The following is a 72,089-nucleotide window of genomic DNA, read 5'->3' on the forward strand; positions in this document are numbered from 1 at the left end:
CCAGCAATCCATTGGGAGACTTTATCGAGACCTCTACACTCACAATTGCCTTAAACGGCTTGTGATCGGTTTTCAATACAAAATCTGTACGCCACACAAAATGCTTAAACCTTTCCAGACCTCAATGACAGGCCAACGCCTCCTTCAGCACAGAGTATCTCCTTTCTGGCCCTTTCAAAACACTAAAAGCATGAGCTGCTATCTTCTCCTCATCTTCCATCCCCCTCTGGGACAAAACTGCACCAATGTCTATATAGCTAGCATTGATTTTAAGGATGTTCCAAACTGCCCTAAGGCCTCAGAAGTGTCAACCTCCCCTTTGATCTGCTTACATTCTTTTTGGCATTGATCATCTGTGAGAAACTTGAGGGTATTCCTACTCCTCATCCCCTTGGATCCTCTGCGCAAGTGGCCAGGGAAAGGCCATTGCTATTGGATCCCGACCCAACAAGCGAGGGAGAATCACCTTGGTGGACGGTCCTTGGGAACTGGGAGTGGGGTGCCCTTGGGCGAGACATGGTATCCCCCTTTCCCTAGTGACGACAAACCCAACCGTTATTGAACTTCCACCAACCTGTATAGGCTAGTGTAAGCCAGCTCCCCTCATTTCTCCACAATTGACAGTACTGGGACGAAGGAGAGGCAACTAATAGCAATGAAGACTATGCTCTTTTGCTATTCTGGTACTGTGACAAGGAAAATGCCTGCTAAGAGCAGTGGAGGTCAGGCATGGCCCTTTAATGGGGGTCAGTCAAGGCTGATTGGTCATCCACACCTGCAGCCTGTTAAAGGGCTGCAGGTGTATACATGGAGCCCAACCGAGTAGCAAAGAGAGGCGACAGGAGCAGGACTAGGAGGCTGGTGTATGCAGCAGGGAACCCTATGGCGAGGTGTGGGAGTTGGTGCTCCCTGGAGCAGACTAGGACCAGTGATGGGAGCTGTGCTGGAAGGCTGCCCATTTCCTTTCTATTCAAGTTGCTTGTTCCCCTGGTGTGGAGGACCACCCCAGGAGTGTCTGAGGGGAAAGAACTGGAGCCCCGAAACCAAAGGAAAAAGACTGTGTGATCTGCACTGCAGCACACACTCTTAAAGCGACCAGTGAGTTTCTGGGGATTGAGAAACCCATTGTGCGTGCGTGTGTGTGTATGGGAACTTGAGCATTTCATGGCCTGTATATTTTGTATCAGAGTGATCACGTGTGGCAAGAAACATGTTTTCAAAAGTCTCTGAACATTCAACCATTCAAGTAAAGTGAATTAAGCAATCATATTTGTCAATTATCAAACAAAGGGGAATATTTTGTATTGGCGTGACTGCGTGTGGCAAGAAACACGTTTTGAAGGTCTCTTAGCAGTGAACCATTCAATTGAAACAAAACGAACGACTCTTGAACTATAGATGAAAGCAAAAGGCACCCTAAACAAGGGCTAATATTATTGAATGCCGAACTGAATCAAAACTTTGCAACCATTACAGAATTAACACCTTTAGAATCCAATGAGGAGAAAAGACACTTTAAATTCAAGCAAACCAATACATGTTGAACTATTGAATGAATATTACAAGCAATCCATTACATTAAAGAAACCACAGTATGCTGAAATTTAATGTGACTTTACAGATTCCACAAATAAGAGATGTTGAAGCCTGATTAGCAGTGGAATTTTCAACTTATATAAAAAAAGCAAAATTATCTGAACACATATTCAAATCAACATGTACTGAACTATGGAAACAGACATTTTGTGTTTTGTTTTGTACTTCGTCACTTGCCACTTGGGGTAGGAAACCCAGAGACCTGAATCCTAATTAGCAACAGTTCATCTCAAGGTTATTTGAACTGTGTTACTTGGAACTTGGGAAAGGGAACCCTGAGCTCTGACCACAGATATTTATTTTCAAGGATTGTTTGAATTATGTGATTTAGAACTTGGTAAGGGTACCTCTAGTCCTTATGTGGGGAATGGAAACCCCAAAACCTGAATAAGACTATTGTATCCTGATTTTAAGAAAGGACTTTTGAGACTTTTTCGAACTGATTAACTCTTTTCTTTTTGGTTGCTGACATACCAACACATTGTAGAGTTACAGTTTTTTGTTTTAAAAACAAATCTATTTTTAATGTTTAATGACATTTTCATTACATCTCATGCATAAAGATATACAACATCATTTGTAAGTCGAACAGTTCAAGATATTAAGACATCATGGTTCTAAACCTCCCTTTTCCCCCATAAACTTCCCAACTTTGCCTTTCAGTCCAGTCCAAACCCATCTACCTTTTGGATGCACGCTATGTTAACCCCTCTGTCATATGATAGTATATAACTGTTTACATTCACAGTGATTCCTGAACTTCTGTCGCAGGATTTGGGGATGAGGACAATGTCTGTGTTAATGCATACCAGGATGTAACATCATCGCTTGATTCTCTCAGTCCACGGTATATCGCTCTGTGCCTAACTGCTGTCTATGCTGTTGCCCACCTCTGTAAGTCTTTCCACCAAACTTCCATTTTGGGGCCCTCTGAAGACTTCCAGGGCATCACAATCCTGTGTTTGGCCAACACAATGGCAAGATCTTTCATTTTACTTAAGTGCTTGTCGCTGAATTTGCGTGGGAAACCCCTCAATACACAAGCTGCTGGACACTGTATGTCCAATTCTATATCTCCTGTGGACATTCTATTTACGACATCCCCTCAGTATTGCTGTATCTTCCAGCAGGACCAGAACATGTGTAACATCCCTGCATTCTCTTCTTTGTATCTAGGGCAGTATTGCTTGTATGTACCTTTAAAACCGGCAAGATTCTCGAGGTGTTAAGTACGCTCTGTGCATTATATACAGCTGTACAAGTTTTAGTCTGGCATTCCTGGAGACTAGTTTAGGGTATTGCACTATTTTTGGCCATTCAGTGCCTGTAAGAGGTCCCCCAAATCAGTCTCCTATTTATAATGCACACTCAAATTTAAAGTGCAATGACTAGACAGGAGCAACTAGTAAAGCCTAGACACTACGTGTCCACCTTCAGTCATATCGTACATTGTTTCTAGTGCAGTGTTCTTTTCGATACTCCCGTGAAGTTCTGGCCATCTTTGTTTAAGGGTGTGTATCAGGGTCAGGTGTAATAGGTCTTACCCCTTATGTATACCGGTCTGTGCCCTCAATGTTTGGAAGTTCCTCAATGTATCTTCTTGCAGTAGATCTTCTATGGTGGCAATCCCGCTGCCCTCCCAATACTTACGAATTCCCAATATCCATTGCTGTTTCCCAGACATTATGGACACTAGGGAAATCTGAAGGGAAAGAGGATCGACCATGTTGAACACTCTACAAGCCCTATGCCACAGTTGCTTGCCCAGTGTCAGGCGATGTGGCAACCAACCCAGATGAGAACTTGGTATCCATAGGATCTCCTTCATGTAAAAATGCTCCATTTCACACTGCAGCAGTGCAGTAGCTAATGTTGAGTAATCCGCTACCCAGCCGATTACAAACTGCAACTGGCCAGCCAGGAAATAGAGTTTGAATTGTGGTACCCTGATACCCCCGTCTTCCTAGGCCCTTTGTAGCGTGCTTATGGCCGTTCTACACCTACCTCCTTTCCAGAGAAATCATATACAAACAGCATCTAGGTTGTGGAAGAACTGTTTGTGTATATTATATGGTATGTTTAGGTGGAGGAGAACGACCATCTTTAAGAGCGGTGCCCTACCCATCTGCGACATAGACAACTGGCCCCAAAAGCCCATAGACTGTATTACCCTATTTCCTATTTAGTGCTTTCTGCGTGTTGTGTTTGTGTTCCTTTGGGAAGTCATAGTATATTTCTACCCCCTAGTATCTAAAGGTGTCAGTTGCCCATTTTAGTTCCAGGGTTGGCACTAGTTCTTTCTTTGTCTTGGTCAGGCTAGCAAGCAGGAATAGGCATGACTTTTCATCCGGGACCTCCTCCCCATTAAAATCTGACTTGCCCCCTCACATCTACAGTTCAGGAAGGAGCTGAAGACCTTCTGCTCCAAGGAATGGCTCCTCCCTAACACCTAGGTTAATGTGCCATCCACTCACCATCACACCTGAGACTGGGTGATCTGATCCCCATGGCTTTCTCCCCTGGTTACTTGTAGACCCATTGCTGACAATTGCCCTCCCTTCCCTATTGTATGATTCTTATTCCCTTGTTTCTCTGCTCTCTAACCTTGTTCTTCCCCCTATGATTGTAAAGTGCTCTTCTGCTTCCCAAAGCCAAGTCCGTGCTTAATAAATACCCAAATAATTATTATAATAATAACCATCACAGTCCTTACAGTGCTTGAAACCTGAAGGCTTTGGTGTCGACATTGCATCGACATTGCATCAACATTTCAATAGATTTACAGGAAATAATGAGTTTTACTGAGTGTTCTGATCATAGAGTGCTGAGCAGGTGGAAAAAAAGAAACTGAGGTCACAGGGTATGGTGCCCGGTATTTATATCGACAGCAACATCATGTCTGGTCCCGAGGTGTCGAGGGCACTCGACACCAACGCTGCACGCCACCCTCTGGTGGTCAAATAACGTTCTGAAGTTGTGCTGCTGGCGCAGAATACATCTTAGATGAGAATCCGTGGGAGGACACTATCCATTAGAAATACAGTGTTTCAGCTTTTTCCGACATCCCAACTAAAACTCTGGAACTCATTCCCCAAAGGAACACACAAAATAGAGGAACACCTGACCTTCAGGAAAGTAGTAAAAACATATCTCCTTAACATGACAAGCTAACTTGCCGAACCATGCACCATTTTCAAATCGAGGCAACATATTGTTGACCATGACACAATGGGTTCGTTTACTCATCAAGCTACCTGTGTAACTGTGATTTACGCAATGAAAATCACCTTCTTTCCCCAAACACCCCAAACGAAAATACTCCATACTCCAGCAAACACACCACATACAAAATGCCTATGTTCCAGATACACAGCATCTAAACAGCAGAACTCTTCCAATAACTAACACAATACCAACACAGCAAATGCGTCCTTATATCCTGAGCACACAAGGCCTACCAAATGGATTTAAGAACCTGAACGCCCACCAACGATTCTATGTAATACATTATTACATTTAACATGCGGGGGATACCCCCACAACCCCCAAAACCTTTTTCTTTCAAGGGGAGCAGGGGATACCCCTCTGACCCCCACTCCTCTTGACCCCATATATATGGCACCATATATAATGTCGCCACAACCTTTTCCCCAGCGACCACATGTATGGGGACAATATTACTTGATACCCCACCAATTTATACCATACAAAGCAAACCACACAAAGTTACTGTTTTTTTTCCTCAAACTGCAATGACTAACACTACAGCAAAAGCACTTGTGCACTGTCCCTCTCCTCCTACTAACAAAACCCACCCTTCGTCTTATTTTCCTATCCAACAGAGTGTCTGGAGACCATGCAAATGTCAGCTGTGCCCACTATAAATCCCAGTAACATAACATAACAACATAACATAACAGACATTGTATTTCAGCCATTATACACCCATTTTATAACATAAAGGAGAAAGGAAAACTAGGCTAACAGTTTCAGTAATATTATCCATGTGAGGGGAATCTTGTGCTAGGGACTTTATTCTTTTCAAACATGGGCTCATCTTCCTTTGTGTGAGATTCCTTTTTTCCATCACCAACGTTAATGTTTTTTCTTAAAGGAGAAATTCTCTCAGAAACGTAATTGGACACATGGATATGGCATGTATTTTTGAGCATATATCGATCGATCAAGTTTTTTTCTCTAATACATCTTACCTTCGATTTTCTGACATTTAGATACGCAAACCGCATGGGTCGGAAACCGTCATCTTGTGATAATCTTGTCCATTGATTAATCACCCTAAGTTCAAGTTCCCTGGCAGCAGTAAAACACACGCCCCTTAAGCTGACATCACCTTTTCAAACAGATATTCCACACCAATTGTCATAACGTTGCTGCTCAGAGTAGCCAAATGTCTGGTGTCATCACATTACCTAAAGCAAAACGTGGAAGATACACATACACACACATAGTTCATGATTACTCGCGTTTCACAAAAAGACAATAACTTTTCAATAATTACTCAGTCAGGAATTGACCACGTCGCTACATTTCTTATTGCAATGCAAACAGTTAAATATATTGAACGGAACCATTAAAATATTTTTTGCACATTTAGGTTGACAGTCACATTCCGTGAAGTCTTTCAGATTTAATTCTTCAATGTTTTAATCCCAGTACTTGAATTGTGCAAGGAAAAGTTCAGTGGAGTGAAATAGAAATCAATATAGTTCCATCATCCGTTTTCTCTCAAAACCGCATCGTTTTTTCCGTTTGGGAGAAAAAATGATTTGTTATGCATCCGAAATAAAGCTTTGCTCTCTGCATGTGTTTATTAATGAAACACAGTAATGTTTGTCCTGATGACGGGCACCGTAAATGGGCAAATGGGTCCAGAAGATAGAGATGACCGTTCCATTTGTGATGCTCTGATTTTGGTTTAAGACTCCATCCAGGGGCAAATGGCAGCCATGACATAGACACATTTTTAGGACGTAACTATTTAGATGTAAAACAGAAAAAAAAATATTTTAGTACACATTGTCAAATGAAGTAACACTATTACCTGCATATTAAATAAAACATAACTTTACATGTACTCCGCATAAACAAAGGAATCAGATAAACGCATCGGATACTAATTTGTGCATTCCAGTAAATATATAAGGTTTATGTTAAAGTCTGGCAATACATTATTTTCCAATGTATCACTTTTACTGCACACGTCACCACCTTCCTAGTTACATGGGGGTGTACACGGTCAAGACCTGTGTTTTTCTTCACACTACATCCTGCCATGTTTACCATTGTTCTTACAATGTGCAAATTAAACTACAAATTCCATCATTCAATTCAAAACCAAAACTACAACGTGCAATAACACAGCCACATGTAAGTTCAAGCATTTTCAATTCATCAGTTACGGTTGCTTTGCGATATATTCCCTATTTAAACATTATTTCTTCATGTTATGTTCCAATTGAAAATGTCTCCATGTTTGCGTCAAGTTGAAGATATACGTACAAGATCGGGTTGCGTTAAGCGCACATTTACATATTTTTCCATATGTATATGCATCCTTTCCATCAGACGAAATCCAAAACCTCACTTCCTCGGCCATGAGAAACATCTAAAAACTGAGCTGGTGCCCATCGCTCCCTGCAGGCAATCAGAGGTGCCCAAACCACACTGTAAACCCTAGCACATTGCCTCTTTTCCATGTGCTCATATGTTGAGGGAACCAGCCCTCTTTTCCCCATCAGGGATTTCCTCAGTGGTGTGTTCAATCACTACCCATAAAGTATGTGCACATTTGGCCAGAGCGCATGAAAAACTCACTGCATTGAGGGCCGTTCTCCCTAAAGCGTAAATGTTGTTAGCCCAAGTGTGCACTTTCTTATTGTCCCCATCCGGCAGCAAGGGTGTGTAAGCCGCTGACCTGGCCACAGAAGTGGCAGCCGGGACCACAAGGCTCTCTGGGCTAGGGTGTTCGGCTAAGAAGTCAGGGTCTAAAGAAGCAGACCTGTCTTCTTAGACAGGTCCCCCTTAACTGCTGGCACTGAGCAGGTCTTCTGCCAAAGTTCCATAAGGGAGTTTTTCAAGGCTGCCGGCAAGGAAGGTTAGGGTCCCTGTTTGGACCTTGGTCCAGGATCTCAGTAAGATCATAATCTGTGACATCCCTGTGTCCAATATCCTGTGGACACACCATATTCCATTTAATGGAAACAAGATCAACTTAGGCCAGTTTATTTTCAGCCCTGAGTGCCATCCGAACCACCTCCTCGGTCAATGGCAACAAGTTACTTCTAGGGCTCCTAATATACAATAGAATATGGTCCGCATATAGGGGGGCGACCTCCTGCTTGCCACCCATTGCCAGCCCTCTTACCGCATGATTTCCAAGGGCTCCATAGCAATAGCAGGTAGCAACAGCGCCAGCAGGCAGCCCTACCAAAACCAAGAACAAATATCGCCACAACAGGGAGTCAAACACCTTTTTGGCAATGAGTAGAGCAAACAATATGCTCAGCTTTAAGGCTGTCGCTTTGTCTAGGAGAAACCCTGACCTATCCAGATGTTTATAAGGGGCAATGTGTTTGATGAGACGTGTTTCCAATACTTTTGCAAACATTTTTGTGTCCAAATTGAGACGCGAGATAGGCCTGTGGGAGGCACACCAGACTGGATTTTCATCCAGTTCCAAAATTAGGGTAATCAAGGCTTCATTCAACAATGGAGATAGGATACTCTCTGCATGGGCCTCCTCCCAGACCCACACGAGGTGTGGTGCGAGCCCAGGTGCAAGGTATAATTCTGCACTCAGACCCTCCGAGCATTGGGGCAGGTCTATAAAGGCCACTATAATTCCTTCAGTGATGAATGGGGAGTGTAGCTCCTCCAGGGCTTCTCCTGCCAACCTTTCGGGATGGTGCTCCTGTACATTATCCCGTAGGTCAAACAGCTTAACCCTCATTCTGCGAGTACAGTCCGGCATAGTATGTTAACAGCGTCGACAACATTTTAAATGGAGAGGTGTGCAGTACCTTCGAGAGTGTGTATGTTCGTGCAACTCCTCTCCCCTCTTACCATCCAGGCTAGTGCTTGCCCTCTTGTATCTATTTCCCAATAAATACGGGCCAGCTCGGTCCCTCTAAGGAACCGTATTTCCTTAGTCGCTGCCTGTCTAAATTGGTCCAACTTTTCTTTCCGTAGTACCAAGGTCGCCCTACCTGGTGAATCTTTATCTCTTTTTCAATGTTCGTCATCTCACGGCGCACTGTACCTTAGACCCCCATCTCAGTGCCCATGCATACCCCCTCACACATAACTTAAAGTGTTTCCCTTTTCTATATTCACTTTCCTTTTTAGCTTGCATCCTAAGAAAAAAACCTCTGCAGCCTCGCCTTGTTGCTATGAAAGAACGGCAGTGATGAGTTGGAACATTGCACCAGCCTTTTAACATAACCCAGCCCTCACAAGACTGGCAAAGTGCTAACGTTAATGTCCAGAAATGTTCATGGGCTCAAATGTTTAACATTAATATCGATGTGCCTATCAGCCTGCCCAGCAGCCCCTCCAGAAAATGGCACATCCGGCCAACAGACTGCCCACTAGTCCATCCCAGTAGTTAGCCAATCTTCCTGCCCAGAAGCCCCCACTCCAGATAGGCCATCAGCCTGCCCAGCAGTGACCCAATGGAGGAGTCCACCAGCCTGAACAGCGAACCCCACAGCAACAGCACTAGCTGAGAAGTGTGAGGAAGGGTGGGAGAGTTTGAACGCCGTCCACGCGAAGTCTTGTCACACCTAGACCAGACCAACCCGCAGACTCTCTCTGCCTCTTTCCATAGCCACAATATATACCCTCCTGGCAGAAAAATAGGATGACATAGAATTCAACAGGAAAATCATTCAATCCCTGCCCCACTGAGTTTGTTCACTACCCTCAATTTCTGTGCAAGTGGCACTTCCCAGCACACTGTGGCACTGGCCCATGGCATGGCTCATGGCATAACCCAGCTTGCTTTTCCTGCATCCGCTACCAGAATATAATTGCCATCATGACATAGTTGTTCCATCACAGTGCATTTTAATGATTTAAAACAAGCTTTCATGCATTTGCAGAGTTCTCTAATGTGATGGATGCTTTGGACTGTACACACGTGACCACTGTACACCAATCAGGGTATGTGAGTAAGTCTTCCATAAGAAGCACATGACGCACAATAATAATTTGTAAATGGTCTCTGACACGCTGCTCTTCACACATGTGAAAGGTTCCATGAACCTGGCGCAAAGCAATATGATGCGCACCATGGAGGAACTGCAATAATGACGGACATGCCTGCTGGGTATGACCATGATACCACACTTTGACGGACATGTATGGCATCACAGATCCACTAATCCGGCTACCTTAGCCCATATCATTCAGTGATAAGACACAGTTGAACCGCAGAAGCAATAACACCCTAAAATGCTGCTTGCAGACAGAAAGTTTGTGAAAATAGGTGTTAAAACTACATACCTTCCTTTCTATTTGCATTTGAAATGTGAGATTATATATCTAATGGACACAACAAACCTCATTACGAGTCCGCTGGTCTGGATTTAACGTTGTAACGGCTAATTCCAACCTTCGATTCCGGAAACGCCACCACCTCGAAGCCAGCCCTGCGGTGACAACACGCCCTGAATTTGCATCGGCGGAAACAGCGTGATGACATACAGATGCATCCCCAGTTACCGGCGACGCATAACACCGTGCACATTACGAGTGGCATGGACACGGAAAAACCACCCAGAAAATGGCGGCAACACTGTGAACACCATGGCGGTACCGCCAGCACCCCGAAGCTGGCGGTAAACAGTGGCAGGTGAGCTGAATCAGGCCACAGGTGCACAAAATGAGCCCAGCTGCACCCTGCAGGCAACTGGGAGCCCACAAAAGGCCCACACCCACACCCAGACCACCTCCAAACACAACCATGCAGCCAGCCGCTGTAGCAGCATTTGGGCTACTGAATCTACAGGCAGCAGTGCACATTGTGGCAGCAGTGGTGCAGAGGAGGAGGAGGAGGCGCAGGCGGCACATAGTGAAAAATAGCGAACCCCGTACCCATAGCAAACAGAAATGTTCACCCGGGAAACAACAACACAGGCAGCCTGCAATATCCTGCGTCAGGGCCTCACCCTGGAACCTGACCCCAGGGCAGATACACACAGTGTACCGGCTTGACCTCAGCAGCCACATCGGCATACAGACTGCAATCCACCCCCCTGCTGAAGGTAGTCTCGGTACTGCATTTCCTTGGAACTGGAATATATGTCGGTGAGCTGCACGGGCTGTCACAACCCTGTTTTTCCAGAATACTTGACCATGTACTGGATGCGCTGCTGACCCATGCATCAGAGTACATTTCCCTCCCCCGTGCCACTACCCAGGTCATTGCCACCAAGTTGGACTTCCATGCCATCGCCGGCATGCCGAATTGCATAGGTGTATTAAACTGCACCCACATAGAGATGACAGTTCCACATGCAATGGAGGCGATGTACCGCAATAGGAAATAATACCACTAATTGAATGTCCAGATGGTATGTGACGCAGGGAAAGTGATTACCCATTGCTGTGCACGTTTCCCGGGGTCAACACATGACTCGATGGTCCTGCGGAATTCGACATTGCCACGCTACATGGAACGTTATGCAGGACATGGCTATTGGGTAAGTACAACTGCCAATACATGACCACTGGGCAAGGGCATGGACAGTCTCCACACCCCACACAGTGCATCGCTTCACATTCCAAAATGCCACAGTGTGCAAGTACCTCCCCCGCCAACGGCCAAGCACACCCTAGACATGTCGCACCACAAGCAAGGCCGACATGAGGATGTGGGTCCCTTACCTGCCCAATGCTCCTTACCCGGCAGTGTGCATTGACCACAAAATCACAGTGACCATAGTCTTACTGGTGCACGTGTAGCTTTCACAGCCAAATGCCATTGTCATCAAACACACATGGACTCACGGGCATCGACTTGCGTGCAACAAGCCGTTGCCCAATACCAATGCACCAATGTGAGCATCAATGGGCCCGGAATGGTATAGTGCTCCAATTCCGATCACAACATGCCCCATATGACAGATCCAGAAACGGTACATGATTCTACTGTATCTGATTCTGACTACGATACCATGAACACATACATGTGCCCTTGCTTCCACTCCCTTGTAGGTGACGCAGGATATCCACTCAGGCCATGGCTGATGACGCCTATACGAAGGACAAGGAACAGGCATGAGGAGGCCTACAACAGGGCACATATACGCACACGTGGCATGATAGAGCGTACCTTTGGATTACTCAAGGCCAGGTTCCACTGATTGAGACGAAGACGGGGAGAATAGTGCTTGCATGTGCCATGTTGCACAAGCTGTGCATACGCAGGAACATTCCACTGACCCCGGACACAGAGGATGATGATGGTGATGACGATGATGATGACGACGGTGGTGATGGGATGGATGCACTCCCTGGCAGGGGTGGCCAGGATGGGCAACAAGCACGGGCAGCACTCATTCACAATTTCTTTTGAGAGACTGTACATGCACATCATGTTAATCATTTATTTTGCACAATATTAAATGGATTGAATGCACATGAAATCATGGATGTCCACTCGTCACTTGAATTTCCACAACCTTTTATTCTCAACAATACAGGGGTGAGGGGAATCCCCAACATACCCACCCCCCAACCAACTACCCCACTAAGGACCTTCCCCACCTCCCCAACGTATCCACCCCCCAACCTGACCCGACCAACTAACCCCACTGAGGACCTCCCCCATCTCCCCAACGTACCCACCCCCCAACCAGACCCTGACCAACTAACCCCACTAAGGACCTCCCCCACCTCTCCAATGTACCCACCCCCATACAGCAACCCCATTCCAACTGTGCGGACGACAGTCCAATGTTTATTGCACTATTTCCAACCACGCTTGTAGGAGTATGTGTCCTTCCCAGAGGGTCCGGCCAGCTGGCTTGAGCGCCTCTGCTGGCTACTAGCCACAGAACTCGAGGGGGTGCCGCTCGTGGAAGCAACTGGTGGTGTTACTGCTGGCACATTGCCCAGGAATGCCTGTTGGGCCACTGACATTGACTCCGCAATGGAGGACATTATATCGTTCCCCTCCCTCACACGCCGTGACAGGGTGACGTTAGTTGTAGCAAATCGGCCTATTGCATCCTTGCCTCCTCGCGCTGCAACCTTGCCTCCTCACGCTGCAGCTTAGCCTCCTCCAGTTGTTTCTCGACCAGCTGTGTGAGGCTGGCCTGGTGTTGTAATATTAGCAAGTTGGTGATATTGTGAATATGTTTTTATGAAAAATAGAATTTCTGGGTAGAAACAAAGGGGAGGGTTTGCTCCCTGGACCATAAACATGATACATCATGACACATCATGACACACTGTTCCTTCTCAAATCAGGAGAGAGGGAATACCTTAACCAATAGGCTTCTTAGAGGGTTGGGCATAGTATAATCAGCCTACTCACCCCCTTGAGAAATACATAAATAGGCACCATTTATGTAACACAGAAACCCACATATTCACTCATCAAGTGATCTACTGGCGAAGCGCCCTGCAGGAAGAATCCAGGTCTAGACTCCAGGACCCAGATCCAGACTCCAGAACTCTGAAGCAGAAGGCCAATCCTAAAGCTGAACCCTTCTCAGCTGGCCTTTAAAATCTTGCAACCTGATTTTAACCCCAAACTTCCCAGGGGCACAATAATTCAACAGCCTGGCTGTGCTGTTTTGCTGCTTCTGGCCAAGAACCCTTGCTAGAACCCAGAGATCCAAACCGGTAGAGCAGAGCTGTAATCCAGGACCAACCCGTCAGATCCAGAACCAGAGACCGCGCAGAGACCAGAGTGCCTTACTGAAGTGCATAACCAAGCACCTGAATCCTGTCCGGTGGTGAGCAGATCCCAGTCCAAACCTTTGACCAGATGTTTGACGGGCCTATTCCTATCCCAAGCCATAGTTGTGAGTATTTAGCATAGAATTGTCCATAGCCATCTCTTAGTCTTAAGTAATCCTATCCAACCCATTCCAACATATCCAGAACTGCATTGTAGAATCTCTTTTGTCCATCCTGAATCCTTCTCTCATCCATATAATTCTGTGATAATGTAGTGATAAATCATCTTTGCGCTAAGATATTTTTGAAGAAAGGCAAGCATCTCGGCAGGCCCAATCAACCGGTGGCGCCACTGGTCTGGTGGGTGCGCTGTCGTGTAGCTTGTGGCTTCATAGAATCTTAATGTAAAGAACCTGTTTATAATTCAATAGCGCATCTCCCATTTGTAAAATCTTGACTCTTTTTGAGAAAAATCAACCTTTACTAAAAACCTCTGTAACCTTTGAACCGTACACGCTAGGAACGAAATTTAAATGTCAAATTGAAGCTAACATCCTCAGCTTTCAAACGAACTAAGAACCACATTCCTTATAGTTTTTCTGTAATCGCATTTCTCGCACGAAAGTTTGCTGCGATTCTGCATTTGGCTCAATTTCATTCCATATAAAACAGCTATTTCTTGCATTTCAACCTCGGAATTTCGTTTTCAATTTGCTAATCATTCAAACATCATTGCTAGTGTCTACCTGAACCTATCCGAAGCGGCTCCCACTAGTTTTGAATCCAATTTAGCGAATTAAAGTCATTTTTAGCATTTTTCTCATTCATTTCAAATCGCATTCAAAAGCAATTGACCTGTTTAAAATCATTCCTGTTCTCTAAGCTTGCTGGGGGAATTGGGATTTAAACTGTATTTGTAGAGTGTTATTCCTGAAACCTGTGTGCCCTCAGTCCATCTCTACATACTGCATATTAGGGGGGATTGAGTAGTAACAGGGGGAAAGAGTGATTACATTGTCTTTTATTGAATTCACATCAAGTTTTATTTCTGTGCTGCATTAATTTCATATCATTGCATTTCATTGAACCCACACAAAGTTATTCTCTGCTAAATTATTCTTCTCACCCATACTCCTATAGATTAAAGATTGTTGATTGTTGTGATATCACCCATTGCTGATCATTATATAAATATTAATACGTGTGATATTTAGATATTGTTCATATTCATAAACGTGTGATATATATTGTTCAATTCATTAAATAAATCTTTAACTTTGCAAAACAAACCTACTTCTTGGTTCAGTGACACCGGGGGGGGGGGATTCAAAGAGAGGGGAGTTATATAAGGGTACATATTTCAGAAATAAAAGAACTTTTGACATAAAAATATATAAATTAAGGGTTCCAGCTGGGCATCTCACGCTAGGGTTCTACATTATTTCGCGAATGATTTTACATCGTGGGACTTTTCATCGCCACCCTTTCATCGCCAAAAACTCCTTTAAAAAAAAATGTTTATTTATGGGGGGCTTCGCCCCCCCAATACCCCCCCTTACTTAAATAATCATACCCCAAACCGCACCAAACACCCCCCCATAAAAAAAGTTTTTAAAAAAAAGTTTTTGGCGATGAAAGGGTTGGCGATGAAAAGTCCCACGATGTAAAATCATTCGACGAAATGCATGTATACCTCACGCTAGGCATTGACTTAGTTGGAGAGATGAGTTGAAACCACTTACAAACCGGTGCACTGTTGCCGCTATGTGAATCCTCCTGCACAGTGACAATCGGACTGGCACTGATGTGTGCGGCCGACGTGGAAGCAACTGTTGCATCTATGGCAACAGGCAGCCCTGGGGTTTCAGCGGGGATGGGGTTATATGTGGCCAATGTCGGTGTAGCCGATGACTGTGTTGCAGAGGTGCTGGCAGTGGCATCCTGCGACGGACGGTTACGTTGCCCATGTGCTGGAGGACGTGGCGTGGCCTGTTGCGCAGTGTCACTGTCGGTCGATGTGCCTGTGGGGGAATGCAGGGCATGCTGTTAGTTGTGTGTTGGGATGTGAAGGGGTCCATCACATGCAACACACTCCACGATCTCTGTCCGCTTGCATGTACACACATTTAACGGGTGATGCACTCAGGTGTGTGTGCCTGGCTGGGGGGATGAGTGGGTCATTGGTGGATGCGTGGGGTCACTTGGGGCCTGGCTGGGGGCGTGAGTGGGTCATTGGTGTAGGTGTGGGGTCACTCTGGGCCTGGCTGGGGGGGTTGAGTGGATCATTGGTGGATGCATGGGGTCACTTAGGCCCTGGCTGTGGGTGGGCATTCACACTCATGGATTTCAACTCTGTGTACTTACCAGCATCACCAGTTCGGCTGACTCCGGCCTCTGCATCACCTAAACCCTGGATTCCTTCAATGTGCAGGACACTGCTACACCTCTCCTCCCATGACTGGAGCTTCAGGGGTGATTCAGGCCCCCCACCTGTGCCAGTGCTGTGCTGGCAGTGTGCTGCAATTAGGTTGCGCACTCGCAGCCAGAGATCATCCCACCGCTTGTGGCAATCCTTTACCGTGCACACAGTCACTCCAACAGTGGTGCACTTTCGTGCTGCTTCCGCCCAGATCTCCTTGCGGCGCTGCTGCAAAGCATAGGGGCATGTTCCACAATGTGCTCCACGAGAACAGTCAATTCGGGCTCACTGAAGCGTGGCTTCTGCTGTCGGGTGGCTGGGATGCACAATTCCATTGTACTGGTCGATTGTAGCAGTTCCCAGAGGTAGTAGGCCCTGTGGTCTCAGAGGATGGCAGTGGATTGTGGTTTAAGTAATGGCCGCCGCTCTCCTTCCGGTTTTCGCGATTAGTGTTTCTGGAACTAGTATTTCCGTGGCGGCGGAGGCGGAAACATATATACCACTGCTTTGGTGTGCGGTGCAACCATGTCCGTGGGTTGTTCCTTGCCAGCGGTTTCACCGTTTACGCGATGGTCTGTTGCGCGTGACTGGCAAACCGTAATCGCAACTTATTTCCGCATGCTTGCGGACGTGGTAACAGTGTCACTGATGTCACGGAAACAACGGATTCCGGACCAGCAGACTCGTAATGAGGCCCAATGTTTACTATCCCATCCTAAAACAAAATCAACAGAGTTCACTAACTCTTAGCCAATGACAGCCAGGCACTCAAAAACATGCAACATCAGCCTGTACGAGAAAGACCTCAAGTCAAGTCAAATCCTCCATTTTACTTTGGTTTGCCACAAACTTAAGCCTTCCAGACTCCCATTCCACTGTGAAGGTATCCCTTTGAACATATCTGCCAACCCACCTGTAGCGTCGCCCGTGATCACCTGACTGAGGGACACGCAGCACGCGTGATATGGTCAGCTGACTATTGTTGATGTGAGTGCGCCGAGCGCGCGAATAAAACAATTACTATTTGACCCACATGGTGTGTGGTTGTGTCACCTTGCGACAGGCGTATTAGGCCTGCGTGCAGGCAGCCTCCATCAAAGGCCGCAACCTCACACTGGCGACAAAGGTAAACTCACGGCACCGTCCCATAGCAGCGTGCCGCTGCTCGTTAAAGCAGTTTCTCTCCCCGCCGGCTCGGAAGAGCAGTGCAGCGTGAGAAGGGTGGAGCCTCAGCTAGCCGGGCAGCCATCCTGCAGCTCAGATTAAGGACTGTATCACGGAGAGGGAAGCCTGTCCAGTACTCGAAGGACACATTTTACTGCTGACTTCACACAGTGAGTGTGAATTGGAGGGACAGGCCCAGCAGCCACAACATGGGCCAGAAGCACAGGGTGCAGGCGCAGCATTAAAATGCACAGGGGTACATGGAGAGGCTGGGAGGTGCCAGGGCAGCGTGTCAGCCCACCCCAGCCCATCACGTACCTGAACGTAATACCCTGGAAGGGAACCAGCATGAGCCCATGTCAAAACAACGCAGTGAAGGTAGAGCACTCCAATACGCCCTGGCAACATGTCTGACCAAGTGCAAGGCCAGGACCAGGCTGTTGCAGCTTCAGGCCCAGCTCCAAAAGGGAGAGATGAAAATATATGATATGATATGATAGTTTATTTATATAGCGCCTATACACAATGTGTTTCAAAGCGCTTCAAGGCAAGGGAGGGAACAAGGGAAAATACAATGACAGTCTTACAAGGCATGAACAGTAAGGATGTGAAATTAACTATCGTACACGGCCTGACGACATTTCAGATAGTGCAAGAGCTAAAACATAGATAAGGAAGGGAGGGGAGAGTGGGAAGGAAATGGAAACAGACAGGCGACTCCCTTACTAGGCCTGACGACATTTCTGGTAGAGCTGGAGAAAAACAAAAGGTGAGGGAGAGGGGTGCAGAAAGGGAGGGGAGGAACAAAACAAGCGACTATCGTACTAGACCTGACAATGTTTCAGATAGTGCTGTAGGTAGGGCGGGAACAGTAAGGGGAAGGGGGAGCAACAGACAAGATTGCTATCATACTAGGTCCAGGGACAATTCTGATAGAGTAAGTGCGTAGGAGAAAGTAAGGGGAGGAAGGGGAGGAGATAGGAAAAGGGAGAGGGGAGTAGAGAACAGAGCGTAAGCAGTCAAAAAGAGTGGAGAAGCAAGAGGGGAGAGCGAATACAACTGCTTAAATCAGTAGTAACACATAATGTTGCAAGCCAGGATACAAGATGAAGATGGGAAAAGCATGATTCAGGGTCACCATGAGTACAAGATGCAAGGGAAGTCCAGCATGAGAGTTGAGAAAGGGTAACACACGTGAATCAATGAAGTCCATAAAAGTAAAATCCAGCATTGGCCACAAGACGGTGATGGTGAAGCCAGAATGTACAGGACAGACTCCTGTGTGCGGGAAGGGGGGTCGCACAAGGCAACAAGACAGGGGGACCAGAGAGGGTGGGGATGGCCTCTGGGGACAAAGGTGTAAACACATGTTGGTGCATGCTTACCTGATGTCTGAGCAGGGGTTTGGGCCCTCGCTCCTCCTGGTCTGAACAGGTCGAAACAGGAATTGCCCTTTTCTTTGTCTGCCCTTCGCTTCAGACGCCCGGGCGAGAGACAACCTTGATCTAAGAGTTAAGAGCAGGAAGGAAGAGGCAGGGCTAAGAAGGTGGGTGGTGCTTAGGCCAGGTGACCTACATCCACTTACACCTGCTCCCCAGCTGCAAAGGAAAAGAGGCTGGAGGGCTACTTAAGTAGGGAAAAGAGCAGCAAGCAGAAAGGCTTGGGGCTTAGCCCAGGTGACCTAGATCCACTTACACCTGCTACCCAGCTGCAAAGGAAAAGAGGCTGGAGGGCTCCTTAAGTAGGGAAAAGAGCAGCAAGCAGGAAGGCACCAGGTGGGCGGGGCTTGCTAAGTGGTGGAAAAGAGTGGCAAGCAGGAAGGCACCAGGTGGGCAGAGCTTGCTAAGTGGTGAAAAGAGTGGCAAGCAGGAAGGCACCAGGTGGGCGGGGCTTGCTAAGTGGTGAAAAAGCGCAGCAAGCAGGAAGGCACCCGGTGGGCGGGGCTTAGGCCAGGTGACCTAGATCCACTTACACCTGCTCCCCAGCTGCAAAGGAAAACAGGCTGAAGGGCTCCTTAAGTAGGGAAAAGAGGGGCAAGCAGGAAGGCACCTGGTGGGCAGGGCTTGCTAAGTGGTGAATAAGAGCGGCAAGCAGGAAGGCACCAGGTGGGCAGGGCTTGCTAAGTGGTGAAAAAGAGCGGCAAGCAGGAAGGCACCAGGTGGGCGGGGCTTAGGCCAGGTGACCTAGATCCACTTACACCTGCTTCCCAGCTGCCTATGATGCATTCCCGCTCCCGTCTGTGATGCCATTTGACTCTATAGACCCCACCAGTTTAGGTCCGAGGTGGACCAGGTGGATGAAGGAATTCACGCGTACTTAGATGCGGTTGGCTACAGGAGGACGAGCACATCATTGGACTACTTACCGTCATGGCTGACTCAGAGGTACGGGACACCATTTTTGGATTACCAAAGGATGTAGAATACAAGTACGAAGACCTCAAGAAAATACTGAAGAAACATTTTGTGACTCAAAGAAACATCGACTATGGGAGACAAGTGTTCCACACCATGATGAAAGCATGGATACATTTGTGACACGCATTAAATCCAGAGTGAAGCACTGTGAATTTCACCTATAAAATAATGAGTAGGCAATTAAATCCCAAGTGATTGCGGGGTGTGAGTCGATTACACTAAAAAGAAACTACTACAAGTACCACATACGCTACAGAAATCCTTGTCCTAGCCACGACGTCATCAGCACTGGACCTACAAATATACACGTTGAGTAAAACACACATCTCTGCACCAGATTACATCAAAGAAGAGGCCATAAACAAGAAAATGACTCAACAACACTCAGCACAAGATACCTGACAGGAGAAACAACAGTGTTTTCGATGTGGTAATGACCGCACCCACGACAGATCTGCCCAGCCATCGACCAGATATGTTCTGCCTGTGGGGGTGAAGACAATTTTCGCGCCGGGTGCCAGAATCCAAAGGCTACCAGAACCAGCTCCTCTGAACTGAAATCACAACGGCACAAGTCCCCAGCTTGGCACCAGTGAGAAAAAAGGAATAGGATCCTGGAAAGATGGCACTATAAGGAGAGACGCACAAAGGGAGGAGGCGGATTCACCATCTGCACATGAAAACGCAGTCCACAAGCGAGTCTGACTCACAGTTCTGCACAGAACGAAAGAGGAAAGGGTACATATATGCCCTGGGCAATCCCACGGCATCGAACACAGCCCCACACTGTCGCTATCCATCCAAGGACAAGAGTTTGAGTTCCTTGTGGTCTCAGCAGCCACCATCAACGCATTGCCAGAATCAGAATATCTTAAACTTGAACACAAGCCCAAACTGAAGAAAGCGTGGGTGGCAATTTATGCATACAGGGCCAAGAAACCCCTCTCTTGCCTGGGCACCTGCAAAACCCCCTGCCGACACAAGGACAAACAAGATTGCATACTTCTCCACGTCCTGGCAACCGAAGCTGCAAATGGATGTGTACTGAGTTTCAAGCCGGCCGTTCAAATGGGACTTATACACAAACTTTATCAGATCATGGCAAATAAATACATCTCGCCTTCTGCCAAGATAGCGACAAGCTTTCTCCAGCTTTTCAAAGGGATTGGGAAACTAAAAGGGCGAAAGATCTGGTTGCATATTGACTAGGCAGTGAAACATATAGCCCAACATTTCAATATTCGACACCGGGAAGAAAAAGAACTGTTCGACCTTGTGTAGGCAGACATAATCAAACCAGCGTCAGGACAAACTCCATGGGTCTCACCGGTGCTACCAGTGCCAAGAAAGGGCCCGGAAGGCCAAATAAGACTGAGGGCCTCATCACGAGTTGGGCGGTAACGCCGGCGCTATTAGCGCCGGCGTTAATAGCCCTACCACCAAACCCCCCGGCGCTAATAGCGAGCGATCACGGGTTTGGCGGAACGGGTATTGCCCATTCCCCACTGAGCCCATTCGGGAATTTCCCATTCCACATCGGGCTCAATGGGGAATTTTTGCGTTCTTACCGCCGGCGGATTTCCCGCCGCTGGTAATAGCACGAAATTTTGGCGGATTTCCCCCCAGCCTAGAGCTGGGGGGAAATCTACCAAACCCCTGATTTGGCAGACCCTTAAATGCGGCAATAATAGCGCTACCGCCACATTTAAGGGTTATAGCCAAACTCGTGATGAGGCCCTATGTGTGGACATGCGTACACCCAATCAAGCTATCCTCAGAGAGCACAACCAGTCACTGCGCATCACTCACATGATGCATCTACTAAATGGGACCAAAGCCTTCTCTCGTTTAGATCTAAACAAAGGATACCACCAAATTGAACTCTGCGAAGAGTCGTGGTACATTACGACCTTCACCACCCACCTGGGACTATTCCGCTATAAACTCCAGAGTTTCGGAATTTCTTCAGCAGTGGAAATTTTGCAAGAAGAGATGCGCAAGATCATCTGCCACATTCCACACTGCATCAATCACAATGACATCTTAATATTTGTACACTCCCAGGAAGCTCATGATGCCACCCTAACTATAGTCTGCGGAGCGCTCAACAACGCTAACCTAACGCTTAACAAAGACAAGTGTGCCTTCAACAAGAGTAGATTAAAGGTTTTTGGCCTCATTTTCCTGGAAAACGGAATGCAGCCTGACCTGGACAAGATCCAAGCTTTAACAGAAGCCCCTCGCCTGGTGAACATTGCACAAGTAAGATCCTTCTTGTGTTTGGTGAGCTACTGTACCAGTTGCCTGCCAGATTTTTCCACCATAAGTGTCCCTCTTCGCTTCCTCACAAAGCAGTTTAGTCCGTTTGAATGGGGTCCATCGCAACAGGAGGCTTTTGACAGGATCCGGCGGACATACATCACTGCCGCTGTGTGCATTTCCTATTTTGACCTCAACATGCACACCGAAGTAAAGGTGAATGCAAGCCCGGTGGGTCTTGGAGCAATCCTGGCTCAACACTCAGGGAGTGAACACGCACAGAGGAAAGTGGTTTTATATGCCAGCAAAAACCTCACTGAGGCACAACAGAGATCCTCGTAAGCTGAAAAAGAGGCCTTGGCAGTCGTCTGGGCATGCAAACACTTCCACTTGTTCCTCTATAAATAAATAAATTACCGACTTCTCTCCATGCTTGATGTAACTAGTAAAATCTTTATGACACGTGTTCTCAAGGAACTTGAATCTTGGGTCAACAGAAATAACATCTTGAACTATGCACAGACGGGGTTTAGACCTGGCTCTGGGACAACCCATAATATCAGGGTTTTGGACCTATTGATTAATAATACTCTGAGCAATAAAAACGCTACCTTGTATGTCCTTTTTGCAAATTTTTGTAAGGCATTTGACCAAGTAAGTAGGGAGACCCTATGGGACAAGTTTAGGAACTTGAAGTGCCCTGGTTGGATACTCCATGTATTGGTGAGTTTACATAGTAACAACAGTGCTAGGGTCAGACTTAGTAATGAATGAGAGGCCACTGATCCCATTAGTATCAACACGGGAGTAAAACAGGGCTGTGTTGGCGCGCCCATGTGCTATAATTTGTACATAGCTGATTTATTACCCAGGATGGCCGCTAAAGCTAATTGCCCCCCAAAATTGGGGGACACACCTATTGTTGGGATGCTTTATGCGGACAATCTAATTTTGTTCCACCGCACGTTGTCCGGAATAAAGAGTATGCTTGAGGAGCTGTCTCTTTACTCAGCGGAGTTGGGACTCACCATTAATCTAAGGAAAACAAAGATATTGGTAATTGCCAAAAGCGGTCCTTGCTGGTCAGGAGTCGAGACTAGCTTAGGGAACATAAGTATTGATCAATCATATCCATACCTTGGGTTAGAATTTGATACTCATCCCAACTACAATTTGATCATCTTGCAAAAAAAGAGGAAGGCAAAACTTCTTATACTGCAGGCTTGTAAATTTGCCAAAGGTACAGCGGGGTTTAGTATTGCGAGGATCATCAAACTCTACCAACAGTGTTTTGTCCCCGCTATCTTATATGGCTTAGAGGCATTAGCTATACAAGACATGGGGCCTCATTACACGGTAGGCGGTAAGGGTTTACCGGTACCGGTAAGGGCACTGGTACCGGTAAACCCTTACCACCTTACTACGAGTTCCCTTTGCGGGACCCGACCTTAACGGCTGGTTTTACCAGCCGTTAAAGTAGGGTGCCGCAAAGGGACCTCGGTGCTAATTCCGGTACCGCAATTTGCGGTACCGTAATTAGCTCCTTCCCCATTCCCATTATGCCCTATGCCCTAGGGGAAGTGCCTTGGTGAATGGGGAATTACCGCCCCCGCTCACCTTGGAGTAGGGCGGTAATTCCGCCATCCACCAAGGCGGACACGGTAAAATACTGGCGGCAACCATGGTGCTAATAGCGCCATGGTTACCGCCTACAGTGTAATGAGGCCCTTGAACTGGCTTAACATCCTTGAGGGCCAGTACTGGCGAGCAGTTCTGGGTTTGGGCCTGGCTTGTTCTGTCCAGCATATTAGGTTGGAATTGGGCTTAACATCGTTGAAAGGCATGGCATTGCGAGCCCGAGGTGTGTTTTATTTGAAAGCTATTTCCCCTTTATTTTGTAAACTGCTTAGCCTGGCTGGCACTAATTATGATAATGAAAGGTCACCTCAAGGAAATAGTTATAAACAGCTAAATGAAGCTCTCTTTGCTGACATACACTGGCCCCATGACAAAAAGAGGCTAATGCCATTTATTCATCAAAAAAAATCTTTTATACAAAAAATTAATAGATGGGACTGGACTCAGAACTACACTCATTTGTCAACTTTGAAGGGGTACGAAGCCGTAGCTCATGTAATCCATCGATATAGAAAGTCCCAACAATACCTGCTTCTATGCCCAGATCCGGAGGTACATCAATTCATGTTAAGGCTGCGGACGAACCAGTTACCGGTTCTAGCTGTCATTGGGCCACGGCTGGGCATTCTACCTAAAGACAGCAGTTGTTGTATTTGTGCAAAGGGAGAACACTTAGAAACCACTAGACATGTTCTGACTATGTGCCCTCATTTGGGCCTGTTGTATATGTGCATGCTAGAAAAGCTGGTAAACAACGATGAGACTATTAAGGGTGAGTCCTTTTGGGATCACTGTTTAAACTCGGTCTCAATTAGGACTCAACTGGCACTATATAGGGTTTGGGTTAAAGTTAAACGTTTATTACCCATCCAACCGGCTTTAGTGGAAATGTGCGGGGCTCCTTAGGATCCTTTGGAACTTTAGGACTTAGCCCCTATGCTTGATACTTGAAGCTTGTAGTTTGAGGTTGGATCATTACCTTTGATATCTGGTATTTGGCAGTAAGCGTTCATCTGTGTTAGGCACTTTGTGTGCAGAGCTGAATAGGACATGTACGGAGTATGTTACACTTTACCCCTGTATTACACTTTTGCACTGTATTGTATTATCATTATCCTTGTACTGTATTATGTTCGACTGTATATATATATATATATATATATATATATATATATATAATTTTATTCAATTTTACATAATCCTTACATACTTTTTATATTTAATGTATTTGATTGTTATGTTTGTATTAAGTTTTATGTACTTGTATCCTATGTGTAAAGTTCAAATTTGAACTAATTCCCAATAAATGTATTTATTTATCTTAATCTTATTTATTTATTATTTATTTATTTATTTATTTACAATTACAGAGCATCGGGCCCTCGTCACTATTTATGGGAAACCAACCGCCCAGATACCGCCCAGGATAGCAAGATGGGGGTTGCACCTGCAGGTGTACAAATATGTCATCGTCCACAAGCCCGGAAAAGATGAAAATCCTGCAGATTTTCTTTCTCGCCACCCGCTCGCTGGCTCCCAGGCATCGAGCAACCGAGCGGACGGGTACATCAATGACATCATTCACCATGCTGTACCGCCAGCCAACTCAATGGCAATACTGACGAAGTGCACAGCGGAAGATGCAACACTTTCCCTCGCAACCTTGTGCGTCAGAAACAAATGGTAGAACTCAGCCGAGACTGGCATACAAAATAACCAAGCACTGGATGGACCCCTACTCAAGACGCTTGAAAAGTCCAAAGACGAGCTGTCCATGTCTCGCTCATCTCTGATGCTCAAATGGGACCGGATCGTGTTGCCAGCATCTCTCCACCAACGCGTGGACGACATTGCACATGAAAATTATTGGGGTATCGTGTCAACCAACCGCATGCTTCGGCGGAGAGTGTGGTTCCCAGGCATATACAAGATGATCGAGACAATGCTGAAATCATGCCATATATGTCTTAGCCTGCAACACCCAGCATTTCCAGAGCCCCTGCACATGACCCCACTTCCGGAAGGGGTGTGGGAAGAAGTAGCAATTGATTTTTATGGCCCACTCAGATCTGGGGAATACGTATTGGTGGTACTGGATGAACATTCAAGATATCCCGAAGCAGAAATCGTGTCCTCCACAGCTGCCACGGCCATAATACCCATGCTAGTCCGAATATTCTCAGCGTTCGGAGTCCCCAAGGTGGTCAAGTCAGACAACGGTCCCCCGTTCACCAGTAAAGACTTCCACGACTTTGCCACATACATGGGTTTCCACCGCTGCAAAATTACGCCACTTTGGCCGCAAGCGAATCAGACTGTCGAGAGATTCACGGCAAATGTCAAGAGGGCCATCTGTATAGCCAATATGACCCGAATTCCCATTGAACAATCGGTGTACCAGCTGCTGCAGGATTATCGGAACATGCGACATGACTCAACAGGGATATGCACGGCTGAACTGATGTTTGGTCACTGTGTGGTTTCAAGGTTGCCCCAAGAATGCAAACCCTCTCAGGAGCCCGCAGAAGAGCGCGAAGTAAGGAGGAGAGACGGTCAAGCAAGGACAGAATGAAAGCATATGCGGACCAAAGAAACAGGTCACAGGACGCAGATCTGAGCATAGGAGATCACATCCTAGTACAACAGACCCAGTCCCATAAGGACATCCCGCCATTCGACCCTCTGCCCCTGACCATCACCAATATAAAAGGGTCCATGGTAATGGCAGAAAGAGATGGATGGGCAGTAACAAGGAACAGCTCTCTCTTCAGAAAGGCATGCCACAACAGACCACAGATCGCTCAGGCATGGAGTGAGGAGGAGGACTATGCAAGGGAAACAGCAGGATACTCTGGAGATGAGGATGAATCGGAAGAAGGGGAGGAGAGCTCACCTCAGGAGCACAAGGGGAAGAAAGTGCATCATACCAAGTCAACAACAGACCATACCGTACCATTCGAAAACCAAGATGATGGATCGAGGAAATGGGGTAGGACAATATTATTTTGGGGAGAGATGTAGCGTTGCCCGTGATCAACTGACTGAGGGACACAGTGGCGGGCATGATATGGTCAGCTGATCATTGTTGATGTGAGCGCGCTGAGTGCGCAAATAATCCAGTTACTGTTTTACCCACATGGTGTGTGGTTGTGTCTCAATGCGTAAGGCGCATTTAGGCCCACGCGCGCAGCCTCCAACAAAGGCTGCGACCTCACACCAGCCAGTCAGAACCAATTGGTATAGCCAGAGGGAAGACCAAATGACTTACTTCTCTGTTCTTTCCGAGTGATGTTCCTCCATCGGATTCCTCATCTTGGATGTATTCTGGGCCAGTGGCACAACTTCGGAAACTTTTCTGACCACCAGGGGGCGCTGTGCAGCATTGGAGTCGAGAGCCCTCGACACCTCTCAATCTCGGGTCCAGACATGATATTGATACTAATACCATGCCCTCAGTTATCTAATTTTTCCCCATATTTATTTTTTATTTTATTTTTTACATTTATGTAACGCCCAGACTCACAGGCATCACAGTGTTTGTACAGTCAGGTGCGGATCAAACACAATTCAGGCAATGAGGAGGATATGGTATGATCCTTACATAGTCGATAGTCAATAGTTATAGCTAGTCATATTTATTAAATTGCCATTTTTTCAGCCGTCTCATGAAGGTAAGATAGTTAATTCCTGATATGAGCAGGAAGAGTGTTCCAGAGAATTGGGGCTATGGTACTGATGCTGGCACCACCTGCTCTTGCAAGTTTGAAGGGGGGATTGCCAGGGAAAGGTGCTTAGAAGAGCGGAGGGAGCAACAATGGAGTTTTTTGCTGATGCAATTGATTAGGTTTTGAGGTGCTTCGTTGTGAATGCAACGGTATACAATGGTAAGTGTTTTGAAGTCAATACAGGCATTTATGGGTAACCAGTGAACCTCTCGATGTGTGGCGGAGATGTGATCAGATGTGCAGAGGCACAGGGCTGTGCGCAGGGCTTTATTTTGCAGAAGTTGAAGTTAACACGGTTGGCGGCAGAGGTGCCATTGAGCAGGACATTGCAATAGTCCAGTTTACTCAAGATTATGACTCTTGAGAGAGTAAGGCAGTTGTTAGGGCCTAGGAACTGTCTACTAAGAGAGATGAGCTTTGCAGTAGGGGCAGTTGAGGAGGCCAGTGCATTGGTGTGTCTAGTCATGGATAGTTTGATATCAAGATAGACTCCAAGGGAATATAGCATATTTGAGGACAGGGATGGTAATCCTGTCGATGATGGAGGAGTAGGAGGGGTTGAGGGATTTAAAGCAATGGGGGGAGCCTACTATAAAAATCTGTCTTCTCGTCATTGAGACAGAGGTTGTGTGAGGCCATCCAGCTCTGGATAGTACAGAAGACATTGTTAATGTTTGTTGTGTTTGAGGTGTGATCACCAGAAATGGGGATGAGGATTTGTGTTTCGTCTGCAAAGTTGGTATATGTGATTCCAAGGGAGTCAAGGATGTCAAAGAGGGGCTTGGTTTAGGTGTTGTAGAGTGTGGGGGATAGATAGGAGTCTTGGGGTACACCAAAAGGGACTCGGATAGGATCAGCAGAGTGGGAGTCAATGAAAATTCTAGAGGTGCGGTCGCCAAGGAATGTTTTGATCTATCGGACTGCCTCATTTGAGAAGTAAAGGGGAGAGGTGATATTTTGGCACAGGAGGTCATGGTCAACTAAGTCAAAGGCAGCTGACAGGTCTAGGAAGATCAGAATGGCAAGGTTACCTTTGTCACGGATACTGTCAAGCTGCAATTTTAGATCCAGCAGGTCCGTTTCTGTACTGTGTTCAGGTCGGAAACCTGACTGTCTGGAGCCAAGGAGGGAGTGTTGTTTAAGGAAGTGTTGGGATTGAATGTAGGCAATGCGGTCAAGAATTTTGAGCAAAAAGGGACCTGTAGGGATGGGTCTGTAGTTAGTGGGTACAGCAGAATACAATAAAGTTTTTTTTAGGAGGGATGTGACCCATGCTTTCTTGATATTGGTAGGTACTTCTCAGGTCTCAAAGGAAGCGTTGAGAAAGTCAGTAATTATAGGGGCAAGGCTGGGAGTACACAGCTTAATGATGTGCGCCGGGCATGTGTCTCCCTTGCAATTGGAAGTTTTGAGGGCCTATATGGTGTCTAGGACCATGCCTTGGGTGACTGGGTGGAAAGAGAAGCAGGGGTGCAACTCAGTCTGGATGTTGGGGCTGTGCCGGCTGGTTGAGATGCAGAGGGGCTGCAGGGGGGCTTTGGCAGCTAATGAGGTTTTCTAAAAGTGATTTTGGTGCATAGTGACTTAACTTTAGTGGAGACGGTGGTTTGGATCGTGGTACACCAATTCATGTCTACTTTAGTTAGGGAGAAGGATCCACCTGGATTTTAGAGCTCTCTCAAGATAGTGAAGAGTTCCTTTGAATTGGAGTTGGCATTTGTGATTCTTTTTTCTTAGAAGGTGGTTTTGATGGCAAATTCTGCTGTTTTGTACATCCTGCAGTCCGTGGCAAGGAGGGTGGCAGTGAACGGGGAGGGTTGTTTCTTCTGTGAGTGTTCAATGGCACATTTCTTTCTAGGGGTGACAAGGGTGACAAGTTCATCTGTGAACCAGGGGTTTCAGGCCTTGAGTGGTTTCACAGTCTTGTTTTTGAGTGGGGCGTGGTGATCTACTGTAGTGAGAAGGCACTGATGGTAGTGGGATGCGAGTATAGTGGGGTCCTTGCATTCAGGTTGAAGACTGTCAAGGGAGGCAAGAAGGGTAGGTTAAAGAGTGTCATGGGTGAGTTTCTGAGTGCTTCTGGCCATGATATGATCTGCGTTGGCACTGGGGATGAGGGCTTGGTGGGGTTAGCATGGTGAACCTTGAATTCAATCAGTTGGTGGTCCAACCAGGGCACTGGGCTAATGCCTCTGATGTTGATGGAGGCATAAGAAGATAAGATCCAGTCACGTGTCCGCCCATTGGTGTGTGTGTGGGGACAGTAACAGGTTGGGAGAGGTTCATTTCATGGACTTTTGGGCTGTGGGGGTGGCTTTGTGGTCCGTAGGATCATTGAATCCTAGGTTCAAGTCACCTAGTATTATGCATTTGGTGTTAGGTTTGAGATAGGTGTGATGAGGAGGAGGATATCTGTGTCAGGGGTGTTGGAAGAGTTGGGTTGACGATAGAGGAGGAGGATGGCGAAGGAGGTCTAGGGGTTGTTTTTGAGTTTGAGGAGTGTTTTGGATCCCTGGGGGAGGGATGGAGAGGGTGCGTATGTGGAGGTTAGACTTGGCGATGAGATCGACTCCACCACCAATAGCATTGGTGCGGTCCGCCCTGTAGATGGAATAGTTGGGTGGGATAGCTAAGCTAAGTTATGAGCCTGAAGCACTATGGAGCCATGTTTCAGTCAGAGCAAAGAGGTCAAAATGTTGGTCAGTAATCACATTGTGGATCTCTACAGCATGGGCGCCCAGGGAGTGGAGATTGAGTAGGGCCCATGAGAGGGAAATGCTCTGGGAGGGAAATGTGGCAGGTGGTGGGTTGGTTGGAGGGGTGGGGGGGCTCTGGGAGGGAAGTGTAGCAAGTGGCGGGTAGGTTGGAGGGGAGAGGGTGGTAGTAGGGTATTGAGCAATGGGTGGATGAATGGTTCGATTGGCGAGCCTGAGTTGCCAACGTTTGGTGGCTAGAGGATATGTGATCCCCTGTAGATTATTGGGCTGTTGGTGAGTTCTGTAGCGTAGAAACAGTGTTCTTAGTTGGCCCAGTAATGCATATGAGGTGCAGTCAGTGTATTTGTGCTAAGAGAGCATCTGGTCAAGTTGGAAGCGCGTGGTCAGTGTGGGGGAGGTGTGGAAGTTGTGGGACTCTGTAAAATATGGGGGTAGGGTTGAGAGTGAGGGGAAAATCTGTAGGGTGCATGTGGTCCTGGGGTACAGTGTATTAATGCAAGGGGTGGAGTCAGACCAGGCTCGATCGGGCTGGGTGCATGTTGGCTGGGAGAATGAAGGCAGGAGGACAAAGAACTAGCATCCCTTGTACACAAGGTGCTCGGGTGAGAGGTAAGATGTTGGGTGGGAGGGGGCATCAGAGATTTGAGTGGCAAGACTGATGGTAGGTAGAGAGTGGGCTTAGGAAGTGGCACTTTGGAGTTGGGGGGGCTAGTGAACTGGAAAAGTGAGGAGTTGAATGTTAGGCAGAATTATAGGCAGAAAGTGTTCCCTTTGGGAACACTACACACAATTAAGACTACAAGTGACAGTACAATTTCACCTTTGGTACAAGCCCATACTACACAGTTATAGTGGTAGCAGTAGAGGAGCAGCCAGACTTATCGGAAGAGTAAGTGAGCAGTACAAATAGTTACACAAAGGACAGCAATTACTATGATTCAGGCAAACACTGACTCAAGGTTTCTAAGTAAAAGAATATATATTTATTTACTCAACAGTTGTATAACATTTCACTATTCTAAGCAAGTCAAAATCACAATCACAAATACACCACACCACTTCCCTTAAATTCTAGACAAGTTAAGCTCACAAAATGAAGTGGGAGCAAAATGGCACTCCAGCAATTTAGAAGGGAGGGAAAGACAAAGTTATCAGCAATTAGGCAAAACCAACAGGTAAGTATTCTGAGCAGTTGAACAAGAGGGACTACAGTGAAGAGATCAGCTAGAAAAGTCTTAGGGCCAAAGTCAACAGCTCTGTACAGCGAATTCGACCAGAAGAGGGGTCCTGGCTTGTAGTTTGGGCGAACTGGTTGGTCCCACCAGCTCAAGGGAAAAAGTTTCCTGGAGGATCTTCTCTGTCGTCGGATTTGGAGATTCGGACCTGCAGCAGGGTTTCACCGGGCGGAACAGTCGTTGTAAGGGTCCTCTTCTTCCAGTTCCTCATTGGTTCTTTCGTTCTAGAGACCTGCTTTTTATGCAGTTTTCCCCCATTCATACAGCCTGGCTGTCAATCACACAGCAGGGTGTCTGGCCTGGCAAGGCCAGTCCCCTTAGCCAATCAGACAAGAGTGCAACTTGGGTTACCAAGGGAACCCATGGCAGGGGTCCGAAGATCCCTCCCTCACATCCTGCCTACCTAGACTATCAGGCGCCTTAAGGAGGACTTCTGTGCAGAATCCCGCGAAAAGACAGCGAACAAAGGAGTCATCCCCGGTTTGGCGTGCAGAGAAAAACATGAGAAAGCCTTTAACAAAAAGAAATGGTGAATAAACACAGCTGGAACCAAAATAAAATGTATTTGGTCAAGCAGGTTTATGTTCAAGGCTAATATAATAGTCTAAAACCTTACCACGTTATATAAGATAATCACGGTAGGAAAGTTAGGGTAGATACCACTGCCACCAGCCAAGTCTTAATGTTAAGGGATTTAAACACTGCCCCAAGAGTACAGACAAAAAGGCATAAGAGTTAACCCTTTCCAATACTCCATGCAAGATGGGCTGTACTGGGTCTGTGGTTTAAAGTGACTATATAAAGTTAATGGCAGCTTTACCTGTTTCTGGGGGACAGTAGTCAGTCCCAGAAAAATGCCCCAGAAAAATGGAGTCAGGGGGAAGTCTCAAAGACAACCCTGTGTCACTGCACTGAAGGTGCTGTGTAACACACACACAAAGTGGTGCACATGGAGTAGGTGAGGCTCCCGTGCCCAAGATCACACAGAAAGTAGAAATACACATAGAAAAACACATGTAAGAGTGGGAAAAAAGGCTCACACTCTTACCAGGTGAAAAAAATAAATCCTAGAAATCCAGCAAAGCTGTTGAGGGACTCAGTAGATAATGGAAATTAACCATTTATGAGAATTCTCCCTAACACTGGGTTGCCTGGAACAGAGAAAGTCAGGATGTTCATGAGTGGCGTGGGTATAGAGCGAGCGTGTAAGCAACACTGCGGTAGGCAAGAAGCTTGTATGTGAGCTATTCGGGTGAATGGGTGTGACTCGTGGCGATAGGTGGAATGGTCTGCAAGGTGTGTTTGCAGTCGAAAGAAGCCGGGGGCAGGAATGGAGATGGCGGTATGTGATATCCGGAAGTGGACAGTACAGCAGCGGTAGTAATGGATGGGAGTGGGACGATGATCATACCAGGCAAATGTGAATTGGTGAGCGAGTTTGGAGGCATAGTTTTAGAAGCATCGGAGTGCAGGGAGGACTTACCTCCTGGAAGACATGCCGGAGGGCACATGGAAGCAAACTAATGCCCATGACTTGGTCAATGGTAGTGACCAGTACGAGTCTTGGTCTCCCTACAAGACACTGGAACAATGAAGCAAGGACTCCCACAGAGGCATGACGGCCCTGAGGTACAATTATGATGTCTCTTTAAAGAAGTTGAATACTCGACAGTTGGGTCAAATGAAAAGTGATCAAGATAGGCCTAGTGAAACTTTCAGACTGTTACTGGAAAGGATGTTGGACTGTTACATAAAAGATAATGTAATCTTAAACAGAGAAAATGTACTACGCCTCCTCCACAGTATCTCTGTGTTAAAGCAAATATAGTCTAAAGAATTGCACCTGATAGAATTTCCTGAAGAAGACCGTCTGGCTAAAGCAGTGATATATTTGTCTTCATTTGTTGAAAAATAATCTCCTATTGGGGCAAAGGGGAGACTGCTCTCTATGGGATTTCCTCTATCGGACTACGATACTAGTAAACAACTCCCTAGGTGAATACCCAAGGGTAGAAGTAATGCAGTCCCGGTATGCAGATCATCCGAGAGAAGCCCTACGGAAACTTAAGCAAGTCAAACGAAGGCCTAAAACGGAGTACAGGTCCACTCATCCGGAGCAACCGTTGCACCCAAAAAATAGGAATATCTGCATTTTGATTGGTAATAACAGCACAGCGGTAGAGAAAAGAGTTCAAGCTGGTGTAAAGCGGCACAAATTAGACGAGGTTAGTTGGGATTGGTTGGCAGGTGCTTCGGCTGCCGGCAGCTCGCGGGCATAGCGCCCTATCTTGAAGGTGGAAATGTCCAACAGACCGTATCTCCTGCCTACATTGCTTTGCAGCTGGAATGCCAGAGGCTTCGCACATCTCTTTGGAAAGGGGGACTTGAAGTTCGATGATTTAGATATTATTTGTCTACAAGAGACATGACTCGGGAATTCCCCCCTCCTGGATGGCTTTACTGTCTACTTAAACCCAGCAGAGAAGGGTCCAACTGGGAGACCAACGGCGGGCCTCCTAATGGCTTTAAAAAATAGCAGAGGTTTTAAAGTGATTTCTGAAAGCCAACCATCACCTCTTATACAGGCGATTACAATAAAGATGGAATCCCGTCAAAGAGCATGCCAAGATGGTGATGATAATAAACGTTTACTGGAACGTCGCCTCACCTAAGGGTGGCGGCTTTGCTAGCTCAGTCTTGGATCTTGTGGATGAAGCTATGGGGAGTTGGGCTAACTTGGATATTATATTATGCAGTGATTACAACAACCACTGTTTTGATGCCAATTCAAAACTGATTGAAGAGCACACTCCATTACCCACTCCACAAATCTCAAGAGGTCTCCAATGGAGAAACGACTTAGCCCTGAGAAAAAATTACTTGATTATATATTTGCCTGAGACAACTTGCACGGCCACCTATTGAACTTGACGGTATTAGAGACTGATCTCAGTGACCATAACATTGTAAAAGTAACCATCAATGGATGGATAACTGAGCCAGCTGTTAAAACACTGGTAAATCTAGAGGTCAGCTTTGGCAGAAATAGACTGAGGATACAGCCGGGACCAGCAAGCCATGCAGAAGTAATCCCAGGATGTAATTCACCTGTTAAGGTGAGTCCCTATCTTACCGCTTTCAACAAAGTTAGAACAAGCAGTCTAAAATGCATATTTTCTGCCCGCCACAAGTTCGACACTGAGGTGGCAAAAAGGAAAAAGGACCTGAATATAGCTGTTAGAGCAAACTCCCTTGAATTTACATCAGAGTCGCGAGAGAGATCAAGAAGATTGAAATACAAATTTAAAAACTGGTTAAAAAGGCACACGTTCACAATGTTATAACAGGACGCCGAGATTTTTTGGAAGTTAATGTCCACGAAAAATACATCAGAAATGTGGAGGATACTGAACAATTTAAACGCTCCACAGGCATCTTTGATCTCAAACCCAATACCATCGAAGATATGGGTGGAACACATCAGGTCATTGTTTTCAAAGCCGGCCAATTGTGAAGCCTGGTCTTTCTCAACAGAGAAGAGCACGATTTCGAACCTTATTCAGAAGGCCAGCAACTCTGGGGTCTCTAGCCCTGATGACATTACGAACCTAATGCTGCAGAAAGACGCAGAGAAATGGGCCGATAGGGTCCATGAACTGTTTGGTGAACTCAAGAGAGAAAAAAGACTCCCTGAGTCTTGGACCACCTCTATAATTGTGCCGGTTTTCAAGGAAGGTGAAAGGGCCAACCATAACAACTGTAATCAGCAACATTTTTGGCTCATTGATTCTGGATCCCCTCACGACTTGGAGCAAGTCGTCACACCATTGCGACCAATGGCAAACATGGTTTGTAAAAGGGATAGGGACGGCGTTGAACCTTTTTCTGATCAACATTTTTAAATCAAGAGCTAGGCGGAAGAACGGGACAGAATTATATCTCGCATCAATCGACCCAGCACAGGCTTTTGACATGGTAGATAGACAACTCATCTGGACAAAGTTAAAAAACTAGGGATGCCCTCACAACATTAGAGACGCTCTGAAGAAGCTTCACGGGGACACTTCCTTATGAGTGAGGTTAGAGCATAAGGTAAACCTGACCAATCCTATTTGTACATACAATGGATTGAAACAAGCATGCGTCCTAGCTCATGCATCGTTCAATTTATTTATATCGGACATCAGTACTGCCTGTAAAAATACTAGATGTTCTCCTCGGTGTATAGCCGAGTACCGATCAGCCGATTACTTTATGCTGATGATTTGATTCTTTTAGATCAGACCCAGGTGGGTCTACAAAGACAATTGGATACCCTTGCGTGCTATGTGGACTCTAATAAACTAAGAATAAACGTTCACAAATCTCATATCCTGACTTTCGTCCGCAAGCCAGGGAAAAAAAAGGGAAAAGAGGAATCTTGGTACATTAAAGGTGAAAAGATCTTGGTGGTGGCTTCTTTAACATACCGTGGCATGTCCTTAAACGATAGTGCCTCTGATGCCCAGCAAGAAACTATATTGCGAAATAAGGCAAGGAACCAAGCAGCTCAGGCACAGCATATTGTGCCCTGCTGCCTACGGGCCTAATGGTGCGCGTTACAAATGAAACAAATACAATTACAAATATTTAGGCACAGCACTGCACATTTTCTTTGATCCCTGTGATTGAATTGTATTGCTCTACGGGAACAGCTTCCCTGACATTAGGGCCAGGGGCATGGTCTCCTCTTATTTGACTAGGTTCCCCTGCCGATATTTGCAGGCTCAGTTCCTGCGCTTCGGCTGAATTTGATGCCAACAAAAGAAGTTATGGAAGTAAGAAAGGAAAAGGAACTGCAAGACTTTCAATGCAGACTGTGTGTAGCTAAAAGAGAATCCCTGTATCATTTAACATTGATATACCCAGGTCTGAGAGATTTGAGGTCAAAGTGACTGGGGAGGTTTATGGATCCCTTCACAACTCTATCGGCAAAGGCTTGGTGGATTTGTTTAATGCTTGGAAAACGAGTCTCCTTAACACTGGCCCTATAAGCCTTGTTTAAGGAAGCATTTGCAGCTGTTGCGGAGCCAAGTTAGAGAAGAGCTAAACCTGAAGGTGCTCAAGAGACTTGAAGTTGTACTCTGTAACAGTTCTGTGGAATTATTCTCACATGCTAGATAAGGGGTTCGCCCCAGGTAAATCGACTCATGCAACATGAATTGTGATATTCTTTTTATTTGTGATGTTACAAAAAGGTTTGTTTATAAAACCAAACGCTAATATAATAAAAAAAGAAAAAATAATTGATACTTCCAGCCCTGCGTTGTGTATGATCTGTACCGGTAACCGATCTAATTGACACTTGCAGCCCTGCGTTGTGTATGATCTGTACCTGTTAACCCATCTAATTGACACTTCCAGCCCTGCGTAGTGTATGATCTGTACCTGTAACCCATCTAATTGACATCCCGCCACTGCCTGTTCCATTGCCACCCATATTTTCCCCGAATCCCCCTGCACCTAGTCAATCAATGGCCTGTTTTGCGTGGCCTGGTAGTAATTCCAGAGCCTGGGGAAGAAGAGACCCCCCCTTGGCTTGGGGTCATATAAGGTATGTTTATTTACTGTGGGTGAGTCCCCCTCCACAGAAACCGCAATAGCATGGCTTCCCAGCGCCCCACAATGTTCCTGGGGCCCAGGACCAATCGAAAGAGGCACACAAATCTTGGGAGTATGTTTATTTTTATTACAACGATTTTGCCAAAACCAGATTAGGTGTAGGGAGTCCCACCTTTCCAAATCATTTTTTTAATAGTGTGAACGAAGGTGGGGTAGTTTGCTTTGTACACGAGGGGCAGATTTCCTGATATGTTTATTCCGTGATAGGGCAATGTTTTAGTTGCCTTGTAGTAAGGAAATTTCAACTGCAGCTTGGGCTTCAGCAAAGGGGGGATGTTAAGCCCTAATATTTCTGACTTGGAGCCGTTAACTTTGAATCCGGAGACCACCCTGTATCTTTGTAATTCCTTGTCAACATGGGCCAAAGATGGAAGTGGATGGATAAAGGACAGGATGACATCATCTGCAAAAAGGATTATTTTATGCTGGACCCCCCAAAATTGTACTCCCGATATATGACTGTTAGACCATATACTCGCTGCCAAGGGTTCCATTACCATTCCAAAAAAGTGAAGGCGACAAGGGGCACCCTTGTCTTGGGCCCCTAACTATCCCAATTGTCAGCATTCACATTCTGTTCACCATCAGGCGAGCAGTCGGTTTGACATAGTTGGCAAGGATCATGTGTTGCATTTTAGGGCGAATGTTTAATTTCACCAGGACCTTCCTCAACAATCCCCACTCGACCCTGTCAAAAGCTTTTTTGGCATCTGGCGCCAGCAAGAGTGAGTCTGCCCGATTTCTGCCTGACTTGTCTAGCAATGTAGAACCCTAATGATGTTGTCCACTGTGCCCATTCTCCATATGAACCTTGATTGGTCCGGGTTTATAATTGCCAGCATCAGTTTTTTGAGTCTGCCCGTTAACATTTTTGTGAAGATTTTTTAATGTAGATTTAAGAGGGTTATCGGTCTGTAAGAGGAGCACTGTTTAGGGTCGTTCTCCGGCTTGGGTATAAGAACCACCTGGGCCTCATTCACGCATTCCTGGAGGCTTAAAAACGTCTACCAATGGCTATGCCAAGTGCTGGGCGAGCGTTTTATAAACATTGCAAATAAAGTCATATGGACCAGGGTATTTGTCTAGTTTCAGAGACTTATTGACTTGGATCACCTCTAGTGGCTCAATTGGGAACTCCAAAAGAACCCTAAGCCGCTCCCTTATTTGTTGCAACTTGATCCCGTTGGGGTAGTCAATTTGGTCTCGATGATTAAGCCTGCTCTAAGTGTATAACCAGCTTTAAAAATCATGGAACAACTCCCTCTTTTCGGCTTCGTTGCCCCATTCCCTGCCCGAGGCATCCACTAAAACTTGTGTATGAATGAGTGATTAGCCTGCTCCTTCAGGAGGTGGGCGACCACCCTCCCTGCTACATTGCTTTGCACATAGTATCTATGCCGCAGGCGAAGCAGCATACACTCCGCCCATTGTGTCCTAAGGAGCTTCCGTTGGCTCTTCGTAGTACTTAGTATTTTAAAGTTTTGTTTAGTTGTGGTCTCACTATACCTCTTCTCTGCATCTTTTAATTCTTGGAGAAGCCGCTGTTCTTCCAGTCCCCTCAGGTGCTTTATTGCGACTGCATTCAAAATCAAATTGCCCTGAGCTACTGCCTTAACGGCGTCACATTGATTCCCATAGGAGGTGTCAGCCAGGTCGTTGTTTTCTAAATAATCCCTGATGACTTCTTTTAATTCGTGTAGACAGATCGGGTCCCATATGAGCCCCAGGGGCATTTTCTACTATCGCTGTTTAGGTTGCCCTTCCCTGTGCCCCAGATGTACCGTGACCGCATTATGGTTGGCCAGGCTCATTGGTTCTATGTCTGTGGACAGGACTAGTCTGGACAATTCAGCAGACATGAAAATATTATCTATTCTTGAGGCTGACGTGTGGTCGTGAGAAGTGTATGTGTAGGTTCTATCTGTGGGGTGGTGCGTGTGCCATATGTCGATCAGGTTGAGGTCCTGATACTGGGCCCTTAGTTTCCAGAAGGCAACCTCTATCACTGAGTAAGTGGAGTGAACAGACCGGTCCTGAGCTCTGACCACACCAGATTCCTATTCCCTAAAAGAAGCAGGTTCCCTTGGCCTTTTTCCCTACCGCTGCCAGGACCCGCAACATAAACTGTTCCTGTGAGGCGTTTGGGGTGTAGAACGCAACTATAGTCATCAGCTTCCCTTATAGAGACCCAACCACTATAACATACCTCACGTCACTCCCCTTCTTGGTTCTAATATGCACAACAGCCAGGTCGCTATGAATCAAGAGGGCCACCCAGGCATGTTTTCCACCTGCTGACAAGTGAAATTGATGCAGATACAACCTGTGTTGCAATCTGCCTTGGTCCCTAGTCAACAGATGCATCTCTTGAAAGACGACTAAATCTAAGTCCAGCCGCCTCAGCTCTCTAAACAGTTGGGTACGTTTAATAGGGGTATTAAGCCCCCTGGTAATCAATGTGGCTATCTTAATCACCATCCTGGCTATTTTGGGTGCTTCTTGCTTCCAGAGAGTTTACTAGAATTGCTACCAATTTAAATCTTTCGGACCCCCTCCCTTTCCGCCCTGCTACTTCAGCAAGTGCCATTGTTGTTCCCTGCCAGCGATACAAACAAATAACATTCCTAGTACCATTGAAACTCTGTACTCCATAGTTTTCCCCTGACAGCCTCCACCCATGCTAGTGATTGCATTGGAGATAATCCCCCCTCCACGCCCTCCCAGGACAAAGCACACACATAAGATTTTCAACTAACAAAAGGCCTTGGCAGCAAACTACAGCAAACTAAGCCATCAACAAGGTATCAACAAGGCACCCACCGCTTAGGTGCTCTCCCCTCTCAAGGGTGAGCATAGAAACACACCATTGTGACTGCACCATCTCGTGCCCAATGGGTCTTCAATTGGTCAGGACGCTTTCTGCCCTGCTATACTGTTTTCCACACACCCTTGTTGGCCTCAGTCCCACTTGAGGCTGCTGCCCCAGAGCGGGTATCTTCCAGGATCTGGAAGTCGTCGAGCAGCTGCGCCCCTTCTTCAACTATGAAGACCATACAAACCCTGTGCCCCAGCTTGATCTTCATCTCCCGGAGTCTCAACTCCTCCGTAATCGGCTTTGTGTTCCTCCTCTTCTGCAGCCTAGGCTGGGACACATCTTGGAAAATCTGTATCGTGGAGTCTGGAAACTGGATCCGGTTGACCTTCATCACCTCACTCAGCTCCCCCAGTACTGACTCTTTGGTTCGATACTCATGGAACTTAACTACCACATCCCTAGGGGGGTGGTTGGGTGCATTCCTTTTAGGGCCAACTCTGTGGACCCCATCAATTTTAACCGAGGCGTGAGCGGAGTCTGGCAGGAGTTGCCAGAATATTTGCTGAACACATCCTTTGATGTCATTACCTTCTTCCCCCTCTTTAAGGTATTTAATGCATAAGTTCTCCCTCCGTGCCCTATTCTCCAGAGCATCACATTTGGCCCTCAGTACCTCTGTTTCCTCCTTCAGACAAGCGACAGCCCTGCAAACCTCTCTTACTTCTGCGTCCACCTCTGCCATTGAACTTTCCGGTTGGTCAACCCTGTCTCCAAGTGTTCCAAGCTCCTTTCTAAGTTTGCTGGCTGAGACGGCCATTTCCTTACGGAGGTCCTGGATCTCGGAATGCATGGACTCTTTAATGTCTCTTTTCAGGGCTTCCAGCAAGCGAGTTAGGAGATCTGGTGTACGATGCGGTACGCTCAGTGTCTGCTGCTGGGCCCCCTCACCATCCCCCTATGATGTCGGCTTGCATGAAATGCTTGTTTGGAAGAGCCATGTATGATTGTATATCACTGCTCTTGCCCTTCTTATTGTGTTTGAGCATCTCCCCAGTGGGGTTATCTGAACCAGGGGAGGGGGCCCGCACACAACCCACAGCACTCCACGACAGGCGCCTGGACAGATTTTATATTAGGGAAATGTGCAGCAGGTGCACCTCTGCCAGTTCCCCTTGAGCACAAATTCCTGGGCATCTGGACCGTCCCCCCAGGGTCTCAAGCGACAAGGGGCACTCTCCTCCCTCTACTTGCCATTCATAGGTTCAAGATTTATCACTCCAGGAGCTTCATATGTGTCCCTCAGACAACCAGTCGGATCCTCATAGTCAAGCCAGGGACACAGCTCACCCCTCCTCCACGGAGCCAGGTCACAGCTCTTCTCCTGGTGTGCTGTGTACCCTGTCATAGGGCACGGTGGTGCAGTGCACAGCAAGGTGCCTGCACAGACCCAGGACATCCACACTTAGGTGCATGCAGCCGTGCACCGCCGGCAGAGCAATTCAGAGGCTGGTGGCCGACTCTCCTGGTTCCTGTTCTTGCCGCTAGGCTCCCACATCACGCCCACCGGCAGGCTGGATGTTCCTCTTCTCGCAGCCGGCACCCGCTGGGGGTCCTTCACCTTGCCGGGGTTCTCCTCCACCTTCACCCTCGGAGCACACGGTGTGGCCCCAGGACTGATGGGACTCTAGTGGGCAGAGCCTCGGAACATCCCTCCTGCCAACTATCTGCTCTGCAGAGCCACTCCCAGTCTTGCTCTGGCACCCTCTCATCCGCGCCCTCTATCCACGCTCCGTGGGTGCATGGACGCCAGCCACATCATTAGCCTGCGACGATCTGCCTGTTCTCTACTTCACATGCAGGTTGTGAGGTGCCAAACATGCTCCACAGTCGCCCCCGGTCCAGGTGCAACTCTGGAGTCCTCGGGCGAGGAGGGTGGGTTTCAGCCACCTCAGCCTCCTCAGTCAGCCCACTTTGGCCAGGTAGACGGAGAGGGTAGGAGGCTCATGTCTCACCTCTCTGCCATCCTTTTGAGTTCTATGGATTACTTTTTTTCTCCTTTTAGACCTGTGTTGGGAGAGCCACTAGCTCAACATAAGTAATTTTTTCTTCTAATGGATAGTGTCCTCCCACAGATCTTTCTTCTTAGATGGACTCCCATTGCAGTACTAGGCCCTTCGAGTAGGAGGAGGGAAAAGAGTGAGAAAGAGAGACACCCCCATCCTAATGCCCTACAGAGCCTCTTGTAAAATAGCTATGCTTCGGCATCCTGACTGACCCAGGTGTGCAGGCAATAATGCTTAGCCTACGTGTAACTCGAAGACCCTAGACCTCATTCCAATTGGGGCGGTTCGGAAATAAGGGTGCACCGTACCAGCACCCTTTCTGCCACACTCCAACTCTGGCTTCCTGGGCTGTTGCGCCCAGCAGGTCTGACCTGCCGGGCGCAACAGCCTCGGTAGGCGGGGCTGTCACGGAAGCACCGGCACTGGTCCTATGGGACTCCACAGGAATGTGGACTTACACTTTCCGCCGCCTGATATCCCAGGTTGCCGGGGCTTGTAATGTCCTGGTGCACCAGGATCTCAGGCGGTGGAATGATGTTACGAGTTCGGTTGCAACCCGCTGGTGCTACTGGTAGGTTACGGCCAAACTCGTAATGAGGCCCCATGATGCTGCTTTGAAAATGTCAGCAGTGAGAACTCTGCTTTGTAAAGCTAAAGTGGCAATCATTCCTCTAGTTTAATGAGCCCTCAGACCTTCTGGGAGTGATTGGCCTGCAATACTGTAGCATTCTGAAACAGCCAACACAATCAATCTGGTGATGGTTTGTTCTGTGATGGCTTTTCCAATCTGATGCACAGCGTAACCCATTAAGAGCTGGTTATCAAACCTGAAGCTTCTAGTTCTGTCAAAATAGAAGCTCTTGGCCCTTTAAGGGTCCAATATGCGTGGTCTCTCTTTCTCTTTAGATGGATGAGGCAGAGGATAAAAACCTGGTAGATTTATTGTTTGTCTTATAAGAAGGTCTGACACTACCTTTGGAAGGTCAGACAGTCGGACGCTAAGTGTCACCTTGTTTCTGTTAAAAACAGTAAAGTGTGGTTTACACAACAGGAAACAAAAGAGCAATCCAATGTGGATAGCCACGTCCCCTGCACACTTTCTAGACGGCCAAGATAGGCCTATTGATAATTTTTTGTGTACATTTTTCTTGAAATACAGGATCGGTAACTTTCAATCACTTCTGTAGGAAATGTCCATAAATAATTCAATTGAAGCTTTCTATTTTATAAAAAACAATTTTTGCTTTTTATTTGTCTTCTGGTGAGCCCAACACGTTTCGAGTATAAAACACTCTTCATCAGGGGCGGCATCTTTTCAACAAATTAAAGTGTACAAAAAAAGATACATATAAACATCAATTAATGTGAACTTGAAGCAGATATTTCACAATTTTGGAGAACATCATATCCATTTTTCAGATTAATTTTTTACAAATTAATTTTTTACAGATTAATTTTTTACACAAGGCAGTCGGCCTAATGTACAGATCAACATCCAATTTTTCAGTCCTCATTAGTTATTCATCACCCATAGAGTGGGAAAATATAGAGCTCTGCCCAACAGGTCTGACCCTGCCAGCCGCAGAGGTCACGATAGGCAGACCGGTCACGGAAGCACCGGCACTGTTAGCAATGGTGCCAGTGCTTCTGTGTCCCCACTCCCATAGAGTCCAATAGGACTCTATGGGTATGGGGACTTACAATTTACCGGCGCCTGAATTCCCGGGCCGCCAGACTCGTAAGGAGCCGTGGCACCGGGAAGTCAGGTAGCACTGGCAGGGTTACCGCCGGACCCGTAATGAGGCTCATGGTCTCACAAGGTGCAACAAGAAAGACAGTACTGCACAATGTCACATGATAAGGGGTCCAATTCCTTTACTCTACACAAGTTGCAAAATGTCTCCCATCAGCAGCGTTAGACAGCTTTTGTTGCTGACCTTACTGCCGAAACAACATCTCCATGACATCTTCGAGAAGGTCCCAGTCTCTGCAGCAGGCACAAATGAGGTACAGATGCTGCAATGGAGAATTCGGCCTCGTTCTTGCAAGAGCAAGTCCGCTCTCCTATGTGCAGAAGTACCACATCCGTCTGGGCCAATCCAGAGCTTTCATGAACATGGTTGCACCAAACTTCTTCAACTGCCTGATGATGTGTGGTATGATGGGAATCGGTGGAAACTCACAGAGCAGTGGAAAATTCCAGTATACTATGAAGGAATCCCTCAGTGCTCCTCTCTGGGAAAATTCCCTGGAGCAGAACAGCTCGCACTTCCTGTTGAAGCAGGATGTGAACATATCCACTTGAGGGGTTCCCCGGAAGGTGGAGATATCTGAAACGACTTCCCAGCATACCTCCCACTTTTGGGAGACCGAAGCCTGCCTGCTCAGGGTTTCCGCCACCAAGTTCCCCTTTCTGACCAGATTAATTAACGATACAGAGATTTGTCTTTGCAACGCCCAAAGCCAGAGTTGCATTGCCTCTACACAGTGCTGGTGACCCTACACCCCCTATCTTGTTGAGGTAGTGCATGGCCACTGTGTTGTCAGTCATTATCAGGACCATCTTCCCCTGTATTGAGGGCAAGGAAGCCATCAGAGTAAGCCCGATTGCCCTCAACTCCAGAAGGTTTTTGTGAAGTTTCACCACCGCTTGGGACCACAGCCCATTCACGCTGAGCTCGTTCAGGTGTGCACCCCATCCTTTCAGTAAGGTGTCTGTCACTATTGTCGCATCCATCCTGGGCTGCCAATTGGGTTCCCCTTTATCAAGGTTTCCTTGCTGGACCACTAGAGAGGTCCTGTGAGATCCTGGTCGGGACCTGATCAGTAATTGCCTATCATGTTGCCTGAAAACTGTGACCACTGGAGAGCTCTCATTCTCAGTCTGGTCTCTGGCACCAGAGAATTGCAGGATGTTATTAGGCCCAGCAACCTTAAGAAGTCCAAGGCTGGAAGAATCTGGGCGTTATGGAATTTGGAGACCATCTATTGGATATTAGTAGCTCTGTCCTCTGGGGGGGGGCATCCCCTTGTATAAGTCCAGGATTGCCCACATAAACTGGAGTTTTTGAGAAGGTGTGATCTGTGACTTCTTGAAATTGACAAAGAAGCCCAGCTTGTGTAAGAAGTGGCAGACATGGCTTAGACAAACTTTGGCTTGCTCCTCCAAGGGGCCCTCATCCAAATAATGGAAGACATGAATCCCCTTCTTTCATCAGCTTGGTGAAAATATGTGGGTGTGGTGGGGATGTGAGTGTGTACAGCAATACTGCAAATCAGTAGTGGGTATTGCCGACCATGAATCTTAGGCGCTTCCTGCGCTTGAGATGAATTGGCACGTGGAATAAAGCTAACCATCTTGAATTTCTTTCTTTCTTTGGGACTAAAAAGTAGAGGGAGTACCATCCATGATTCCTCTCTGCTTGAGGAATGCGTTCTATCACCCCTTTCTGCAACAGGGAAAAGATTTCCTATTGCAGCAGTGGATCCAGATCTTTTGGAATCAGTGTGGAAGGGGGACAAGGAGGGAGGCATCTGAGAAAGGCCAGGTAGCAACCCAGAGAAATTATTTGCCTGACCCACTTGTCCGAAGTAATGCCCTTTGTAAAAGTGAGCTAGACGCTCTACTACTCCAGAAGTAGGAGACCGATTACTAGGAAGGCCTTGTTGGTGCTAGTGTCCCAGATGGGAGGGAAGCAACAGAGGAGGATTGGTTTGCCTTCCCTTCCCTCCCTCTGGAAGAACTTGGAAACCCTTTTTGCTTGAAGGTGGATTGTCCTCTTCCTCTTTGGCTGAATTACCCATAGTAACTGTTAGGGAGGATTCTCAAAATGTGCTAATTCCTCCCTACCTTAGAGACCCCAGCTCTTTTGCTGAACTTTGGGACTCTTTACTTTTTAATTCTGTTTGTTTTCTGTGTTTACTTTCTTTGGATATGGAGTTTTTTACAACTCCACAGGCATCATCTTTTTCTTGTGTGTCACACAGCACCCTCAGTGCAGTAACACAGGGATGTCTTTTAGACTTCCCAAGGTTTAAATACCTTCTCTGTGACAGACTACTGTCTCCCAATGAATGTAAAGTTAAATTGACTTTGCTAGTCTTTTTAAATGGCTAGACCCAGCACACACTGCCTTACAGAAGAGTGCTGGAGGGAATACCTAGTGTTCCCTATGTCTAGAAAACTCATGTAGCCCTCTGAAGCTACCCTTTCCTCTCAGAATGGCTGGTGGCAGTGGTATTACCATGATTTCCCTGACCACGACCCGTTTAAACGCTCCGGTAGCTAAAATACACCGGAGCCAAGTTTTTCAAGATGGCGTCTGAGCCGCCTCTGTAAAAACAGGTTTCCGATCGACTTTTTTCGCCATTTCGTTTTGGAAAGGTCCTTCTAGTGTTTGTCTCTGCGTGCCAAACCAGGTTTGGTCCCTTTGTTCGTTTGCCTTTGGCGGGGTTCTGTACTGAAGCCCCCCTCTGGCGCCTGAGTGTCTGGGGTGGACAGGATGTGAGGGAGGTGCCCGAAACTCCCTGTGCTTAGTCTCCTAGGAGACCTGTATGCACTCTGGTGTGATTGGCTGGCTGACTTTCTGGCAAGGACAGCCACCCTGCTGGGTGAGTGACAGCTAGGCTGGAATGAATGGGAGAAAACTGTTTAAAAGCAGTTTTCTGGGACGTGGAAGGCAGAGTCGACCACTGGAACGAAAGAACCGAAGACGAGCTGAAGGAAGATGATGGCTGCAACTCCTGGACCGTTGGTTTGACCGGTGAAGCCCTGCTGCAGGTCCGAATTGCATGAAACTCCCTCGATAGAGAAGCTCCTTCAACTCCTTCAACGACTTCTTCCCTTGAGCTGGTGGGAACAACCAATTCACAAGCCACCTTGACACCATCTCCATACTGGTCGAATTTTCTTCAGAGTGCTGTTGAAAACCGGATAGCCAGTGAGAAGGATACCAGTTGGTGGACTTTAAGGCACTCACACCTTGAACTGACGTTTTGCCAAACTTGTGGATCCTTCCCCGTGCAGTGCAGGAACCTCCCGACGTCCTCCCTCTTGTCCCCACGACTGAGGCTCAGGAACAGCAAGATCTGCAAGAACTGCCAGGAACAACTGCCCCAGCTACAGCTTTTCTTCACTCAAAAGGTACTGTGCAACTGCGGTAGAGAAACCCTCTTTGCCGCAGTGAAAGTTTCTGAAACTTTCCCAACTTTGGAGTCTTGTTCGCTCCTAATCCGACATTTAACTCTTTTTCGTGCAAACTACTTCTAAGAACATTGGCAAAGACTTAACCGTTTACTACAAGAACTGTGCTATCCTATCCAAGACAATGATCAATTGACTTTGACCCGGGCCTATTGAATTGAACTGCCTCTTGTAGTGACTGACACCCTTTGCCTTGCCTATGAAAGTAACTGTTTGATTCTTATAACCTTTGTCTTTGTACTCCTTTTGAAAGTTACTGAAGTGCCATTTTGCTCCCACTTCAGGGGAGCCTAACCTGTTCAGAAACCTATTTATTTGGTACTGTAGTGTATTATAGTGTAATATTGAGCTGCCTGTTAGAAGTGGAATGTTTTCTAACTAACTGTGTAAATAAATTAATATTGTTTTACCAAGAAACCTTGAGTGTTTGTTTGAACCACTGTGATTGAAAGTCCTTTGTGTAACACCTTGCACTGCTCACATCCCTCTTGAGATAAGCCTGGCTGCTCAGCCCTGCTACCACAAAACTGTGTAGTACAGACTTATACCAAAGGTGAGATTGTGCTTACCACGATAAACTATAAAAGACAATGGGGTATGTTTAATGGCTCTGAGATTCGTCCCCTAATTGATACTCACGTAAGTTCCTTAACCAAAAGAATCTCAGTCGCCGGTTTGGTGTCAAACCTTAAAGTAGCAGACAATACAAGTTTGTGCAATCAGATTTTAGTCCAACATTAATACAAAAAACATTTTATATAGAAAAAATATTTCAAATTTATTAGGTCACAAGGACAATATCAAGCTAAAAAACAATTAAACAGTAGCTTAAAAGATTTGATCTAAAAAAGATACATGTGTGAACAATTTTCAGGGTCAACACACAGATCTAATTTGTAAACAATTCTAAAGCATAAACTAAATTAAATAACCAGACAATTAACTACATATTTACAAGAACAAATCTGCAGTCAGGTACGAGAAAACGATAGTTATATCTCAAGGATAAAACTTTACAAATGCATTGGTTCTATGAATCCTAATGGAAGAACCACTAGGTTCTAATACTGTAACAAAAATGTTCTAATTCGACAACCTGTTAATAATACAGGGTATAAACGCCCGATATGTTTTATTCTGTCATCAACATTGAAAAATTCATCAGAACTTCATCAGAGGAAAACTTGACATTGCAGAAGAAAACAGTAAGGACTCTGTTTCATATCTCTAAAAGGTTCCACAATTTGATTGTCTGCTTGAATCCTAAGGAAAAACAACAACACACCAAAACAGCTGTTAATTACGCTGTCACTATTTAAAGCCTACTCACTAAAGTTATATACTTCGTAATACCAAGGCTTACCATAAGAATGTGGCGTCATCACACATTCATCGGTTCAGTAGACGTGTCTTTTTAATAGACTTCCATCTGTTGAAACAAATTGTACATTTAACCAAAACCAGCCCAGCTCATTGTCCGTCATCATCTTTTTCCCAAGTCACTGTGTAACGTTCTTCTCAAAATTTATTTTAAAACATATCCAGTTACTACTTCAAATTATCGCCCTATGTTAAACTATGGGCCCTTCAGTATTTACGGCGGACTTCAAAGCATTAAAATTGTGATAATTAATCGGTCTAATAGACTCTTAAACAATCAGACGCCTTTGAATCAGTGATGTTTGTGGGGAAACATTATAAGCTTATAAAGACTTACTTGTAGATTGTCTGTCGATTTGTGTATTCGACTTTATTTTAGTTTCGTCATTCTGATGGGCACACTCTGGAACTTTGTGCCGATTCCCATTATTTAGAGTGAATCACAAGAACTACAGGTACACCCTCCAATCGCAGTTATTCGCCATAGTCACTGAAAACGTGAAACACAACAACGTCACGCGACCATGTAAATACATCTAGAACCGCGTGTCAAAGTAAACATCTAGTACACTTCTTCAACAAATCCTACTTCACCCTGTATGTTAATATGCTATGTAACTCTGCAGTAGTAGCTCATAAATAGTGTGATCAATTAAAAACTAATTGACCGCCGCAAGAATTCAAAGGGCACTCGTAAAACAAAAGGTTTCATATACAAAATACTCAACCCCGTTGCCGTAACCATAATCAGCTTGCTCCCTTCGTGAAGCATAGACGATTCGGCTTAGTACAAAAACACGAAGACATACACGGCCAACAACCCGTGTTACGCGCTTACCTTTTCAGTGTCTGGCTCGCGAACATCTTGTCGAACAGTGTGTCATACGGTAGATGCAGCAATATGCTATTACAAACTTGTGCTGCCTCTACATAAGTGAAAGACGTGGCCTCCGGATTGATTGATTATTCTCACGGCGTAGATCCTCGCCGTATCACGTGATTCATATCGATGACATTCTTAAAGTAACACTCCTCAATAGCACTTTAAGCTCAGATGTGCTGGTACGAAATGCTCCATATTTCACCAAAGAACAGGATGTGACTAAACATCAAAAAGGTGCGGTGCTTCTGGTCCAAATATCTATATTTATATGATTATAATCAAGGTCCTTTCCATTTTCAGGACATAGTAATTACATCCCTCAGAGTTTATACCATCTTAGAACAGCTGTTGTTTAAGGTGCGCACACGCTAATATTTACAATCAGAAACACTATTGCCAATATTACCTCCTATTACATTGGATAGGTAATTCGACCAATGGTCACATATGCATGGTACTTACATTTTGGTAGTTAAACAACTAACCTATCTATTTGGCAGGTTAAGCCATTCCACCTGTTCGTTTAACCCTGTGTTGGCTGTATCGCACAAGAAAATCAACCATTGTTCTTTGGCATATAGAGTACTATTTATGGATTCTCTTTGTGGCATTGATGGAACCTGCAATAACACAGACCATCTCAGATCTTCACTAGTATGTTTAGCCATCACAAAATGGTTCACTAGGGGTGCTAGAACCACTTTATTTCTAATGCAGCGTATGTTCTGAGATTCGGGTTTTGACTTTTCTGATAGTCATACCTATATAGATTTTGTGGCAAGGGCACCAAATTACGTACACCACATTGCTAGAATTGCAATTAGTGAAGTTACCTTGCACCCATGGTTGTTTAAGGCCTAGATCTACTTCTGTACTCCTTCATGTTAGGCCACAGTTGACACAGTGGCCACATGGTGAGTGTCCTATCAACCGAGGCATACCCCACAATTCTCTTACACTCATTTGGGGTTGCAGCGCTTTAGTGATATCATTTTTGGTTAATAGGTCTTTTAAATTCGCACCTCTTTTAAATGCACACACCGGAGGTTCCAATGGGCATTCTCCACTCTTAAGGATGTGCCAGTGTTTTTTAATCATCTTGTTTATTTGATTAGGCCTGGGAGAAAAAGTACTCACAAAGACTATTCCTTTCTTTTCTTGAGATTTGTCTTGGTATTCAAGCAGGGCTTCTCGGTTGTTATGCATTGATCTTTTAAAAGCTCTCTTCACTATTCTTTTAGGATAGTGCCTTGCTTCCAATTTGGAACTTAATTTCTGTGCTTCCGACAGAAAAATGGTTTTCGTCGAACTATTCCTTTTTAAACGGAGGAACTGGCCAACCGGCAGGTTTTCTTTCGTATGGCGTGGATGGCAACTCTCAAAAATCAACAAGGAGTTCCGATCAGTTGTTTTGTGGAACGGCTTGACTTGAAGAATATTCCGCGTTGTATCGACCTAAATGGTAATATCCAAAAAATTAATTTCTACATTACTGTGGGTATGGGTAAATTGTAAAAAATGGTTCTGATTATTGATCCACACCATAAAGTCTTCAAGTTTTTCTACGGATGCTTCCCATACTATGAGAATATCGTCGATATAGCGTCTCCAAAAACCTAACTTCATAAAGAATGGATTTAGGGTGCTGTAGATGTATTGTATCTCTAATGACTCCACATAGAGGTTGGCTGCTGAGGGGGCTACTGACGAGCCCATCGCTGTTCCATGAATCTGCTGGTAAATTTGATTATTAAAGCTGAAATAATTTTCGGTTAGTGCCATTTCTGCACACCAAAGGATGAAGCTGTTCGGTGTTGTACCTTCGGTCCTTTTGGAAAGTAAAATTTCTTCCAACACATTCAGTGTTTCGCGTTGAGGTATGCTTGTATACAACGAAACTATGTCCAAGCTGACCAAAATTTGTTTCCTGGGGTCAAATGCCATTTCTTCTACCATATTAATTAGATCTGTGGTGTCTTGTATAAATTAATACATATTTGACACAAATGGTTTGAGATATTTGTCAGCAAACTTTGACAAAGGCTCTAACACAGAGTCTGTGCCAGAGACAAAAGGCCTGCCAGGTGGTGTAGTTAAGGATTTATGTATTTTAGGAAGGATGTAAAATTTAGGTGTAGTAGTCTTTCAACTACCAAAAATGCTTGTTCTTGTTGGCATATCCATCCTCGTGATACTGCTTTTTCGACTTTCGTCGTGATCAACAGTTGAAGTTTACTGGTAGGATCTTGAGCTAGTGGTTTATAAAATGCTCTGTCTAGCAATTGTCTTTCACATTCCTTGATGTATGCATCATGATTGATGACAATAGCACCTCCTTTGTCAGCTTTATGCAAAATTATATCTGGATTATTAGCCAGATTTTTCACTGCATTTCATTCTCTGGTGCTCATATTTTGGAAATCCTGGAGAGGGTTTTGTTCTAAGCATCTCAGATCATCCCAAACTCTTTTAGCAAAAACCACTGACTCTGGAGTATAACTGCTGACTGGTGGATTAACGGTAGATTTTGCACGTAGACCACTTTCATTATTCTGCTGGTCATATTCATGATGTTGGAAATACTGTTTTAAATGTATTTTACGTATTAGCTGCTCTATTTCTACTCTAGTCTGAAATTTGTCATATTTAACTGCATGGACAAACCCAAAACCTTTATTCAACACAGCCACCTCTTCTGCACTTGGATTATAAAATGACAAATTTACTAGTAAGGATACATGCTCCGGGTTTGACGTGCAGCATAGTCCCAATCAGTTGTTGGTGGCCGCTGGTCTAAAAACCTGGTTGAAATTGAACTTGAGGACCCATTGGCGATTTCTGATTGCCTTGGGAATAGTTACCTCTAGTACGTGGTGTTCGGTTATTTCTTCTTTGATTCCGCCCACAACCTCGATTACGGTTGTTCCTTTGGCCTCTTAATTGAAACTGATTACTACCGTTCGACCCAGCTGAAAGAAGTGTTACTGAATCTTACTTGCCATTGGTAGTTATGTTGCCCTGACCGTTTTTGACCAAAGGGATCATATCCTTCTTTGGTATACCGGAAGGCATTTTCATGTGAGAATTGTAACAGATCTTTCTTCATCCTTCCGATCCGATCTTGTGTGCAAAAGTCGTTAAATTCTGTAATTTCTTTTGAAATCTCCTCTAGACGTTTTTTGTAAGTTTCAAAGGAACAAGTTTCTTGATTTCTTCTTCCATCTTGTCTAGATCTGCTGTAATCTTTAGTGTCATTTCACGGGCGATGGCCCACTGGTCACATTACAACATCACCTCCCTACCCTCCCTCACCAAACTAGATAAAATAAAATTCCCAAATAAAGAAAAGAAAACCTGCAGGGATTAAGGGCGCGGGTGCCGCGGGAGCACTCTGGACATTCTTACCAGCCCAGGAGGGCCACCATACTTTGGAGGGAGGCCATGCCCCCTCCACTTCAAATCCCCTGGATCCACCCGCAGGGCCTTAAGCCCGCTGGGATTAAGGGCGCGGCTGTTGCACGCCCGCAGGGTGTTCGGCGCCCGGATGGGAGAGGCGCGCAAATGCCGCAAGACAGTCCAGCACAAAATCGAGCCAGTGCCAGCCACTACCCCTCCCTGTGGACTGTGAGGTGTACGTGGTAGCGACTGAGCCAATAAACACGGACCATGAGGTGAGCCTGATATTGCCATAGAGTGTTTGGGAGGGGGGTACACGGAACTTGGAACTCTCCGCACAGAGGCGCCAAAGGATCACACGGCTCAGTACGGCAGCACAAAACAACACAATCAGCTAAATAGCACGCGTGGTGTGGGGGAGGTGAGTCCCCTTATTCTCTCTGGAACTGCCCCAAGGCCTTATCTCATAAAGGCTGTACGATGGCTGACCCCTCGAAGGATGCTGCCTTTGGTCCTATGACAGGAGGTGACATCTCCTCCCCTTTTTCACCCCTCTACCTCCTCACATCTTCACTGCTATCTAATTTAAAGGGTCCACTGGCCCCACTGGATCAACGGAAGCCAATCCTGGGCAGAAGATTGAGGGCAGAAGATTGAGGGGCGGCATGTTGACCAAGGCCACAGGGGCAATGCTGGGAGCCATGCAGGGTATGCGACTTTGCTCTGGGAGCCTGTGCATGAATAGAGCCCCCGCCCTACAGTATCTGGCTGCTGAGTGTGTCAAAGAGGGGGTGTAGGTATTTGGAACTGAGAAGACCAGCCTTCAACACTTTAGATCTACTGACTTTTATTTGCAGAAACAACAAGCTTCTTTAATTCTGGGGAAAATGGGGGACAACATGCCGTTTGCTTTTCTTTCTCAAAAGGTGAAGATACTGTTCACGAATCATTCTGTCGAGGCTAACAGTGTTCGGGAGTCTTCTCCAGGAGATGAGACTCTATCTCTGGAAACTGCATTCCTAGGGATCATTTATCATCAATTCCTTAAAGTCTCGTATTGTCTCTCAAGCCTCCCTATTCATTTCTCTATAGTTCTCCAGAGATGAGGTCTCCAGCTCACACCCTCACTGGTGTTGGTTGTAATCCAGCCTCCTTGGCCCAGCCCCTCCCCTTGTTGGGAAGGCTTCCTGGACAACTGTTAGCACGGTCCTCTGCCTCTCTGTTCATTCAGTCTTCCTCTCATTCACTCGACGCTCACCTTTGTTTTCGGATGACAGAGGCCTCCAGCTGGGTCTCAAGTGCCGTTAGGGCCGTTAGCAGCAACTCTCTTACAGCTAACTTCTTCTTTGGGGATAAATGTCTTAGTAAGTCTCTATAAACGGGTTATAACAGGATAGGGCACAACGGGTGCAACTTGGACTACTGTTTCCTTATGGTCAGACGTCAATAGGCCCACTCATAGGCCACCTCCTCCTCAGGCCCGGGGCCCTCCTCCAACTCTTCTCTCTAATTCAAAAGACAAACACCAGAGACCTGTATCAGTATTACATCCTTGGAATCTTTCTTGTACTAGAGCATTACCATTGGTCCAATTGTCTGTCTCTCCCAGGTTGTAGCCTCCCCCCATTATGACCTCATCCCCCAAGGTCTCCCAGGTTGTAGCCTCCCTCCATTATGACCTCATCCCCCAAGGTCTGATTGGCTTCTTGCTAGAGGTCATGTCCTGGCTCTGATCTTCCTTCCTTTCCACCGCCTTGTCACAAATCTTCCCCCTTAAGCCCTTACGATTGGGAAGGGCATGCAATCTGGATAAGTAATCAGCTTGAGCCATTTTCCTGCCAGGCTGATGGATGGTGTGGAAAGAGTATGGTTGTAGCGAGAGAAACCATCTTAAGACACAGGGATTTGTATCCTTATTCCTGGACAGCCAGACCAAGGGAGCGTGGTCCGTAACCAGAGTAAATGTTCTTCCCAATAGATAGTACTTTAGAGTTTCTACGGCCCATTTCACTGCCAGGCACTCTTTTTCGATGGTTGCGTAATTCATTTCATGAGGTAAGAGCTTTCTGCTGATGAACAAGACAGGCCTTTCTTCTTCTCCCTTACTCTGGAAGAGTACAGCGCCTAATCCTGAACCAGAGGCATCTGTATGTAGGAAAAAGGTTTCTCGAAATCCGGACACCTTAGAATGGCCTTATCCGATAGGGCACTCGTAAGGGCCACAAATGCCTCTTTGGTTTCTGTATTCCTCCATTCTCTCTTACGTGGTGCATTGGCTTTCAGAAGGTTCGTCAGGGGGGCAGCGATTGCCGAGAAGTGTGGGATGAATCGCCTATGAAGCCCAGAAAGGCTCTGACCTGTCTAGGCGTTACAGGGAACTGTAGCTTACTGATGGCCTCTACTTTCTCTTGTTGAGGACAGATTTCTCCTCGACCGACATAGTAACCAAGGTATTTAGTATATGTGTTGGCCAAATGGGTCTTTTTGGGATTGACATGTAAGCCGGCTTCCTTTAGTGTTTGGAATATCGCCTTTAAATGGTTTAAGTGATCCGGCCAACTTTGACTGTATACCACTATGTCGTCTATATATGCTACGATATATTCTTCATGGCCCTTTATCAAATAGTTCATTAGCCTCTGGAATGTGGCTGAGGCACCATGTAGCCCGAAGGGTAACACAGTAAACTGGAACAATCCGGCCGGGGATGCGAAAGCCGTTTTCTCGCGGTCAGCATGGAACAGTGGTATCTGCCAATACCCCTTTGTCAGGTCAATTGTCGACAGGTACTCCGCTTTGCCCAGCTTCTCTAACAGATCGTCAATTCCGCATATTCGGTCAACGACGGTATGCATCGAATTTCGAAACTTCATTTAACCTTCTAAAATCCAGCCAGAAGCGAGTGCTCCCATCTGGTTTAGGGACCATTACTAATGGTGAACACCACTCACTGTGAGATGGTTCTATTACCTTCAGGCGTAGCATCTCTTCTATTTCTTTATTAACCGCTTGTAGCCTGGCTTCCGGGATCCTATATGGTCTCAGCCTCACCTTTGTACCTGGGGATGTTTGTATGTGGTGACATGTCAATGATGTTCTACCTGGGACTGGAGAAAAAATCCCTGTGTAACGATTGATTAGGTCACACAGTTCTTTCTTTTGACATGGGCCAAGGTCTGGGTTGACATTCAGGGCTTCCTTTCCTATGTGGTCTTCCGCTGAGGGTAGATATTCTGGAGCTATTTGGTCATGCTCAGTATTAATATCCGAAGTTTCCTTAACGGCGTGACCCCCTAGCTTTAGTAGCTGCTTTGATGGGATCTCTTCGGTCTTGAATGCCCCTATTGTGGCCACCGGCTCCTTCAATTCCTTTAAAAGATTAATGTGGTATGTTTGAAAGGGAATTCTATTCCCAGGTTAATGGACTCGGTAAGTAACAGGGCCCAAAACCTCTTTTATCTGGTATGGACCCTTCCAAGATGCTAGCATCTTATTTTCTGTAGTAGGGAGTAGCACAAGGACTTGGTCCCCCACCTGGAAGGTACGTAACTTCGTTCTTTGGTTGTAATAACGCTCTTGTTTGACCTGAGCCTGTTGTCGATGTGACTGTGCCACCTCCTGCAATTTCTCCACTATGAACTTCAGCTGAGCCGCATATTCGGTCAACGACACTTCTGTACTTGGCTGCTCCTCCCAACTCTCCTTTAGGATATCCAGGAGAGTCCTTACTGGTCTGCCGAATAGCAACTCGAAAGGAGCGAAGCCCATAGATGATTGGGGGGTATTTCTCAGCGTCATCAAGATCCATGGTATTAGTCGGTCCTAATTCCTCTCTCCTGGCAGGATGGTTTTCCACAGCATTTGCTTTATCGTCTGGTTGTGTCTTTCGACGAGTCCATCCGTCTTGGGATGATATACTGCCGTCCTGATTTGCTTGATACATAGGGTGTTGCATACTTGCTTTAATATACTGGACATAAAGTTAGTGCCTCGATCCGTGATTATTTCTTTGGGGATCCCCACTTTGGCCATGAAAGGAACCAAGACGTTGCATATTTGTTGAGTATTTGCAGAACGCAAGGGAAAGGCCTCTAGGTACCTGGTGGCATAATCTACTATTACTAATACGTATTTGGGGCCCCGACTTGAAGGGTCCAGAGGTCCGACTATGTCCATCCCTATACAGTGAAAGGGTTCCAATATCAACGGCATCGTTTGGAGGGGTGCCTTTAAAATTTTGGGATTGTTCTTCTTTTGGCACTCAGGACAACGCTAGCAAAAGTGTACCACCCCGCGTAAATCCCTGGCCAGGAGAATCTCGCCAAGATCTTCTGAGTGGTCTTCTCTCCCCGAGGTGTCCCTCTCCCACTTGAAGATGAGCCACTTCTAATACAGTCTGATAGTATTTGCTAGGGACCAGAAGTTGTCGTGTGGTTGCTTTTTCTGTAGATTCTGTAAGGCGATAATATAAGCCGTTCTCTTTCACAAAGCATGGCATTCTTCCATCCGGTTTGTCGACCACTGAGGCTCTTGCGTGTTCCAGGATTGGGTCTAGCTCTTGTGCCATGCGAAAGCTGTCCCCCTGTTCATCAATCCTCCAATCTATCGCCACCGGACACATATTTTTCTCTATCCACCCCTTTTATCTAGCCTCTTGGTAGACTTACTCTTCCTCAACTTAGGCTTTCCGGCATTTAGGTCTTGGTCATAAAAGGGGGCTTCTTTCAGCCAGTGGTTTTCCAATTTGTGGATAAGGCGGGGAAGATCTGGGACATCAGAGCCAATTAAAAGCGATTCAGGCAATGTTGGCATTTTACAGTAATTTGCTCACCTGCTAACTTTATTTTGATTTTCTTAAGTGGGTATATTTTAACATCCCCGTGAACACATCGAATGGGTATATTTTCATTTGAACTTCTCACCTCTCTTACCAGTTCTGGTTGGACTGCTGTCTGTAGACTTCCAGAGTCCAACAAGGCTCTGGATGGCCGACCTTCCACTTCAGCCTCACAAACAAATGGATAGGTGATCTTATGACTTGGGGTTGAACTGCATGGATCTACCTCCTTTCCCCCAGCTCTTTCAAAACTTCTGATGTCCATTGGCTCTGACTTGATTTTCTTTGGACATAACCTCGCCAAGTGCCCCCATTCTCCACATTCAAAACCCTGGGGTCCCGCAGCGGGGCACTTGGGGTTCGGGAAGGGAAGGTTGATCCAGGTGTTTCATGGTTAGGTCGGGGTCTTGACGGGTCCCAGTCTGTTCTGCGGAACATTGAATTTGGCCAGCGTGGATTGTTGGCCTGTCTAGAGCCTATGTTATTAGGGACTCCGACAGCCCTAACTTGAGGAGGATAGGAGGCTAATCTCCCCTGTCCCGCTTTCTGGTAGGCGGAAGCTATGTCCACTGCTTCGAGTAGGGTGGGTTTATGGTGTTGTCGCACCCATCTCTGCATTGGAGGAGGAAGGGCCTCCACGAATTGCTCGAGGACCACCTTTTTTGCCATCTCATGCACAGTAGCAGAAGTGGTTTGCAACCACTTGTCCCCAAGTTCCTTGATTCTGTAAAACAACTGTCGGGGGGGTTTCCTCGGGCAACAGCTTGGTATCTCTGAACTTGATCCTGTAGGCTTCTTCATTGTGGCCCATTCTCTCTAGGACGGCCCGTTTCATCTCAGGATATGTAGCGTCTCCTATGGGGTTAGCGGCCTGGTATGCGCTCTGCATTTCCCCTATCATAAGGGGAGCAATATAGTGCGTCCACCTCTCGACTGGCCATTGAGCGTTTCGGGCTACCCTTTCAAAGTTAACATTAAAAAATGGGCTGGATCTTCCCCTGGGGAGTATTTTTGCAACACTGACACAGGTACTTGTGGCTGGGCTCTAACTGCGGAAGCTTCTAGCAGCAGAGCCTGTTGCATTTGAATAGCTTGCTGGAATGCTTGCCGGTCAGCCTGGGCTTGCTGGCTCTGTATCTGAAGGGCTTGTTGCAGCAGTTGTTGTCCCTCCGTTAGTGACTTTATCAGCTCTTCCATCGTGTTTCTTGATCCCACCGCTGTCACCAAATGTAGGTATTTGAAAATGAGAAGACCAGCCTTCAACACTTTAGACCTACTGACTGTTATTTGCAGAAGCAACAAGCTTCTTTAATTCTGGGGAAAATGGGGGACAACATGCCGTTTGCTTTTCTTTCTCAAAAGGTGAAGATACTGTTCACAAATCATTCTGTTGAGGCTAACAGTGTTCGGGAGTCTTCTCCAGGAGATGAGACTCTATTGCCTTTAATTCTCTGGAAACTGTTTTCCTAGGGATCATTCATCATCAATTCCTTAAAGTCTTGTATTGTCTCTCAAGCCTCCCTATTATTTTCTCTATAGTTCTCCAGAGATGAGGTCTCCAGCTCACACCCTCACTGGTGTTGGTTGTACTCCAGCCTCCTTGGCCCAGCCCCTCCCCTTGTTGGGAAGGCTTCCTGGACAGCTGTTAGCACGGTCCTCTGCCTCTCTGTTCATTCAGTCTTCCTCTCATTCACTCGACGCTCACCTTTGTTTCCGGATGACAGAGGCCTCCAGCTGGATCTCAAGTGCCGTTAGGGCCGTCAGCAGCAACTCTCTCACGGCTAACTTCTTCTTTGGGGATAAATGTCTTAGTAAGTCTCTATAAATGGGTTATAACAGGACAGGGCACAACGGGTGCAACTTGGACTACTGTTTCCTTATGTTCGGACGTCAATTGGCCCACTCATAGGCCACCTCCTCCTCAGGCCCCGGGCCCTCCTCCAACTCTTCTCTCTAATTCAAAAGACAAACACCAGAGACCTGTATCAGTATGACATCCTTGGAATCTTTCTTGTTCTAGAGCATTACCATTGGTCCAATTGTCTGTCTCTCCCAGGTTGTAGCCTCTCTCCATTATGACCTCATCCCCCAAGGTCTCCCAGGTTGTAGCCTTCCTCCATTATGACCTCATCCCCCAAGGTCTGATTGGCCTCTTGCTAGAGGTCTTGTCCTGGCTCTGATATTCCTTCCTTTCCACTGCCTTGTCACAGGGGGACTCTGTGAACTCCACATTCAAGCTACCCTGCACCTCCAGACCGCTGGCAGGTTCCCAATTCCGGCCATATGGGGTTACTGGTGGTCTCATTTCGTCCTCTTTCCCAACATCTGGCCCGACAACCCCCCTCTCTGGATGAACCTGTGCCCCCTGTTAACCTCTTAACCCCTGGAGGGGGTCTTGACTGTGCGGCCACTGCCATTCTCCTGGACACCCTGGCCAACGGCTGTGAGAGGATCTCCCTGGGCATCTTAAAACTGACTGGAGAAAATGTGTCTCGGGCTCCACCTTTGGCTCCTTCTCTGGGCTTGACCCCTCCTGGCCCAAACCCTGGCGACACAGTCCTGCAGTTGCCATTGGCTGCTTCTGAATTAGAAGCACACCCCCATGCACACTGCCCTGTTTTCTCCTTACCCTTGTCTCTGGATTCCGAGGGCGAAAACTCAGTGGGCCAGGGCGGGGGAGAGATGCTCAGCGCCCCGCCTGGCATTGTGAGCAAGTCCACGCTTGACGTCGCCTCGGGAGCCAGTTCCTTCCTCCGTCTTAGCCCCCTTTGGGCTCCCAAATAACCCCCCAAAGGGGAAAATTGTCCATCAGTCCCACCTTCTGCCGAAACTGCATATCTGTCAAGCTGTTTCAGTCACCTCCTGCTCACTGTGATGGCCGAGATCAAAAATCTCTTGCTAGTCTTGATCAAGGGTTTGCTGGGGGTCAGAGGGGAAGGTGGTACGGGGAGAGGTGCTGACGGTTTACTAGGGGCTGGCCCACGGTAGTCAGAGGGCCCCGCCTCAGAGACCTCAAAAGGGCCTCATTCTTCGCATACCCGTTTGCCCCCTGTTCCTGAGATCAGGACTCTTCCACCCACTAGGAGCCGACCAGTGGTAGTTCTTCCCCCAGATCCTCCCTCACAGAGCGAGTACATGGGGCCCATGATCCTGGGGGTTGAGCAACCATCCTTGCGGAAGTCTGTGGGGAGAGCTAAGGGCAACATGTGTCCAGTGGGGATGGGGGCAAGTGCTCTAATCCCCGGTCAGGGGAGACCTCGATCAGGGCTCAAGACACCTGAAGGCTGTAGTAGTTCCCATGGTGTCCCAAAACTGTTGCCTGGCACAAGAGAACCAAGGGACGCCCTCTGGAACAAATGTTTTCATTGGCTGTGGGCTGTTGGGGATTGTTGGTTTGTGACTGGGGGTTCTTTGCTGGAGTGCACTAGACTGTCCAAACTCCCTGACAAAACGGACACTCTCAAACTGGTCTTTGGGGTTGTCTTTATGGCAAGGGACATTCTGCTAAAATGTAATGATCACTGGCGGTCAAGGAAGAGTGGGATTAAAGTTAGCACACTCTTTATGCCCTCCCATGTGCGCACCATAGGAAGCCCCTTTATTAACAGTCCCCTCTCAGGGGCTAATTTGACTGCTCTGGGTCCGAGGCGTCATGGGAGCCCTCAGTGGCAAGGGGTCGGTGGTGCCTGATCCATGGTCAAAAAAGAAAAAACTGTTTGGGGCACTCTTGGAGGGTGCGATCCCCTTGCATGGCTTTTTTGATGTGCTCATTTTTAATTATGTATTAGAATTGTTTTTTAAGGATGCACTTTGATGGCCTTTTTGGCCGAATAAAGTTGATGATGATGAAAAGAATACAATACAGAAACTGAAGGCACCTGCTGTTAGAGTTCAATAGTCACTCACTGTTCCCAGAACGTTGATAGATTCCATGCAAGTCAAACCCTCAGAGCCTGGCGAAGGCTTCGGCTTACACCAGATGGAGTACCGAGGCTGGCCCTCTCAGCATGGGGTCGCTGTCGTCTCGGGTGGTCTTTGCCCACTGTCCAGGATGTTCCATGGATGAATATGTGGGTCTCTGGAGGGTGTTGCTTCCCACTCTTGCAGTGACGTGGTCTCTGCCGGGGTGTCTTTGCTGGTCTTGGGGGGCACATCCTGTGTTTCTCTCCACATTTGCTGCAGCACTTTCCTAAAGTGCGAGGAGTTCCGGGTCACTGTCTCACTCCCTTGCTATGCAGTCACCATTTCAATTTCTTTCCCCACAATTGCCAATGGATGGCCCATTTTCATTGGGGGTGACCTTTTCTTGACCAGGGACATGTCTCCCACTTGGAGTTTGATCAAGGTGGCGCATCGTGTTCAACTTTCCTGTTCGTTCGGGGTTTGTCGTGCTCGTTCCGCCCACTCATTGTTCATAGTTGGAGGTGATGAAGGGGCAGTCCGTCATGAATGGGGATACCAAATGTCAGGGCGTGAGGGCTCACTTGCGTTGACGAGTGTGGGGTCTGGAGGTAGGAACAGAGAAAACGGTACACTTTGGGTAGAGAAGGCCTTTGTTGGTCTTTGGCAATTCTAACAACTTTTATCAACGCCATAAATCTCTCAGTGTCTCCCTTAGACTGTGGCCAGTATGGGGTTATACGATGATGGCTGATGTTCAAGTTATCAAAGGACCCTTGCAGTTCTCTCCCTTTGAAAGGTGGCCCATTGTCACTTTTGATCTTGTTCGGAATTCTGTGCACTGCAAAAAGTGTCTAGTCCAGTGATACAGCGTCCGTAGATCGCACTGGTTTCACCAATAGGTAAACTCATCCACAGCCACCATGCATAGTCTCATTGGCTATTGTACAGAAATCGATGTTGGCGGCGTCACACCATTGCTGTCTGCAGGATGGGCTGGCAATTGGTTTGGGCGGATGTTGGGAGGCCTGGCACGCTACGCATTCCCAACCAGGGCTAGTGCCTTACGCTGGATATGAGGCATCCAGATGCAGGATTTAAGGAATGACTGTTTCTAGACAACTCCTTGATGCCCCTCATGACCTAGATGTAGCGCTCTTTCTTCTTGTCTTCTCTGTCCTTTTAACACCAGGCCTTCCTTCTGGGGAGATACACAGCTCATAGCAGATGCCAAACAGGATATGCAGCATCTCTTGTGCTGGCATCGTGCAATGCAATATCGACGTCAGGAATGTTTGCCATTCTCTGGACAGGATGGCTTCCCTGGCAATCTACAGCAATGTGTCTTTCTCCATCTCATCTATGATGTCTTGCTGTTTCATTGTTTTCTGCCGTGCACATGCAATGATATGGCAGACGTGTTTGTTGGTTTCCTCTGCTGCCTCACAATCCCCCAGTGTTGCCGGCCTGAGGTGTGGGGGACAGAATGTCGGCCGGGTAATCAGCTCCTGCCATGTAGGTAACTTCTACATTGAATGGCTGCAGCTGCAGCACCCACTGTTCAATATATGGGATGTGTTGCTGACCCATTGAAAATTGGTATAATTGGCTTATGGTCAGTGAACACTTTGATTGGGTGTCCTTTGATGTAAATATGAAGGTTTCGACACCCCCACAGGATGGCCAGGGCCTCTTTTTCAATATGGGCATAATGTTGGTCCTTTGCTGTCAGTGCCCTGCTGGTGAATGCAATTGGATAGACCATTCTGTCTGGACATATCTGGGTTAGGACTGTGCCTAACCCCACTGGACTGGCGTCCACAAGTAGTGCAGTGTTCCTGGTGGTGTTGAAAATGCAATAGTGGCCCTCCCTGGCAGGGAGTCTTTCATTTGTTGGAAGGATCACCCCATTCCCAAGTGGCGTTTTTCTTTGTTAGTTCCCTTAGTGTGGCTGTTGCTGTCACTAGGTCAGGAATTAACCTTCAACAATATGTGGCCATCCCTAAAAAAAATCATACTTCTGTCGCTTTAGCTGGTGCTTTAGCATTCTTGATGTCCACGACTTTTGTCTGGTCCGGGGACACCTCATTAAACACGTACCCAAAAAAAACATGTTCCTTTTTTCCCAAACTCACACTTTTCAACATGTAGGGTGAGCCCTGAATCTTCGAGGCGCTGTAAAGTTGCTGGCACTCAGGCATTGTGTTCCTCTTCTGTCTTTCCATAGACAAGGTTGTCATCACTGACGTTTGTTACACCAGGCATATCCTGGAGCACCGTCCTGATTTCATTAGGAAACACTTTGGCGGTGGATGATATTCTGAAGTTGATCCGCTGATGCATCTGCAGGCCTAGGTGCGAGGAGAACGTTGGGATATATCTTGAGTCTGTAGCAAGCTCAATCTGGTGGTAACCAGATCGCAGAACCTATTTGCTAAAGAACTTTGCTCCTGTTAGTTCCACTATGAGTTTGTCAATTGAGGGGGTAATATGCCATTCTGTGCCGATTGCCAGATTGGGCAGTTGCATGTCGATGCATATGTGGACTGCGTATGGCTGTTTGGGTTTGGCAGTCACTGTCTTGGATGATACCCATGGTTCAGGGCCTGTTGTTCTTTCAATAATGTGAAGATCCTCCAGTTTCTTCAATTCAGCCTCTACAGCTGCCCTCATATGGAGCGGGACTCTCCTATGCCTCAATGCTCGAAGTTCCACTGTTGGGTCGAGGTGCAATTTGACAGTGCAATTTCTGAGGCAACCGATGCCTTGGAATAGTTTGGAGTGTTTCTCCATCAGATGTTCTATCTCATGAGTATGTGCGCTGAACGTGAAATGAATCAGCTTCAGGCGCTTCCCTGTTTTGCAGCTGAGAAGTTTTTTAATGCCTGCATCTACTACACAGACTTCTCCCCATTGTACATCAGCTCAGATCTGAATGAGCCCTTCACCAGTAACGGCTTCTTGCCTCCGTATGCATATAGCTGCACTGCTTTCTGCTGCAACTGTGGGCAAGGGGATAGTCTCTTGTAGCGGGTTGCCAACATCATGTTCACAGTGGCACTGGTGTCGATCATCATCTTTGTTGGGATGCCATCTGCTAATATCATACAATTTGGCTGTGTAAGGAAGGCATGATATCAACACTAAGACACACACAAGTGACCACAGTCCAAGGGTGTTTATTGAACTTGGGTTTGGAAGTCCCCTATCCTAAATCTCAGATGGGAGCAAGCCACGACCATCAAATAATAATAACACAGTCCTAGTTGTGTCTTGTCAAAATAAAAGGGCCTATACTAATAAACCTATTGCCAATCCTTACCTCTAAATACAAATAGTGTGGGAAACAGTGTTACAAAAATGCAACAAGGCGGTACACTCGAAGGTAGCACAGTCTCTGGCTTCTCTAGCACGAGGATACAGTTCAATCATTAGCATCAGTGCCTTCCGTGCCGAAGTCTCTTTACCTTTCAAAGTCTCTTCTTTCAGAAGGCCTGATGCGACAAACAAACAATAACAATTTTCCTCTTTAGGATTTCACAAGTACTCAATTTCTCAGGCGATTCACTATTCACCTCAGATCCCCCTGAGCCGGGCTCAAATCTTCTTTCAAACAATGCTCGTAGGATATTCATGCATCCAATGTCTGGGGTGATTCACAGTTCAGCCTGGATCCCCCTCAGCCGGCCTCAAATCTTCTTAACACAATGTTCAAATAAGACTACCTCTGCCGGGCTCAGACCAACTTCAATTTAACTTTTTAACACAATGTTCAATTAGTCTGCCTCTGCCGGGCTCAGACCAATTTCAATTACTTTGTCATCACCTTTCTTTATGCTGTTAACATCGAAGACATTCGATTGTGCACAGGGTTTTGCCTACCCGTAGCAGGACCACTTCGATTCACTATTCCTTGTCATTCTTTTGCTTTTGCCACCTTTCAGTTGGATACCTTACAGAGACTTTCTGATGAGCATGCACGCAGTGCCGGACCACTCGGTCTAAAGTATCGTATCTTGGCTTCAAAGTTCAATCACTCATCTACTGTTCCATTTTACTGGCGTTGATTATCACCTACGCTTCATACACTGTTTGCTTCTGCGTTCACTATGCAATGTTGCTGCTTGCAACCTTGACTTAAACACAGACCGCTCTGATATCAGTCTACCCAAATCACCGGCTGTGCTGACTTCTCTGGCGCTGCTTTGTTGTAGGAGTCAAGGAAAGTATGAAAGTGGCAATCAATTCTCCATGCCTTGTCTATCGACGCGGGAGAGCCCCAGGTACCTGTGATACACAATGCAGGATTCTTCAGCCTTGTTTCCTGGTTTTACGGTTGCTGTCCCCTTCTGTTTTGACATTTTTCGTCTTGTATTTAACTGCCATCTTGGAACTGCTGCTTCCTTGTGTGCTTTGCCTCGCTCAGTGCACTCTCGTGCTCCACCTTTTATCCATATGGGGAAGTGTAATGGAAGTCAGGTGTGTGTAATGGTCAGTAATTGCATGACCCTGCCTGACCATTGTATTGGCACATGTCAGGTATACAGCTCGGGTGTTAGTCCGTTTTCTCTCAAAGCAAGCTGTCTGTGAGAAAGTGTTCATGTTGTGAAAGGGGGCGTGGGGTTGTGTTTCTTTATATCCTACCTGGTAGCATGGGGTAAAGGTATTACAGGGAAGGGGATACCGTGTCTCGCCATCCGGTGTCCCACTCCCTGAAGTCCCCTCACCCAGGTAATCCTCCCGCACTGGTACACCCCCAGGAACTGGATCCAAAAGCGATGACTGTGTCCTGGCCACCTTGGTGACAGATCCCTGGGGACTAGCGGGTGAGACACCTTCAGCTTTCTCACAGCTGTGAGTGCTTCCCAAACACTCTCTTTCTGTGTCAGGGCTTGACAGCTGATATTAGGTGTACTCGCTCACTTCTTGTTTTCTGAGTCTTCTCCCGACCGCTCGTCATCATTATTGTCATTATCACACTATCACACTGCAATCTGTTGCTACTGCTCAGGCTCTCCCTCTGGCTCACCGTTGGTATGACTTTGCTGTGTACTTGCCATGGTCTGTGTTATTGCTTTTGTTATCCTGGTAATTGTCGGTGTTTCTGTCTTCTTGTCTGTTCTCTGGAAATCTAGGTGGCGCTGAGCTGAGAAAGACTGATGCATAATGGTTCAGTTTACCACACTTCCGACAGACGACCCATAGTGCCAGGTATGGCTCATCCCTGTGCCAGCTGCCTCGGCACCACTTACATGATTCTTGGCAATTCAGTGCCGGAAGTGTCTTCTCACGACTCTTGTTCCAGGTGTTCTACACCACAATAGTGCTTTCGGGTTTCTCTTAGTCTAGCAGTAGTCTGCTCATGACTGTTTCCATGGCTGCAACTTGTACATCTGTCCGTTCCCTCGGTCATGCCATGGTTAATATATGTGCCCGTGCCAGATTTCTCTCTGATAATGTGGCACTGCATAGTTTCTCTGACGAAAGGCCATGGATCACTTGTTGGCGCACTGCAAATTCCTTGTTGGGAAAATCGCATCCAATGACCATCTCTCTTAGTCGGGTGTGGAAATCATCAATTTTCTCATTGGATCGCTGGTGTGCTTGACTCATTTGGAAGCGTTCGAAGTCAGGAACAGACTTTAAATTTGATGGTCAAAACTGTTCAGGAGTGTCATAGTCATCTTATGTTCCCCTTTTGGGTGGGGCATTAAACAATCTGAGTGTTAGTGCCCCTAAATTAAGCATTAGCAAGTTTCATTTGTCTTCCGGGTCTGTGACTTTTCATGACTTGATGTGCAGCTCAAATTGTTGCAGCCATAGTTCCCATCAGAGCACTGGCCCTGGCTCATAGGGGTCGAACGGCTACATGAACTTCCCCTGCTAGGAGTTTAGCCAAGTGGTGCTCTCAGGGGCTGGTCCCTGGGTGGCTGCTCCTGATGGGGATGCTAGAGGGTCATTTGCCATGTTGGTTCTGTTGTCCCTTCAGGACAGGGTCTGGCTGCGTTATTGCGTAACGGCCCTTTGCGCTGACTGGGGGCAGCTCAAGGTACTCACGTGTGTTGATATCAATGCACCTCCTACTGGCTGGCTGCTGTCAATGTTGTGGGGCTGGTGTTATATATTGTGCACGCTGAGCTGTGCGCCCTGTTCTCCTTTTACTCTGGGCACGCGATTCAGTATGCGGCTGGTTTCACCCGTTTACCGGTGACTGTTCCTCTCGTCAGCAGCACCTGCTCTCGGCTGCTGAACCTCTTTCCGTCCAGAACTCGTTTCTTGTTTGCCGGTGGAGGGCTGAGGTAATTGGCAGCTTGCGTCCCTCTTTTCAGATTTAGTTGTTTATTTACTTATCCTTTTTTTTCTTCTCTGGGTCCAGCCAGGCACTCACATGTCTGTGTTCCGGCTTATGGCACTCAGTAGCACGCGCCGGGCGTGAGGCCAGGGTCTCATTGCCAGCATGGCAGATCTCACTGCGGTGGGACGGGATGCCTCCACTCATCAGGTAGCACTCTGTTACTTTGCTCGGCCTACCAATGTGTGCTGAGGTGTGGGCGGCTAAGCCATTTCTTCCTCTGTCAGCTCGGTTGCCAGAGGTCTTGATCGTCCTTTGGTATGCCGCTGACGCAGTGCAGACTGCGATTGCGTGGTGGCGGGCGTGTGTTGTGCGATCCCACCTTTGTCGTCAGTGTGATGGGTGCCCGGCGGGCCCTGCTGAGCATAGGGTGTAAACAACAGAGGCTGACATGGTGCTATCGCTCTGGAAGTCACCAACTGCCTTGTCAGGCTTTCTGCCCGTATTTATTCCCTTTCTCCTGTACACACGTCATGATGCTTCCCGCCAGTACGCTTCACTGGTCATATGACATCACACAGAGGAGGGCGCCAAGGCAGCTTTGAAACCAGTCGATGCTGTATCCTTTGACGATGATGAAGATTTAGCTGTTATAACAGACGTCGTGCTCTGTCCATTCGGCGCACTCAACTAGTCCTTCGAAGGGTCCTTGGCTTCTTTACTTCATGCGTTGGGCTCTGATAATTTTTTGGCCCTCAGGGTCAAAGGGGCCGCCTTTTGAAAAACATCCAGCATTTTTTCTTGTTACTCATTTATTTCAACTGTTTCGCTGTGTTGGATTTGGGACAAAGACACTTGGCAAATGTTTGAAGCTCTGGGTGATGTCTGGTCCTTCTTTTACCTTCAAAGAGTGGTGGGGAAAGCAAGGATCTGCAATGATGATTTCTCCAAACAACCTTACCCTGCCAGACTCCAAAACACAAAATGGCAAGTCATCCATGCCGACATGGAGGAAATGGATTATCAGATCGAAACACATACCCTGCGCAAAGGAAAATGATTTAAGCGTGGTACTGTTGTACATAATCTGTCTCCGATTTTAGAAATGGACACTGGCAAATCTGCCTCTCCTTCCACCTCGAACATGAATGTTTGTGTGAATAATCAAAATTAACTCTGTTGTTCACTCTAGGAAGCTTGGTCTGTAATAAATTATTCTTATTCTGAATAATTGCCTGAATATTTTCTTTTTTTTAAAAAGAAAATATATTTAAGACACTGGCCCTCATTACGAGGTTGGAGGTAACCATGCCGCAATTAGCGGCATGGTTGCCTCCGTACCGCATACCGGGCCCGGGTTCCTCAAATGAGGACTTACCAGGCCATCCCAAACTTGGAGGACCCGGTTATTCCTCGTCCGAGGAACCCGGACCCGGTCCATCCCCATTCCCATTCGAGCCCCAATAGGGCTCAATGGGAATGGGGAAGGAGCTAACAACGGGCCCGTTAATAACGGGCCCGTTGTTAGCTCCCTGGTCTCCTTGCGGGACCCAGTAAGGACGCCTGGTTTTACTAGGCGCCCTTTGCGGGTCCCGCAAGGAGACTTCGTGATAGGGCGGAATGGGTTTACCGGTACCGGCTCCATTAACGGTGCCGGTAAACCCATTCCGCAAACCTCGTAATGAGGGCCACGGTGGGAAACAGTAGATAAAGAAACAGCAGTCTGAGTTCGACAGAGTATGGCGACAAAGTCTAACATAGTGCAGGTCTGGCACAGAGTAAAGACATAATCAATGTACACCAAGCCCTCTCACTCTCCTACATAACATCATCCCATTCACCTTCCAAATTCTAAGCACCTTTACATCAGTGAAACATGCTGCATCATAGGAGGCTTAGCCATCACTGTAGGGCAGCTCTAAGCAAAGTCGATAAATGGTTTCCAAACAGTGACATAGTTCCCATACCGCCCCTCACACAGCACCATCATTCTATTTGCAAAAGGATTTCCCATATCGTTACCCACCACATTTGGATAACCAATTTTGAGCAATGGTCAGCTTTGCAGCTAAAAGGAAATTCCTAATTAGGATTGCCATTGGGACTGTCAAAGAAATTGACCCAGCACATGTGCCACCTAGCACCACCACAATTCATGGGACGAGGCAACCCTCTGTTGTCCTTCATTTTGGAGAGCATCTCCTTCCAGAAGAGGTATGTCCACACCATATGAAAAAGAGCATTCCCTATCAGTGACACACTTAGAAGGTTTAAGCACCCATCCCCAAATCCGCAACCACACTTCATCCTAAATAGGCTCACCCAGGTCAACTTCCCATTTTATCATATATGGTAGGTGCACAACAGGGGCCCCAGAGTCCAGTAGCTTTTATAGTTTCGAGACATGCCCTGCGACAACCCCCTTGCATCATCAATTTCAGAGCATTCAGTGGACTGTTGCCCCCCTGCGTGGCTGAATGAGAAGTCCAGTGCCGGAACTGAGTGTAACAATATCGCTCATTTGCTGATAGGTCAAAAGCAGGTTTGCACCCATTAAAGGTCCTGTGGTGGCCATCCTTGTATAATTGATCTAAGTGCACCAGACCACCCACTATCCACTCGTCAAAACTGCCCCGGTTGCGTCCTGGCTGAAAACTTGGGTTGCTCCAAAACCCTATAGTTGCACCCCACCTAAGAATGGCTCTGCCCAAGTCTGCATTTAGTTGTGGCTAATAAGGAGAATTCCCACACTGATGCTAGATATCTCCTCTCCTCGTAAGGAAGCTGGGACAGATTGACCTCCGAATAGGCCTGTTTGATTTTTTCCCACTTTGGTTGTGCGCTAATGTCCCCCCATGCCACTGCATCGGAGAGTTGCGGGGCTAGATTTTTGAGAAAGACTTTGTGGACCCCCAAGCTGCCCACTCCCGCTGGTTTCAGCAACACCCACCTAGAGATCCTAACCCGCTTCCACCCGAGATCAATTTGAAAATCTTTCACTCAAGTGTGCAAAGATCAGAGTCAGGGATCCTCATGGGTAGCGCTGCAGAAGGGTAAAGTAAACAAGGGATAAAGTTCATCTTGACTCCAGCAATACGGCCGAACCAAGATATCTCCTGCCACTCCCACCAAGTTAAGTCCTCATATAGCTCCTGGAATAGTGGTGCGAAATTACATCGGTAGACCTCTGAGATACTGCTGGGAATACATACCCCCAAATAGGGGATATACCCTCAAGTCCACTGTATCGGGGCAAGAGCGTTAATCTCAGCCTTATCATGTGGTCTCAGGGAGATATCCAGGCCATGTGATTTGTCATAATTCACCTTCACCCCGGAAACGCAGCCAAAATCACTCTGAAACACCACTTTAAAATTGGCCTATAAAATCCCCAATCTGTCTATACTCTTTCCGTGGCTCTTTAAAATCATACCTGCTTCAACACCCCGAGTGATTGTTTTCTGGACTTAACTGCCTACTCAATTTTATTGTACCGTGTTCAGTTTTAATGTACAGCGCGTTGGCTTAAGGCGCTCTATAAAACACAAATAAAATACAAAATACAAATAAATACAAAATCATCCAGTTACCATTGCACCTCAGCCAGTGAAGTACGGAAATTGCTCAGGTGAGTAACACATTGTCTACGTAAAGTGAAACCTTGTAATGCGTACCCCCAACCCGAAGTCCCTCTATGGTCATGTTAGACCCGATACGGCAGGCAAGCAACCCCATACTCAGGGCAAAGGTCAGAGGTGACAGTGGGCAGCTTGTGCCCTAGTGATAGGCAAGCTAGACGACAAGGCCCCATTTACTCATAGGGAAGTCAACTGGCTCTGGTAGATTGCCATCATCCATGTGATGGACCCTGGACCAAACCAAACTGCTCCAAGACCTCCTGGAGATACCCCCAATCCACCCTATCGAAGGCCTTGTGGGCATCCAATGCAGTAAATCCCAAATCTATCTCTGAGCACCTACCCACCTCCAACAGGCCTAGGGCCCACCTCACATTATCATGGGCACTGCGCTCCACAATATACCCTGTCCGATCGCTGTCTATGAGACTGGGAAGAACCTCCATCATCTGGTGGGCTAAAATCTTGGAAAAAATCTTCAAGTCTATGTTAGTAAGGGTGATGGGGCGATAGGAATCGCTAAGCACCAGATCTCTCCTCAGCTTGGGAATCAAAATCTTTGTGGAAGTACCCATGGAGGAGGCAACCCTGCCGGATACCATAAAGGAATTAAAAAGCTCCACTAGAGGGGGGACTAAAAGCATACAAAACGTCTTGTAAAAGGGAGCCGTGAATTCATCAGGATCAAAGGCCTTAGTCTTCAATATCTTGATAGCCCATTCTACTTCCCCAGGCAATATCGGGGCTTCTAGGGACTCACGCTCCTCAACCGACAGCCTTGGGAGGTTTGCACCTAGCAGGTATTGCGCCTCGGTCTCACAAAGGGCTGGCTCACTCTGAAACGCCACTCTAAAATTGGCCTATAAAATCCCCAATTTGTCACCCTCAACTCGCTGCACTGTCCCCTGGCTATCACATAGGGC

At 46.8% G+C, this 72,089-nt stretch overlaps 1 long non-coding RNA gene across 1 annotated transcript; it reads right to left on the bottom strand.

Moving 5' to 3' along the window:
• Positions 1-1,665: 1,665 nt before the first annotated feature.
• LOC138453806 (uncharacterized) lies at positions 1,666-52,376 on the bottom strand. Its single transcript, XR_011260534.1, has 3 exons — positions 48,558-52,376; positions 48,204-48,269; positions 1,666-6,591 (listed from the first exon to the last, which is right to left on the bottom strand). It is a non-coding gene; the product is annotated as an uncharacterized lncRNA (long non-coding RNA).
• Positions 52,377-72,089: the final 19,713 nt, after the last annotated feature.

Source organism: Ambystoma mexicanum, chromosome 4p (assembly GCF_040938575.1).
Source record: "Ambystoma mexicanum isolate Mex_15411 chromosome 4p, UKY_AmexF1_1, whole genome shotgun sequence".
NCBI classification, from domain to species: Eukaryota; Metazoa; Chordata; class Amphibia; order Caudata; family Ambystomatidae; genus Ambystoma; species Ambystoma mexicanum.